The sequence below is a fragment of the Papaver somniferum genome, chromosome 3 (genome assembly GCF_003573695.1).
Source record: "Papaver somniferum cultivar HN1 chromosome 3, ASM357369v1, whole genome shotgun sequence".
In the NCBI taxonomy this organism is placed as follows: domain Eukaryota; kingdom Viridiplantae; phylum Streptophyta; class Magnoliopsida; order Ranunculales; family Papaveraceae; genus Papaver; species Papaver somniferum.
Window position 1 is genome coordinate 55,361,465 of NC_039360.1, and position 72,089 is coordinate 55,433,553.

The window sequence follows — 72,089 nt, forward strand, 5'->3', positions numbered from 1 at the left end:
TTGTAATTGACGTTTTGCGTGATGTCGTAATTGGGTTTACTTGTGTGCAACATACTGTTGAAAAATATAGTTATTTTCCTTGTCGTTATAAAGATGTTTTGTTGGGTTTTCCCAAATACGAGATGACATCTAGCTTTTCCCACATGCCAACAGACTATACTACACAACTATCGCCATGATAGTTTTGATCAATTTTTATGGTTAGTTGAAAAATAGGAATTGAGCCAGTTATGAAAATCATGGGTTTCATTACAAACAAGATGAAAAACAGGAACTGCAGGTTAAGAACAGATGTATGAGTGTTTCATCATCATTGGTGCATAAAGTACATGTGGTGTTTATATCTGTTGTTATTGTTGTTACTCTTATCATATTTGGTACTATGGAGTATACAGCCTTCCAGACAAAAGTTTTGACATAAAGGGTTACATGTATATCCCATATTTTGTTCTAATCCTTTAAAATGTCACAACTGAAATTGGTATAAGTATATAAATATTTAACTGAGAACCAAGAATTGATCCAGTCATGAAAATCATGAATTCCGTTGTAGACATGATGAAAATCAGGATTTGCAGGTTAAGAACAGATGTACGGATATTTCATCACCATTGCTGCATAAAGTATACATGTGATGTTTATATTTGTTATTATTATTGTTACTCTCATCGTATTGGGTAATATGAAGTATGCATCCTTCCAAACAAAAGTTTTGACATAGATTGTATCCCAAATTTTGTTCCAATCCTTTAAAATTTCTCAAGTGCAATTGATATAAGTATATAAATATTTAAATGAGAACTCACATATGTTGTTCAATGTCCAATGTGGGGTGTCATCCTCATGGGTGTCCTCCTCATTTTAAGCTGGTCTTCTTGGTTTCACAATTTTATCTACTACTCTTTGTTCAAAGTAAGCCATTATTTTTGTACTATCCCAGGTCATGTTCTTAACAAACAGGTGGTTCATATTTTGAATCTCAGTGTTAGTTCTCCTATTCTGGCTAGAGGTGGTTTAGCATCCGATTGTCCTAAAATAATCTTAGTTTGTACTTTTCTTTCTTCTCTTTTAATTCAAAATCAATATTTGCAAACGAAAAAAAAAACTCTCCAAATACTATCCCATTTTTACAAAAAAAAAAATAAGCCAAACAATATCACTCTTTAAAACAAAATGAAAAGAGAATTATGAAATATGAAGAAGAAAAAATTAAATTGATTAATCAGTAAAATGAATGTGATTATGATGGTGCGGAAATTTGATCTTATAGATAAATTTCTTTTAGGTTTTCCCTATTTCCATTCCCCATTTCTCCTATTTCCAATCCCCCTAAAATCCTATCCCCAATTATCCTAAGTACTACCCATATAAATTTTCATAAATCCTAAATACTAGCTTTGACTTTTTATTTACACCCAACGGTAAAATCACCCTACAGCTAAGAAAAACAAACCCTAGGTAACGTTTCCATCTCCATCTCCACCATCGAAAATTAACTCTTCTACTCTATCTCCATAATGCATCACCGGTTCTTCGTAAATTAATTAGAAAAAAAGAAGTACCAATTGAAATACGCATAATTGTTGGGGGATAACAGTAAGCATGTCAGGTAGATGAACCAAAATCATGAGCCAAAGGAAAATTCTTCCTTTCATGATTTCCAATAATTGAAACTAAAAAATCTTTGTAACAGAACTTTATTACCAGTTGTCACTGGAAATACAAACGACTGAAGAAGGAAAAAATTATCCACGGATCATCGTCATCATAGTGCACTGACATACAAACAACAATGATCACTCGAAACATATAAGTGCATGCATCCAAATTAAATGTAACTAGAATCAAATTCTTCCTTCTGAATGCATTTTTGAGGATCAAAAACTAATCATTTTTATGGATCAATAATGGAGTCTTCCATAATAATGGTTTACCCATTAACTGTCCATTAATTCACATACATCTCGTAAATTTAATGATAAAAATTAAAGGAATGGGTGTACGTACTATAATAATAATTACACTAATTTAGGATTTATAACCTGATAGTTTTTTATTTTGTTTAATGGAAAAAAAGATCAAAGAAGAAGAAAACAAATAAAAATGGTAATAATCATAGAAAGTCAACTTGACTTTTATGGATGGTACATAGGAGAAACCAAAATTAAAAAGTGAAATTGATTTTAGAAATGATGAAGGGATGGGAAATAGGAAAAATTGTGATGGGAAATAGGGAAAACCTTCTTTTATATATTCAACTTATTACGCAAAGGAATTTAAAAAAATGCGTGAGTTTATTTTCTCAATGGGTTTGAGCTACAACGATGATGGGCAATTCAAAAATTTGAACATAACCGTTTATCACCGGATCTGAATATTTTTATTAAAAATAGTAGTTCTTTATATGTTTTTCATGTTCTTGGCGATAAAAGCATGATGTTTTCTTTATTGTGATATATATACTTCTTGATGTTTTATTCGTTGAGCAACATTAACATAGCCTCTTTAGACATGATCACTCTAATTCAATGCATCGTCCAGATAAAATACTTAACATTGTTAGGTTCTGAATTGTTATCCATATGGAGTCTACTAATTAAGATTTAGACCATAGACAAAAGATGTTGATTCGGATTTGTCTTCAATAAAATATTCAATACCTAGATTTTTTCCTCCTTAAAATATTTGTTTTTGATCATGTTTTTTGTTTTCTTGGAGGAAAAAAATGATTTTTTTTATCGAGATGTTCTTCGTGTTCTTGGTTTTATCGTGATTCATTAAGAAATATTATGTCATCAACGATGTAGCCATGAATCTGTCTAATTCATTTCATCATATTGATAAGGAAAATCACCTTGATAAGAATTTTTTTTTGACATCATTAGCTTTTCAATTGCTATCCATATGAACTTTATTAGTTAATTAAATCTCGTTAAATCACAGGCCAAAACTATGTTATGATGTTATCACACTTATTTAACCATTATGTTACTTTTCTTATTTGGCCACTCCTACAGAGTAACTTATACATTGTTCGCGTACACGAATGGAGAAAAGGAAATGTTACGTGAACTAGGGCTGTGAGGGGTCGACTTCGGGTCAAATATTCCGGAACAACATCCGATTAAATGAGTCGGTTTCGGTTCCGTTTTGAAGTTAATGGAACCGGAAATTGATAAAGTATCTGAATCTATCTCACTCAGGTTTGGTTCTTGAGAAAAAAATCTATTTTCTTTAAAAGGAAAAATCATAATTAATATTACTAATTTTGCCTTAAACGTAATCTTTTATTAATGTTTTAACGGATGATTAAGTATAAAAAAATGAAAAACTGATAGATACCAAATACAAAATGAAGCATATATCTGGATACCTACTGGATGGAACCGATTACTCTATCAAGAACCCGAAAGTTTAAGGTTCTCATCGTGATTGCAGCCAGCCCAATGCTAGGAATGAGAACCGAGTGAATGATTCTTACTAGCTTCCGTACCCACCGACACCCTAAACCGTTATATATGTGCATTGCCAATACCCTTTATCTTTACGAAAGTAGAAACTTCCTACTTGTCACCTTCCACCTTGGATGAATGCAAGATGCAAAACCATGTGTTCATCTCCGCCTGAGATGCACTCTAATAGAATTCTCTACACTCCTTTTTCTATTTTCTGCTTAATATTCATAAAAAAGAATTAGTATTGAGCCTTCTATTAAATAGCCATTCTTCTGATTTGAGATAATTTTGGATCAAATCATATATGTGAATCATGATAAAATCTAGCAAAGCAAATGTTGGTTCAATCTTCACATACCTTAGTCTCATAGGTTGTGAGAACTTGAGTAATAGGTTGGTTCAGTTTTCATATACCTTTTGTCGGTGAAGTTCTCCAAATGTCTTCAGTTGATTTTCGCCTTCAAACGGTCGAACGCAGTGATGTCTGATACTCAACTACACACTTATTATCCTAATCCGAGACTTGACTACGTGTGGACTAGGAATCAAGATATAGTTTTGATCAACTAAATTTGACAACAAGCTTGAGATAGCAACACTTGTGAGTTCGATCAAGCAATGCTCTGACAATACTAATAAAATTTTGGTATTGACTCTTATGTTAATGTTAAATCTCCATTCTTTTGATTTTGATTTGAGATAAATTTGGACCAAATCATATATGTGAACTAAAATAAAATCTAACGACGCAAATGTTCTTTATTAACAGATTCCGAGGAAACTCTATTCTCATTATCAATTGACATATAACAAGCAAAGTTGAATAAAAAAAATGAACTATACTTGATGAAACTCCATTAATAGTATGCACATAAGAAACGAAATACATAATATGAACCCTGACATTCAAATTTTGAATTAATCTTCTACAGCTGATCACATTTTGTAGGTACAAACGACATCACCTCTTTCTCAAGATCGTGTAGTATTAACATATTTTGTTGTTGAACGTTTCCAAAGATGGACAACCCATTGGATGCCCCCATCGCCAAACAAACTAACCCCAAGTCTGAATCAGCTATCATATAATTGTTACCAGGCAAATCCAAATCTGCACCTTTAAAATGAAATATCAACTTGGGCACATCTATTTCGGAAACACTGTTCGGCAGATTGAAACACAAATCTAGTCCAGTAGAACTATCGGCTACTGTAAGCTTCATTTGCCAAATAAAAGCTTTCTTGACTGCATTAAAGCCTGTCTTTTGCAAGTAAGTAATAGTAGTACCTGAATCAATAATAAATCCACCACTTCCACTTGGTTTAAGCTGAAATGTAGACTTGGGTATAGAAAGTAAGGTTTCTCCGACCGTTATACCTTCAAGATCAAGATAATAAAACGAAGGTTGGCTTGGGTTTTTAATAAGCGGTGTAGTTTGAATCTCATTATCGCTCGTTGTTGTGTTCACCAAGTTGGCTAATGAACCAAATAAAAGACTACTGGTTTGTGTGCTATCAATTGAATTTAAACAATACGAAAACCTTCCTGTCCCAAGTTGTGAAACAAGTGATAATGGACCTCGGCCCAGTCCAACGAGACCGGCTCCTTGGGTAAACCCACCACCTTCATTGTCATTTCCACAACCGAATCCTACATTTGGTATAGAAATACTTGCTGATTTATCCTTGGAACTTGGGTCTCCAAACGTAAATGTTTCACTCGCCATAATTCCTTGTGTAGTAGAATCATCGCCATATGCATACAAATACTCGCATGCATTATCACTACACATTGAAGCAGTAAGAGCTCGACAGAGAGTGTTTGTACAAGAAAGCTTAGAAAATGAAGAAGATGTACTTGGATCGAAAATTGGTGTAGGTTGCTTATAACATTCAGTGCATGGTTTACATTGTGTCCATATTAAATCACTACCTGTATCCATTATAGCCAAGTAGGATGTTGGTGGAGTACCTATAGATAAGCTCATTAGAAATTCTCCAGAACCCGTATGAACTTGTGATTTGATAGCATCATCGACGCTAGTAACTGCAAGTGCACTTAGCCGTTGTAATCGATGTTTACCACGGTTCATTCCACGTTGAACTAGTTCAAGTTTCGTGAAGTTTCCCGCCCCGTCTACATGGTTCAGATTGATGCGAAACCCGTTTCTTAACGTTGAATCATGACGATATTGATCCAGAGTTCCTCTTGACGTGGAAGAAGTTGGTAGTACAAATACAGATGTTATTGTAAGCAGTATAAACATCATGTGTGAATATGAAAGATGGAAACGATCATGAGGAACAACTGATGTAGCCATGAACATTTTGCAACAAACTATACTAGAGAGAGAGGTATATAGATAGAGAAGGAGAAGGATAATATAACCCTACTCCCTCCGGTTGTATTTATTTTTTCTATTTTGTGTTGTCAAAGGCAGTGTTTGTGTTGTCAAAGGGGCAGTTGAAGATAAATTGTGAACGAAGGGACCTATAAACTATGATGATTGTGATGCATGTAGGTGAGTTGTTGGTAATGGGTGGTGGGATTAACTCGATTACTTGTAGTGTTGAAAAGATGATGATGATGTTTCCTTCTATCTTGATTTCATGTTTGTTGATTGAGTTTTAAGCATTTGGTGAACCAATGAATAAGTTGATGGGTCTGTAGGTCTAATTCGTGTTAGGTATTATTATGATGCCTTTGACAGAGTGTGGCGCATTCTTCCCAGTATTTGTTTGTATTTTAATCGAATGATGGATGCTTAAATTACAGTTTCCATTGGGGAGACCCAATGACTGGCTTTTAGGGATTAAAACTTAACCTTATCAAACCTATATTCTGTAGGTTCTTTAGGGTAAACATCTGGATATTTGCTAACTTATAGATAATGGAACCTTCTGTCAACAATTAAGGCACTCAATGTCGTCAATTGTAGTTGAACTAACATTTCCATTTATCTATTATCTATCCCTACTTGGGGGAAAAAACCCCATCAAGTATTCTATTGCATGTTGGACAAACCAGCAAGTATTCCACTGCACATTGCACCACGTGATGCCTTTCTTAAGTTCAGTTAGTAACAAAATTGAGAATCCACAAAGTTAAAAGAATTGTGGATTGAATCATGTATGCCGCATTTGGAGCCAAGAAAATATATTTGTGGACAATTTTCAACTACAGGATGATGTAAATTGCCACTGCAACATATCTCATCATAGAAATAACTAGAATCTATACTAATTGTAGGCGGTGTTAAGATCTATAGCCTTTCTCTTTCTATCTGTAGGCAACTTAACTTCTGGGTTGGCTTGCCCAAATACCGATCTGCATGCATAGAAGTCAAGAAACATAAGTAACAACAGTTCCAAAAAAAAAAAAAAAAACCTCCACACTAGGACTTAAAATCTATAGAATGCAGGAGAGGTCTCACTCACAAGTTCTAATTAGCCAACTCTCTAAAGGTTTTATATATATATATATATGAAATCTATCTTTTGCACTGTAAAATACTCGTCGTCTTAAAGCTGTGCTACCCTGACACTACCACTAGGAAAACATAAAGATTCTGTATTTCAATAGATTTTATTTTGGCATCAATACAAGTTTTCTGAAAGTCTGGCGACTTTACTAATTAGTAATTATATGTTTGTTTGCGTTTCCAGTAAGCGATTAAAAATAGGGTGCAACTATAACAAACAACTGCTTTCAGGAAAACCACCTTGACACTAGTAACTTAAACAAGCTGTTGCTCTCACATAAGCTGCGCGTCAGAACTGTAGATGCATAGGATGGCGAAACAAACAACTCGAAAAATGATTAACCTAAACCAGATGCTTAAATCAGTAAGATTGCACTGCTACTTGGTCAATTAGATGAAATAGCATATATTCCAGCGAAGCATATATTGAAGATGCATTGCAATTTAAATTAGGGAAAAACACTCACCCGCAGGTTGAACATTTCTTGTGCTGCTTGCAGAATATAGATAAACAAACCGAGCAGATATAGCCCATGTCAATGGTACTTTTGTGGCAAAAGCATCTGCAAAGGCCCAAGTTTCATCAGCCACTATGCCGTAGAATAGTTGTTGAAATAAGCAGGTTACGCATAAAAATTTACACAAGAGCTTCCTTTTACACGTGCTTCGTATAAAGAATAACAATCATACTAGAAAATATACAATTCATATGAAAAAAAGTCGATAACACAAGCAGACAGCTAAGCACTATCATGTTATATTCATGTTACTACGATGAGAAACACAATCAATTACGGAAAGGAAACAAATAATCAACTATACAATGCCAAAGAAAAACCCAACAATCTCCAATCTTATTTCTTCATATGTGTTCAGCTCATTTATTTCTCATTGGCTTCAAAATAAATATGTTTTTGAGTATTTTGTGTTGGATATTTTTTGGCAGATAACGTCAAGTCAAGCTGGCAGCCATGCTACTTGGCGCCCAAAAGATCAGTATCTCGTTTTTCTTGGAAATGTTCGCTATAAATTCATTTTCAAAGAATACTGCAATATTTTCCAAGCTAAAATCTCCATGCTAGTTTGTTTTCAACTTTAACGCCCACCTATTGGCATGCAGAAGGCAACAAATAAAAAACGGCCAAACAAATGCTTAGGAAAAGATGCACTTACGAAGCACGAAAGTCTACCCCTACAGGTTTAGGAAGCTGCAGAAAGCTGCGGGAATGCAAATCTGTTGCAAATACTGTCTGCATACAACCAAAGATCATGTTAGCATCAATCCATAGACATTCTGAAGGAAATCTGAGTTGGACAATCACCTCAGATAGGAACTAAAAAGGTTGAAGACCGCAGTGTCTGATCCTAGATAGATAGCTTATATAAAAAAATTAATAAGTAGTCAGCAAACTTTCCTAGTGCTTTGAAATACTAACTAGCTCTATTTTCCCCAATTAAAAAATGAACAGTGGCTAAATGTTGGTAAGAACTGATTTTGGTGGTACCTTGGCACTGTTCTTTCTGAGTTTCTTAGATTGAAGTGATCATCAGTGGTGTATTATAGCACTTTCTAAAGTGATATCATCTCAACAAAGCTTCTAGATATAGTTTTATCAAGGACGAAGGTTGTTATAGTCTATTACATGTTATTGAGCCAATAAATGTTTTTAACGAGGTGGGATTCACAAACACAGTTCAAAAGTAACATCCAAACAGCATGTTATTCTAATTACTCTTACAGTTCGAGAACAAACAGGTACAGTATGATCAGACTCGATCTTGCATAACAACCTGCAAAAAACTCATGAAACTTACTGAAAGATATTGAAAAAGGCCATCCAGTTGTGGGGGCTTCAAGTAGACACCACCAGTTATATAAGAAGCCTGTGTTGCTCAAAAACACATAACAAGGTAACGATAAGGCCGCTAAAGCAATAAAAAGTTCATTATAATAGTATAATAGAATTACCCAACAGGAACAAGGATGAACTAAATAATGATAGAACATATTTCACCTGTTGTAGGAAGGCAGAATGCTGAACCCCTACGATGCATGAATCTATAGGTACCTGTGGTCCAGATAAAAGCAAGTTACGACGAAAATCAGTAACCAACCATATTGACTAATAACCTTGTGACCACTACATTTTAATATTAAAATCAAAAGACCAGAACTGAAATAAGATGTGATTATTATCTCCGTACAGCACAATAATACGACTAACAACGCTACCACAGATCGATAAAGTTGCTGGATCTTTCCGGAGTAAATGGAGATGTTTACCTCGAGAATGTCACTTAATATATTCACATCCTCCGTGTGTTACTATGCATATTCTACGCATTACTAATCAGGAGATACGAGAGTAAACATGGGCTCTTATTATCTCGTCTAGTAGTAAACCATCAAACTACTGAACATGGTAAACAAGCCGCTGACACATGCATACTACCATATCTAAGCAATACAATTTGCAGTTTAAATCCACTTGGTTATCCTACGAATAAGCAAAAAGTCTCATCTCGTCCAAAGACAGAAAAGATATAATGACTACAGTACCATAGAACGTTGTGCCGAGAAGATTGCATTCATTACTCCAACATATCTGCAAAGACACCACTTCAGGATAAACTCAAGGGGAATAAGTTGAAAATGGCCCAGAAATATCCAAAAGAACATACTGTTCAGGTCCATCTGGAGACCCCTGCAGGCACAAAATCTGTAAATTGATGTCAGTCAAATGACTCAAATCCATTTCTATAAAATTAAAAGATATGCAACCAATACCCAAACAAGCAACCACAACACTGAAGAACGCATCACGTAGCTGTAAAACTTAGAAGTTTTATGCAGAAGAATATGCACAGCCCCATTCAACTAAAATGAGTAAAAACAGACGCACTTATTTGTTTTGAAAGAGAATAAAATTGGAGACTTACTCTAGGATTTGGATGAAGCCTTCCAGACCGCAACACCTTTTGAATATCTATTTGCAGGTTAAACAAAAACCAAGTTCTTCGACTACTTCATTGTTTTACAAAAAAAATTTATTGCTAGCGCCTAGCGCTAGGTAAATGCCAAAAATAAATACCAAAAATAACTCCAAACATGATCAAGAAACGGAAAGCTAAAGGCTAAAGCACATAGTTAAGGATACAACAGAGAGCCAGAGACAAAGATCCTGATAATAGAGACGACACGATTCCAGATGGAGAGTTTTCTTTGCTCAATTGTTCATCCCTGATTACAAATTCCTCCAATTTTTGCAACATCTTGGAGCAAAGTGCAGGCATTTTTCCATTACCCGAACTAACATTTAATGACTCAGATGTTGAAGAATCAAAAATGTAATCACATGAGTTGTACCCAGTAGCAATTATGACAACTTGGTTAAGTTGATTAAGAAGGAGAACAGAATTAAGAAAAGATATTACCTACATATCAAAAAACAGAACTAGATAAATACAGAGTTTAAATTGAATCTGTGGTTTTATTGTAATATGAATTGAGTACTGAAAGCTTACATGATTAAGAAAATTTGAGAAAGAGACTTTTGTTGTGGTGTTTTCTCCACCCCAAAAGAAAGGATTAGTATCCAGTAAAACCATGACAAGGCTAACATCATCTGTGGAAAAAAAAGAAACCGATAATTAAATCAAAATTCAAGCACAATATGTGTGTGAGACAGAAAGGGAATAAACCTGAATACTGCTTGGATGGAGCTGAATCCATGACTGTGACAGGCCCTATGTGTGAGACCTACATGAGAAGCAAAAAAGAAAGACTATTATATCAACATCAAACACAAACTTACCCAAAATCCTTCATCTTATACAAAACCTTGGATTAGTAACTAGTTTTGCCAAATATCATGCTTTAAACCTTATAATGAAACAGATGGGACTACCAGCCTGGATGTAAACGTTTTGGAGAGTGGAGACTTCGTTGACACTACTATGGTACATTCTACTTTCACAAACCATAATTGATTCTATTTTGCCATGTTTAATCAACACTAGCTGCAAATAGTATATCCAGAAACATCAGTACAGTTTCAATTTTTCAAATCCACTAATTCCTTTACATTGTCTATGACATTCAACGTGGATATACAAGTGTGAATGTGGAACTTAAATACATACGATCGAACTATTTATGTGATCACTAATCAAGTGCTTACTGTAAAAAACAAGAAAAAAAATTGAGCTGTTGTTTTGATGTTTCATTGCCTGCCGAACAGTTTTGCTTGGTTGAATTTTTTCAGTTTTACAGTCAGTCTGACAGAACGAGTGACAAGATTGCGAAGACAAGTAAACACAAAACAAAGAATACAGAGAGAAAGAAACAAATGTGGTACTAGAAATTATATCAAACGTTTCTTAACGAATTATATGATATATCATATATCCCTAAAGGCCTAATTAATGTTTTTAATTTTTTGTCTTGGCATAGGTTGTTCCAACCAAGTTGTAACAACCCTACTTCCCACATAATCTCGGCCAATGATTAAGTAGAAAATATGTCATTAATTTCCTATGTAACGTAAGCAACCACAAGCAATTATGGAATCATATCCCATAATACAGTAAGCAAACGGAAAATTATTTATCATAATTTTATAAAAAAATTTAAAAATGGTTTTCAAGTTTAAAGGAAGTATATTTTTCTTTTGCCAACGGTTTCAAGTCCAGCAATAAATTACTAAAACAGACATCCCTTACTGCCTCACAACTATAATTTGAAAATTGTCAAACGAAGAAGGTTAAATATCCATCCTCAGCTAAATATCTTCCAAATATCCCCAAAAACTGAAATCAGTCAACTCTCGATCTCTAGTAACACCTGAAAAATTGTCAACGGGAGTTAAACTCCAAGCAAGTCCACCTCGTCTCCAAACAATGGGAAACTTTAAAGAATGAAATACATAGGACCAGAATATAGAGTTAGGAAAAATATTAACTGAAATGATTGCGAAGTTTCTAGAGATTTTCTAGCTACACTATATTCTGTCTACCTACAGCACGAGTTAAGGAAAGATAAACTCTTACGTAAACATACCATTAATCCTGCATACCAAATATCTAAACGTCAACACGCACAATCCAAGACGTACTAGAATATAATATATCCATCTAGATGCGATGACCACAAATCCATTAATTTCCATATTAAAATGTAACTATTAAGGAAACGTATCCATTCTGGTTTCAATCCTTGAAGAAGAAAACTACACAAGTGGCGTACACAACACCGTGAGTCCATCAAAAACACCAAAAGGCCAATGGACACAGCTTCTCTTCGACAAACGAACGAGTAGGAAACACAATATTTGATATATAAATTCCTCTCTAGGTACAATCCTTTTGTAAGGGACTGCGCAAGTGGCGTACAAAACACCATGAGGCCAATGGAAGCACCAAAAGGCCAAAAGACACACCATCTCGACGACAAACGACCGAGAAGAAAATGCATTACATAAATTCCTCTGGCATATTAAGCTCATGACAAAATTCGGAAATGACCCACTTACACTAATGTAGCGCCTTGTAACAGCAGGTACCCAATGATTGGTATACCTCAAACTTATACATTTCCTCTGATACTTTAAGTTACAAAAGAATTCAGAACTCATAAAACATATTATCAAACTATTAGACTACAAATTCAAGGGAACCAGTCCAAACAAATTAAAAGAAACAAATCTAATTCACCATCCAGTACTTTTACAACAACAAGATCCAGTAGACTAGTACTTCCACTACTCCAATACAAACTGCCTATTTGGCTAGGTTTCTACTAATGCAACATTTCTTAATTGCGTACTTAACGGCAAACTAGAGCTCACAGCTGAAATTAACTAGGTTTCTTATGTCCAGTCCTTTCTCAATGTGTCACTAACCTATACGAAATGCTCATTATATTGTCATTTAATGAAACTAAACTATTTAGGCAACCATATCAACAATACAAGGATGTAAACCGGAAAGGAAACCAGGACAAATTTCGCAACAACATAGAATCAATTAAAATTAGCCTAGATTATTTCCCCAAGCATCATAATATCAATTCGAACTCTTACCTACTACAAGGATAATGTTTGTGACTCTCGAATGTCTACCAGAATTATCCCATATGCATTTAACCCTTTATATCTACCCAGATCTAGAAGAGCAAAGATGAACTTGCCTTATATTCGAGGATGCGTCCAAATTCTATCGTTCTAGGTGGAGCTTCCTTCACATACAGAGCCCTAAGATCCAATCAAATAAAGATGCAGTAATTATCAAACAATCAACACAAATAAATTGACTTAACCTTTCATTCAAGAAACGAAAAGATACTTATGACAAACATACTCACCAAGCTTATCAAGCAACTTGATTTTCACCTCACCCCGAGTTTTCGACGATGGGACTCTCGTTTTCCCTCTTTTGTTTCTTTTTCTTAATCCTGATTGCTAACTTCATTCGATATGAGGCTAGGTACGACCAAGTCCAAAACCCTATTTATTTACTTTTAGATAAAAACTAAGTTATTATTGGGCTCCTACCGTAATCAGTATGGGCCTCCTACCCATCACATACTAGCTATGAGTATCCATTGCATAAAACCAGCTAGTTCCGAATCAAATAAAACGATAAGGTATTACACAAGTTCCGGTGTCTGATGCTCACTAACTACCAAAGATAGAAGAGAAAGCACATATTGAAGAAGCCGCGCATAAAAATCAACTACTGGAGAAGTTATAGGTATATTTACATATAACGAGGAACAAGAACTCAATTAGATGAGACAGTACATGCCTCAAAAATACAAAACTATTAGGATTTCGAGGAAGTTGAACAAGAACTCAATTATATAAGACAGTATACTCTAAATGGTTCATTTGAATGTTTGAAAGGAGATGAATTAAAGGAATTCTGGACTTTTATGGTGGGCGCAGGCCTGGGATTTAGAGTGTTGAATTCTGTTTCCTATCACACACTCATAGGTTAGACATTTGATATTATATAGCATACAGCATCATGTTCTGTGAACCAACTGCATACGATACCAACTATGTACGCATGTCCTTGTTTCAGCTCGTTGATCTAATAAGGTATAGTAATCCAAATAACATACCTATTAACACTTGACTATATAACAGCACAACTAGGAGTGGCATTTGGATATCGAAGTACGGCATTTGTTATGATAACTAGGTGTTATTTACATAAGGCTAGATGGAGAATTTAGATCAACTTATAATACACTGGTACTGTCTTATATCAATCAACCAAAGTTTGCTTAGAGGACAGCATATAAACACACTACAAGAGACGTTATAGGTATACCATCATCCCTATCAAAGCACAAAAGAGTGATCTGGAAAACCTTACCTGAGATGACGCTGAGATGTTCTCTTAGGTATTTGATCAAACAGTATGAAAGCAGCTTCCAAACTATATATTACAAAGCAAATGGGGATTAGAGGCTGTGGTTTTGAGGTCTAACACTACAAGATGAGACAACATGCTTAAATTTAAAGGTTTGGTTAAATAACAAGAAAAAATTGGAAAAACAATGCATTATCAATATGATTCTCTTAACCCAGCCTATCCATGAAGTTGTATTAGCAAAAAAAAACTTTAACACGTAGATTCTGAAAACTCTTATGAACCCTAGTTTCACCTGTCAATTGTATTAGCAAATTAACGATTATGAAATTGTATGTAGGTGAAAACAACAATCCTTTACTAACTCCGCTGAACTCAAAGATTTATGCATACCTATTATTGAGAGAATCGCTGGTTGTTTTCCTTTGATTTCCTTCAACTAGCCTTTTTTTGTCTTCTGTACTGTGTGGGGGATTTCCTGGAGAACTTGAAGTGAAGGAAAATCAAAGGAAAGGAGGGTGGAAATAACATTTAAGGATGGGTGGAGCACGGACATATTTCCTTCGGGGCCGTGTATAAATACAGAGCCCATTTATATTAGAGAGCCGAAGCACAAGAAAAAACTGAAACCTTCCGAATATCTTGGTCACGCAGTAAGTTTTCAGGTTTGTAAAAGACCAGTGAAATTATTTTTGTTAACAACTGCCGGCACATGAACTTCTCATTGGGGGTATAGCCAAGCTTCCTCACTTTGGATACGCCATCTTATTAGGTGCCATTGCTGGAGTGAAGTCAAGGTGCCAAGGTTCAATGCGCCTATGACTGAACATTGGCACTGGGGATCATTTCCTAGGGGATTTGTGGGCATTTATTCATTATGATAACCTTAAAATTACGCTGTCTATTTATAGTTTAGCAACGTAGAATCTTTCCCTTCCAACAGTTTATACCAAGAGTCTAAAGTCGTTGGTTTAAGGTTCCACTTAATAGGCTTAGATAAAACTTGTAGCTGTTGATTCACACCACAGTGTAGGATAAAGATGGGATTTCATGTATTTGGGAATAGGATGTTAGACATAGAACTAATAATGTAACTGAGAAGAAGATACTTAGCTCAAACCGATGTTGCTGGAGATGCACAGAAAATGTAGAGGCACGTATACGATACGCTGTCGTAAAGGCAATATCGCCTGCTACTCCGTTGAGATGCTATAGCAGTTGGCGAGTCACCTCCAGGATACAACTACTGATAGTACCCCTCAATGTAGCATACAAAGAGAGTACCCTTAGAACTTGGCAGTGTTAGCAAAAGAAAAAAAAAAGAAAATAGAAATAAAAACTTATTTTCTGAAAGCAGAGGGAGAGCAGAAGAAGAGATGTTTCTCTGTTGTGTATCAAAAGAGCTCAAGACTCCTCCCTTAAATAGTGTTTAAGACGTTACAAACGAGAGAAAAAATGCATGCAACAAAACCATGCGTATGACAGAAATACTGGTAATGTTTGGTTAAAAACAGTGTTGTTTTTGTCAGGTTTAGAGCAGTGTGTTGGTTAAAAACAAAACAGTGTTGCCAAAACAAATACGTACAGACAAGAAAGCCAGGACAAACATGTGCAGACAAAGAAGAATATTCTTCTACATGTGTGTAAAACACGTACCAAAAGTTCTAGCAAAAAGATAGGATCTAATGAACCCACACCCGAACCCGAACCCGAGCCCAACCCGACCGGAGGGCGGCGTGCGTGCTTCTGTGCGAAACACCGCGCGTACGGGAAAGGCAACCTTGCCCTAGTCTAGGCCTTCCCCCCTCACACAAAAGTCTAATGACCCAAGGGCCATGCCCTTTTAGCCAATTGTATGGTATTTAAGTCTAAAACTCTTTAGATTTTAGTCTATGTGAGACTATTGTTTTATCTATTCAAATGAAAAAACAAGTAATGGACAATAGGTCTAGAGATCAAAACATAGTCCATGCAAATTTGGTATAACAAAGCCGTTTTTTCTAACATAGGATTCGTTAGGACTCTGAAACAAATTTCAATGCCTTGACGATCTTTCCAATATATAAATGTTGCTTTCGTAAATTTTAAGTTCTGCGAGTTGCTTATAATTACAGTTTGCAACTGTGGTTGTTTGATGAATTGGAACTTTCATTTCCACTGTGAATGTGTATAGCCATTTGAACTAATTATCCGTGGTCCAACAGGGTGCAGTTTGGCGTTGGGCCCTATACAAACAATTTCCAGTCTTTTCTTTTCGCTCTAGATTTCGTGATTACACAGGTTGAGTTCACATGTTTGGATCTATGCTTGTTGCATGCGTAATAGTAATGTTTAGAAAAACAGTTCAGTTTGTTTAATGTCGTCCTTCCTATTGGTTGCAAAAGAAAATTTAGTTTACAAGTAAAGGAGCACCCACGAGTTTTTTGCAAACTGTTCCCATTTAAAGTTGCACCGCCGCTAAGTAACCCTCTCTCTCCAATCTGTTCCCTACAAAACAAAAAGGAATTTGTTTCTTTATCCTTGTTTGTCAGGCAGCAGATTTAATAAACTAACCGTTAGGCGTATCGTTTTCTGTTTTTTTATTTGGTCCCAACAGTTTCACAGGCCGCAACACATATCTTTCGTGTGGTCACCTCGTAACATCCCAGATTTCAGCATTTCATCCCGTGACTTTTCCTCTCCTTTAATGACCAACTGCCTAATTTCCTTATCTCTCAACGTCTATAAATGGCAGCAAACCCATGAATCTCACCCATTGTACTTCCGCAAACTTCAATTCCAGCAACCTCCTCACCTTTGCAGTACTCCCAGTATTAACAGACCAGAACACAGAATGAAAGCTAACAAAATGTCAGGAATGCGGAATCTTCTACCGTTAACGTTGGCGATACTAATGAGTTTTTGTTTTTGCTCTTGTTCTGTTTTCAACTCGCACAACTACTCCGACGCCTTGACAAAATCGATTTTATTCTTCCAAGGACAGCGTTCGGGAAAATTACCGTCTAATCAACGTCTTACTTGGAGAGGCGACTCTGCATTAGCTGATGGGTCTTCTTATCATGTTCGTCGTGTTGATTTATTTACTTAGATACGAAAAGGTGAAATGTTAAAATTCCAGACTAATGTTTTTTTTCCCCTGGTGATTGTAGGTGGATTTGGTGGGAGGATATTATGATGCAGGAGATAATGTGAAATTTGGACTGCCTATGGCGTTCACAACGACATTGTTATCATGGAGTGTTATCGAATTTGGTAGCTATATGAACCGTAATCAAATGGATCATGCAAGAGCTGCAATTCGTTGGAGTACTGATTATTTACTGAAGGCAGCAACAGCTACACCAGATACCTTATATGTTCAAGTGCGTATAATCCAATTATATACTCGAGCCAATTGTCGTAGTTGATTATATGTTAACTAGTGTTATTCAAGATGCAGGTTGGGGATCCTAGTATGGACCATAGGTGTTGGGAAAGGCCCGAAGATATGGATACGCCTCGGAATGTGTATAAGGTTTCTGCACAAAACCCCGGCTCTGATGTTGCAGCTGAGACAGCTGCTGCATTAGCTGCTGCTTCAATAGTGTTTAAAGAATCCGACCCTTCATATTCCGCCAGACTGCTTCAAACCTCCATGAAAGTAAATTATATCTCCTCGAGTCTTATTCTTTGAACTACAGAAAGCAAAATCTTCAACATGAGCTCATTATCTATTTTGCTTCCTTGAGCTCATAAACTAGTCTGATTTTACAATGGCGCTGATTGTTGCAGGTCTTTGATTTTGCTGATCAGCATAGAGGTTCTTACAGTGACTCTCTCAACTCAGTTGTCTGCCCTTTTTACTGTTCTTATTCTGGATTCCAAGTAAGAATACTGAAAATTTGAATATCAGTGTTTCAAAACAACAACATTAATTTTTGTCACTAGTTCCTGACTATGTTGGTCTCTCTTAGGATGAGTTATTATGGGGAGCATCATGGATTCATACTGCTTCGGAAAATAGTTCGTACTTGTCTTACATCCAGAATAACGGCCACACACTAGGCGCAGACGACGATGACTACTCATTCAGTTGGGACGATAAACGAGTTGGGACCAAAGTGCTTCTTTCCAAGGTTTTTCCTCTTCACAAAATTACTTGAGACAACCCCACACAGGAGCGGAGCCAAGGGTCGACTAACCGTGACTTTAGCCCCCTAAAATCTAATTAACTGCACAAAAACCCTTTATTTCCCCCTATATTTTATGTTTAGTCCACCAAAGTTTCTAAATTTTTATAAAATTTATTTTAGCCCCCTATATATTTTTCCTGGCTCAGCCCACACCAACTACATTAGAAAGAAACTAACACATAAAATACAAAGAAACTGACAGATAAAATTTTGCAGGGTTTTTTGGATAAGCAGGTCGAAGAATTTCAGTTGTACAAAGCTCATTCTGACAACTACATTTGCTCATTGATCCCGGGGTCACCTACTTTCCAAGCTCAATACACTCCTGGTAAACAACATATTACTTTATCGTTCTTACATTTTTTATCTTGTATTTGATTTTTCATTCAGCTCTTATGTAGGAAGTCATTATCTTTACAGGAGGGCTTCTCTACAGAGGAGGTGAAAGCAATTTGCAATATGTTACAACAGCATCATTATTGCTTTTAACATATGCGAAGTATCTCAAATCGTACGGCGGAGTTGCTTCGTGTGGATCGTCAACCATCACACCTAAAGACTTAATCGCATTGTCAAAGAAACAAGTCGATTACATTCTAGGCCAAAATCCAGCAAAAATGTCTTACATGGTAGGATTTGGAGAAAAGTTCCCACAACATGTTCATCATAGGGGCTCTTCGCTTCCATCCATACATTCACACCCTGACAAAATCAACTGTAACGATGGTTTTCAGTATCTTTACTCTGGTTCGTCGAATCCGAATGTACTTACTGGTGCTATATTGGGCGGTCCTGACGAGCATGACAATTTTTATGATGACAGAAATAAGTATCAACAATCTGAACCCGCGACTTATATTAATGCACCGTTTGTGGGTGCATTAGCTTTCTTTTCGGCAAGACGCTAAAACGACTACTAAGTACTATTCTAAAGATTACTTTTATTGTATTTCATAAAAATTATTTACTCATCATACTTGATATATTGTACTAATGTACGTAATTTATAGCAATTGAAAAATAGATATGAAATCAAACCTAAATTCCTAATGTTCATGACATGTGCAAACTAAGAATTTTCTCTCTCTATCTATCTTTGTGTGGTCAGAATCCTTGACTATACAGGCGGTTTTAACTACAGGTTTTTCATGACAGTTTATGAACATGTTGTCAGAAGGTTTGATAAACTACTCGGTTGTACACACAAAAGAGGTGTATTGCAAAATAAGGAAATCTCCTTCCTCGTGCTGTTTTTTATTCTGGGAAGTATGTACAATGAGTCTTTCCTTGGTAAATTGAAAACCATACTTTGACTCATTGGTTACAGAATTAATCGTTTACAAACACAAACTTATTAGGTTTTCCGTGTTTTCCTACTCTGATACCAATTGAAAACGTGGGGGTACCAAAATACACCACCAACTTTTTCTTAGGCAACCTATATGGACTAAACTCGAATACAATTCCGAGAGTTCAACTTAATGAATCTCAATCAAGGAATTATATGAAGAGTTTATATCTCTTTCTCTCACAATCAGAATGTTTACAGAAGCAAGTCCGTGAACCTGATTATGTGTGAGAGTACTTGGACGATTCCAAAGATTTATATCCAAGAATCCATCAAGTCGTATCCAACAAACAAGGTTGGATATATTTACTTTGATTGATTAACGTACAACCGGTGATATTTCAACTATAAAGATAAACAATATAATATGGAAAATAAATAACACATACACCATTTGTAAGGAGGAAACCGCAAATGTAGAAAAACCCCGAGATCTCATCCAGATTGAATACCAAATTGTATTAAGCCGCTATAGACACTAGCCTACTATCATAACTTCGGACTGGAATGTAGTTGAGACCGAATTAAACCGTCACAACAATTTAGTTACATTCGCGCTCCTGACGCCTCTTGAATCGCATCAGGACTTCGTGCAATTGATTTTCTTAGCTGACGTCTTTTACACCTAAGAGTTGCTTCAACTCAATTGAAGACCTTAAACCAATCTGCCTCCCACAGATAAGCCTATATGTGATTTTCATTCTGATCAAAGATCAAGAGGAGGTAGGAAATCGATTGCAATAGACAAAGTCTAACAAACCTCAAAATCCGGTCTTACGACTCCCGAAGAGCAGTCTAGATTATTATTCACCTCACAAGTCGAAACTTGTGAAATCACGGAGTCTGAGACGAAGATACTTTGTGATTTTTATCTATCTTGTTTGATGGAGCAAGCTCAGCAATCAAAAAAAGATCAGGATACACGAACCATCAAGATAAAGATAATTGGACCTAACTTCATGAACCCCTAGGTGAAGTCTTTTTAGTCGCTAAACCTAGAAGGGTTTTAAGGGTAGGACGACTCTATTTTACAACCAGGGCACACAAGAATAGTGTCGGGGATTCAAAGATCCCAGTTGTTTGAGGTTCTCCTTTTATAGACTTTCAAGGTCAAGGTTGCTTTAGGTTTAAGCTAAGATATCTTTGGAACCAAGCAATTAATAATCACTGTTACATGAAAAGCTTTACTTGAGATTAACAAAGTAGAATATAAACTCTAGTTAGGATGGACCATAAGCGAACCGTGTACAATGACTTGTTCATGAAGGTTAGCCGAAACTATCCAATTGAACGATAAGCTTAACCATTTTCATATAACACTTTAAGCCTTTTCTTGAATCACGCGTAATATCAAAAATGTCTAGGTAGTGATTTTAGAGAGTTGTTCAAATGCCGATCATCTCATAGAAATAATCCTGATGCATCTGAAAATATTCGGCAGGATAAGTACGTGTACTGTACTTGTTCGTGAATATCTTTGTCATAGTACGTGTACCGGGTATGGATACCCTTAAGACAAAAACAAGTTCAGGAACTCAAAGATATTTTATGGTTTGCATACCGGGTATGCGTATAGTTTTTCAGTTTTGAAACCAACAGATCTTTTACGGTTTGCATACTAGGTACGCGTACATTTCCTGGTTCATGATCAACAAACTTTTTATGGTATGGATACCGGGTATGCGTAACAAAAAAATCACTGCCGAACTATAGCTACGCTGGTACGTGTATTGGGTACATGTACTGCGACTTTCGACTTATAACAGTTCTCCCAGTATGTGAACTGGTATGCATACTGTCATGTATCAAGATTAACAGTAGTTTTATATCTCTTTAATAATCAATTCAAAATATTCCCGAATAACATCAATGACACATATCACTATTCCAGACTATTTTCAAATGATTAAATCTTGAATCATAATTAGGTTACAAACAATATAAATTGTTCTCAACCAAATTCATCAAGTATGAAAAAATGTTCTTAAGCTTAATTAGTCATATTTCGAGAACAATATTCAAGATAAACTTGACTCGAAATTTATATTATGCATGTACTGTATAATTAGTCATGTGGCAATGTTTCATAGATAGAAAGGTGAAAACTTGAGATATATGTGGTTCAGTCTTCACTAATTACCTTTCGATATTGAAGTTCTCTAAAGCTCCATGTTGATCTTCTCCTTCAAACTGTAGAACGCAGTGATATCCGATTCTCAACTACACACTTCTATCCTAATCCGAGACCTGACTAAATGTAGACTAGAATTCAAGATATAGTTTTGACAACAAGATTGAGATAGCAACACTTGAGAGTTCGACCGAGCAATGATCTAACACCATTCAACTCTGCAAAGGCGAAGTTTCTCCTCTATGGTACCTCAAGGGACTAGTCCAACACATTACAAATTTTAGTGAGAAATTTGAAGATTTGGTTCAATACAGGGAATCCAACTATGTTCTTATACTTTGTCAAAAAAGCTTCCGAGTGTGGTTCAGTAATCCACCAGATGTAATAGTTAATAATATTCTAGCTGAAATTCAGGGTGTGTCTTACCCGAGAATGATCAAAGTCGTTTAGTGTTTTTTTTCCAGCCAAGTTATTTAAAAAAAAAAAAAAGGATAATAACTACACTATAAAAAGAGAACAATATAAATAATAGATGTTCTCTGAATAAAATTGTGGATAAAAGTTGGCGAAGAATTAGATTCAATACATTGTTATTATTTGAGCTATAAATTTCTAGAATTATTAGTTGAACCACATGAATTTGAAAATTGGTGAAATCCGGAGACCTAGTTTATCTACATATTGTTACCATATTTCGTGTATATTTTCTTTATTTTTAATATTTTTTTTATCATCAAATCTCAACAAGTCTGAGTGATTGACATATTTATTTACCACTTCCACAACACATCACACCATACTATACCTCGACACGTGGCAAGTAGTGAGAGCCGAAGCAAGATACTACAAAGCGACGCCGCGTACAATATCAGCTCTATAAGTGCTTCAGTGTTAAGATAAGGGCAAAAGAGTAATTTTCTAAGTCTCTACTTTTCCTTATAAGCGAAAGCAATTAGGTTGGAGAGAGGATCGACTTATTTCCTCTTCCTACTATCTCTCAAAAACTCCCAGAAACTTTGTAATGAGGTTCAATGAATGTAACCTCAATGATCAATAAATGCCTTTGCATTTACATGTGGATGCAGACACTCCATTATCGGACTATGTATATACTTGCGTTATTTTCGATTTCATTTTCCTGCGCTTAATCTTGCTTGTGATTATGATTTTAGTTTATATCTTGTTTTCACTTATGGCTTGCCCGTCGATTTTATTGGTTGTACTATTAGACAAATTTATTGTTTGATTCTATTGGTTGTATTGTTAGACAAATAATAGATGGTCAAAAAACAAATTCTACGGGGCTTCCCGGAAGCCGGATTCCGAGTAATAGTTGGGGCTTTCTCTAAGAGAATTTCCTATGGAATGAACAAACTTGAAGTTTGTTTATTTTGCTCTCACCATGAACTCAACAAACATGAACAACGGATGGGTAAACCAACAAATTTGTTGGTTTGTTTATTGAGGACCATCATTAAGCGCGCACTTAATCTAGAGCCGCGTGGACGGAGGAAACTTGCTGGCGGGTTCAACAAAACCGCGCGGATTTCAATAATATGGCGGGTCATCGTAAACCTCGAGCGGTTAATCTAGAACCACCAACGGCTACATCCCAATTCATCATCCAACGACTCTTACTCTTTTCACTATAAATTCAGCTCATTTCAAACTAAAAACTCACACCATTTACATCTCTACCTCAAAATTTCACAATCTCATACCATCTTTATACTCATTTTCCTTCATTTAAAGCACAACTACTCATATCATCTCAATCTATCAGGAAAAAAACTCTAAAAGTCCCTTTTCTAACAAATATGGTATTCCCCTCGCAACGATCACAACAACAAATGCAACAATCACAACAACAAACACAACAATCACAACAAGAAACACAACAATCACAACCAAGAAACGGTAGAATTCGTGGTTTCAAGTATACGATGGATGAAAATGAATCAATTTATAGGAATTATATATTATTCACATTAGATCAAATCAATGGTTGTTACCAAGAAAAGAATACTTTTTATGGAAATATTTTTCAAAATAATTGTGGAATCCGCTGGTACGCTGTAACATAATATAGGAGGGCGGCATTGGCCTTTTGTTCGGGGCTAAATCCACGTACTTGTCATGCATCGTACTGATAATTGAATAAAGGTTATACCTGACAAAGCTCGACAATAATCCTTTGCGTCAAGTTGCGGCCCATGCGGAATATCGGCGCTGAAAATCCTTATCGGAATAGACACATCCATGATTAAAATAATCATGCATCATCTTATCGTGGTAAAAATGTCGATCTCGCCACGTCCATCTTCTGGTCATAACTTCATATGGCTCTAAAGGCTTTGGTATTATCCCTGATTGTAATTGCAACATAAAATTTCGCCTTCTTCTATCTTGAACTGCATCTTCATCCATTTGACGCAAAATCTCCATACACATTTCTTCTTCTTCTTCTTCATACAACATTTCATCCATATCCATATCTTCCTCCGAAGAACCGAAATCAGGATTCATGGTTGAAAACCGAAAGCGATTGAAATTAAAAAGAGATTGATCGAATTGTTGTGAATTTGTGAAATCAAACTCGAGTAGCATTTGTAGGGGTAGAAACTAGTCGTTCAGGTGACCGTTTAAAAGTAGTCGTTCGCGATCTCATCAAATCCGCCAACGATTTCTCTTTTCATTCGTCCGCCAGCGGTTTGTAGACGTCCCCGCGTTTGATCATCCCCGCCCACAACTTTTCCATAGCGCAAAATCACGTTTGCCCATCCACCTGGCTCAACAAATAAGTTGTTTTGGTGATTGCCATACGAACTGTCCTAAGGTCATGGACTCATGGACCATGGTATCATGATTCATGACCCATGTGGATACTAATTGGTAGCTATGATGTAACTAGGAATTACTGGTTAGTCCTATAATGAGAGACCCGTCTAATGACTAGTCCAGTCATAAAATGTTTTTAATCGCTGGTCCAAAAACATGTTTTTGGACCAGAAATTTTATCTCCTAGTCCATCCCACGTGTGAGTAAAATGATGCCTAGTTTTTATATTCCGAAAATAACCTTTTCTGCAATGAACATACAAGAATAGAGGATAAGAAAGTATTTTCGTTCTTCTTTTCCTTTTTTTTCAACAGCTCGGATCCAGTTTTCTCTCTGCTTCAGTTGGTTTTCTTCAATTTTAGATTTTCGATCTTAAATCCCCAGGTAATTTCTATAAACCTCTTCTTCATTCCTTAATATTTGTTATGCTTTTTGAATTTATGTTTGTTTTTTCAAATGAAATCATGATGAGCAGCTCGATTTCATGATTTGGTTGTTTTTTTCATTGTTTTCTTTCTAGATCTAGTAATTGTTATCATTTTTCTATCATGTACACTGCTCAATTGCATGATTTAATCCCATTTTTGTTCGTATTTAATATTTTTATGTTGATTTTTGAATATGATTTTGAACTCGTGCTACTATGTTGATTAGATCATCTTATTCTTTTGTTAACATATCATTTTGATTATATGTATGATTTTCGTTCTTTCTAGATTTACAGAAAATCACAATTTCAAATATTTTTCTAGATTTTATGATCCGTACATATAAATATGTGCTGTCTTTAGTATGTTTTTTTGTGAAATTTGAAAAAATATGGGGATTTGTGTTTGGTGGATGGGAAATTTAGGAATTTGTTTGTTTTTTGAAATTATTAAGACTAATGGTATGTGATTGAAAATTATTTAGAGAGAAATTTGTAAGAAAATTGAGACTAATGGTATGTGATTGAGATTTGTGCAGTTTGGATAAATGTGTGTTTTTTTGTTAATTGGAAATTTGGGGTTTGGAGAACTAGTTAGTTATCACTGCTTCTGAGAAAGTATCCAAAAGAAGCATGATAGTTCAGTAGCGTTCTGAGTATACATATGAAAGAATATCATTTAGATCTTGTACTTATCTGTAGCAATTTTGCGGTACATATTTGTATGCAATGATTTCACAGTACACATATGCATGTAGTGATTTCACAGTACATGTTTGTCTATAGTGTTTCACAATACATATTTGCTTGTACTGGGGGGAGCTCTTTTATTACATTGACAAATACTTCAAAGTTAGTTATTATAGCCCATCTAATAGCTATTAGACATGTTCGTACTACATATTGATATGTATTTTAGGTAGGATCATATAATACAAGGGTTTTTAAACAGTAGATATTAACCATGAACTAGGATTTTTAGCACTACATATTAATATGTACCGTAGGATATTTCCGCAATACATATTTCCATGTACTAATTTTCGCAATACATATTTCCATGTGCTGATTTCGCAGTACATTTTTTCCTCCCAGTAAGGTTAGTTGGTGTTCTTTTTCTTATGATTAGAGCTCACATATTCATGCCACCTATGCCTAATGAAATTTTGTTTATCAGGTGTTATGAGAGCATCACTTTGAAGTTAATGTCTACGAAATTATACAAATTATGTCCAAAATTGTTGGTTGAGTTCTTAAGGATGTTGTTTTCTTTTTTCTATAACTGATTAATGTATTATTACTTGCATACTATTACTAAACCAGTTACAGATGAATGTGCTTTCATTGAAGAAAATGCGGGATTCATTTTCGGCAAGTAAGCCTCACACCATTCTCTGGACATAGATATAACTATGTCATATTGTTGTGCATATACAAGCATAAACTAGGCTTTTACCCAGTAAATAATTAAGACCTGTTAACGGGGGTCGAGGGGGAAGCGCCCCCTCGTAAGCAAGAAATTTAGTTAACTGAATATTATCTTTCAAGATCCTACTGGTTACTCATTTACTGGTATTGGTTGTATAACAAAAATAAAAGTAAACTAGTTTTCTTCAGTACATGTGTATATGTACTGTGATATTTGCTAGCTTTTTTCTCACTACGTATCGATATGGATTATTGTCTCTTGAGTTTAAACCAAAGCTCCTTATTTTCATTGTCTCACTTGATAGTGAAAAACTCAATGTCTACTCATGTACATGTGAGAGGCCATCTTTCTGAGTCTTTTTAATATTACATAGGAAAGATAAAAAAAGATAAGCATATGATCATATTTGGGAGGACAGTCAAAAATTTTCTGGAAAGGTATTATTAGATGTGTCACATGGTTTTAGTTTGATTGAGGTTACATTTGGGTGGACCGTTTATTTTATAACCATTTGTGGCTTCTTTTGCAGTCTTACTTCCCTGAATTTGTTGACGTGGATGAGAATCAAATAGAGCAATGGAACCATAGAACCCCTCCCCTCAAGATTTTGGAGTCACCTCGAATGGACGGAGAAGCACAAGAACTTTGTCTATGAAAATCGTCATTTATCCCCATAAATGCCTAATTAGTTGCAGTTGGAAGAAGAACAAATTAACCATACATCCATCATAGCTAGCTGACTACCTCCCATCCTCCCAAACCATACCTTTGTCTATGGTGGCAGACTAGCAGTTGAGGTTAGCATACTTGCAAGCATTAAGGTTGAGAGACAGACTGGAGGAATTATCTCATCAAATTAAAAGGATCTGATACTCGGTATATATCGATATGTATAATATGGTTTAACTCGGTACATGTGGATATGTACTGGGTTTTAACTCACTACATGTCGATATTTACTAAATTTGGCTAAATTATATAGTTTTTGGCAGAAATTTCTTTTGGCTCTAGGTTACTACAGGAAGATATGTACTGCCATTATTTAAGGCTTCATACTTTTTTCTTAGTCTCTTATATTAAGTTCATACGACTAGTATGTTGTACTATAAGAAGTATTGAAACACATTAAATTTTTGTTTTGCGAACTCTTCATGTACTAATATAATTCTGAGTTTCAGTCCTGGTTTTCTTATCCTGTTAAGTTTTACAGTACATGCATATATGTATTGCATGTACTTAAGGCTTCATACTTTCATTTTTTCCAAGTATTCATACTGATTAGTTTGTTGCAAAAATATAAATATAAACTAACAATATTAGACAACGATACAACACTGCAAATAAAAAAATGGAATGAAGACATACTGCACTTTATTTGTGATGGGCATTCAAGCACCGAGCTGTTCTTATTACACAACAAAATAATGGGAATTCAAGCACCAAGTTGTTCTTATTACACAACAAAATACGGGTGGTACATATCAATATATATAAGGTATTCACAACAAAATTTATACATACTAATGGCCATTGTTAACTAATTTTCCAGTATAGGGAGATATCTACTCTTGTCTTGTAGTGTTGATACCAAAAAATTATGAATAAGTTCCCATAAGACGCCTTACTTATCATTTGCAATTGCGCGTCAGTCAATTTTGGTCTTCATTCTTAATCGTATTCACAAGAATATACAACCCCTTAAAACTAGATATGTATATTCTCCTAGGGTCTTTTGCAGGTGCTTTCTTATTCTTTTTCGTATTCTTCACATTACCTGCACAAACAAGTCATTTATTTCAGTATAAATGGATGTATATTGTAATCTAAGAGTAGATATCAACTATTAAAAACATATTGTTGGTATTCAAGCATCACAAAAAAGGAACTTTCCATCAGTACATATAGATATGTACTATTGGATATATAATGTCAAAAACATTTTGCTTGCATTCAATCATCAGAAATCAGTTTTTTACATAATGTAATATATTGTTGGTATTCAAGCGTTAGAAACTTAAGTAAAGAAGCACAAGAACACTTTTATTTTTTTTCTTTTGCAAGGTAGTACATATTGATATGTTGCATTATTTCCTTTCAGAGTAGATATCAAGGAACTGTATCCGAACAAAAAAATATGTACTGAAAAGTATGTAAGATATAAACTAGGTTTTCACACAAAACATATTGACATGCACTGTTGTTTTGAAACAATATCTATTGTTGCTTCTATAAATATGTACTATTTGTTTCAACCTAGTACATATCAATATGCACTCTTGTTCTGATACATTTTCAAGTATCACAAAATTAATATTCAATCCATATCAATATCTATTGTTGATAATCCATTACATATCGATATTTACTCAGCGAAACTTCAGTACATATTCAATATGTATTGGGTATCAGACGCTTCAAATTGATAAGATGATCCTCCTGTCTTTCATGCTTGATGCCCTCAAATTTTCTAACTACATATTGTAGGTTTGAGAAACTACAGTTCTCTTCCTTTTGCTTTTGGTGAAGTAGCTGTTGTTGTTTTTCCTTTGGTTTTTGTTGTTATACATATTTACAAAATTAATATGTAAGTATCCACTACATATTGATAGTAAGTAACACTACATATTGACAGGGTAAACAAGGTTTTCACATACTACATATCCATATTGATAGGTTTTCACATGTCAATATGTAGTTTCAATGTGTTAATAGACTACTTATGGATCACTACATACTGATAAGTTTTACACACAAAATACCACAAAATAGTAAGTAACACTACATATTGAGATGGAGGTTTTCACATACTACATACCTATATTGACAGTTTTTTCACATGTCAATATGTAGTTTCAATATGTTAATATGCTACTTATTGACCGCTACATATTTTTATGTAATTACTCCTGTAATTGTTATTTTTCTGTAATTACTTCTGTAATCAGCAGTTTTTCTTCTAGGGATTTGTATGCAGTACATATTGATATGTCCTCAAAACAGAAAAATAGAAATGAAAAATGAATGACTTAAAACTGAAGAAGCAGAGAAGGATTTGTTTTGAACCATTTACTTGTAATTCTTCCAAAGAGAAGCAACATCCAATTGAATCTGGTAGAGACTTCAACTGCATCATCAAATAATCCTCATTAACTACAACAAGTATTAGACATATATGAGCCAAAACACAATAATCCAGTATTAAACAGTTATGAGTAACAGGAAAACGAATCATAAAATCAGATCCAAAATGAATCTCCATCAGAACAACTATGTCAATCTTATACGATTTTTCGTTTTGATCTGATTTTTTTCAGTTGATTTTGTGATGGTTTCAACGGATTTTTGTAATGATTTCATCAAATCTAGGGTTTTGTCGTTGATTTTTCTTTTGTTGTTGATGACCGATTAAGAAGATCACTTGAATACGATGAGGTAGAAAAAAAAATGAGAGGAAGTAACAGGGAAAAGTTGTTTAATGGAAGAATTGCAGAGAAAGGTTGATTCTTTAGTATTCACACGTATAATAAAAAGGGTACTCGGGTCTTTTTACAAAGACCAAATTTTTTTGGACCTCCTATTAAATGTTTTTTCTGGATGGACTACAGACTAATCCGGATCGGATTTTATGGACTAAACAGGAAATTTCTCATGATGTAAATGTAAATTATAGATATATATATATATATGGGCACCCAAACTTAATGATTGAAGTTTTAAATCTGTTAGGCGAGTTGGCGACTTTTTCCATTACACGCGACCTCCGGTGCAAATAATTTAGGGTTTCTTCATTCCCCAAAATCAACAACCTAAATATTCAGAGAAGTGAGAATTTCTGGCGACAGATATGGTTCATGGGATTAATCATTCGTTAGAAATGGTAGAAACAGTTATGGGAGTTGCAAAAGTAGCTTTTGAAGCTGTTGAATTCAAGCATAATCATCTTGACCATCATCACGATGATCACAACAAATCAGAAAAAGAACAACAATATCATCAAGCTCTTTCAATCGAAGAAGAAAAAGAAATTGAAGCTCTTCGGTATGAGAATCATCGACTTAGAAACATACTCGAAGAAAATCTCAAGCTTTTTCAAAACATCTCTCAGTCTCCGTCTCCGTCTCTAACAAAGGATTGCCCTGCTGATGTAAGTTCAAAATTAAAAATTAATGTTAAATTCCCTCAATTTCAGTTGGATTGCATGTTACAGGTAGTTAGGATCGCCGACTCTATTTTTCCCCAATTACTGAGAATTGATATCTTAAATTTTCTGAATTATCCAATTTTCAGCTCTATAAACGTCTTGAAGCGGTTGTGGAATCTACTAAGTTCTTGAATCAGCTTGAATCACTTCATGAAGCATCTAATAACTTTCCTTTTGAAGAAACTACAGGTCTAACTTTTTTTTTTTGTACTTTTTTGTTTATCACTATTTTGATTGTGAACTGATTATGGGTGTTGCAGAAGCTGATCTGGTAACAGTGGAAATTTTGGTGAATGGGGAGCGGAGTCGGTGGGTATGGGTAACAGATGAGAAGCTCGTTGAAGAGCGGAGTGGAATTGATAATGAAACTTATGTAATTGTTAGTGAAGATGATGTGGTGGAAGGTGTTGCCAATTTCATGGCAAAATGCATCATTTCTAATCCCAAAACTCAGGTTACTGAAACAAAGCTTTTGAGTTTTGCTTATTAAGGTAATTATTTATCTGACATGGTTATGGTGTGTTAAAATTGCAGAAATTAACACCACAGGAGCTGCAGAAAAGTAAGTTTATACTTGAATTCAAATTAATTTTTTCTAATCTTTATACTAGTAGTCCTTGTAGCTGTTTTTATGCTAGTTGTATGCATTTGATTTATATGAAAACAAGTATCAACCTAATACCCTGTAGTTCTTTACTTACTGAATTAAGTTAAATTACCAACAGGGAAATTCCCAAACCAACCATGATATTCACATTACTGAACTTGGAGAATGAATTATGCTGTGACTGTTGTTTCGGGAGGATGAAACTTGCAAACGGGACCTTAGGTGAGAAAGCACAGCAGGAGTCATATTTGTCACTGTAGTCAGCACTAGTTATTATCTACTTCTTTCTCATTAACAACGGTGATGGATAGATGGCCCAAAGGGTTTTGTCAACAAAATTTTTCATCAGTATAGCAATTAATTTCAACGGTAGCTGACCTGTATGCACTTACTAGTGTCAAAATCCAGTGTTTAGAAAAACAAATACAGTAGCTGACCCGTACCCACTTACATGTGTGAAAATCCAGTGTTCGTTAAAAAATACAACCTTTGTTTCTTGATACTTATTAGTCATCATTCATTAGTCTGGATCATGTAGTGTAGATAGGAGTCACTCTGTTACATTTGAATTGAGAATACGTTTAATGCTGGGATTTGTACTTCCTTTCACATTTTGTAGCCTAGATGATTGGTCAGTATACAATGTGGTCGCTCACTGAACCACTTCCCTTCAGTTGTAAAAAGTTAACATCTGCAGATGAAAACAATTCTTGAAATTAGCCTTTAATTGCTTAGAAGTGCTCAAAGCATTATCTTACTGGGTTCTGCAGCTGGTCATAATGAACATATTGCATTTTGAGGGGTCAACCACTATATTTGCTTGCTATAATTTCACAGCTTTTCTCTGGTTTAATCTTGTGTTGTGCGAGAATATTATCTTTCTACAGTTTGGTACTATTTGTTTTCGCAAATGCCTGATTACTGACTGGGGCTGTTGATTAAGCTTTCTGATGGGTGCTTGAGATGTTAATAGTCCCATTCTGTTAGTGGGTTTATTAGCTTGATGTGGATTTGAACTTCTTTATGTTTGCCCTTTCTCTAACTAAATTTGGAATTTGCAGCTGTGGCCAAGGCTTTGGAAGGTGTGAACAAAATGGAGCAGTTGATGAACATCTGGCATGCTGGAACAATGTTTTATGGGTTAGCTATGTGGGGACTTGCACTGTCAGGGTTAGTCTTCTTACTTAAACGCCTGTCTAGTGTTATTTTCTTTTTGGTGTGCTCTTTTTCATAATGGGATTTGTATTGCAGGTTGTATAGGCATCGTGGAGTCCTGAAAGTGGCTGCAAAAGGGATTGGAGCATCTGGTAAATTAATTATGAAAGCTCTTTGAATGGTTACATAATCCTTTACGCTAAACATGTGAAGATCAACCAAAACACTGTAATAGAAGCTTGCTATTTTCTGTGTGTTTGTCTTATTTATGTCTTCGTCACTGGGCCCTGTCATTTGTATCAAGTCATACCTGTAGCAGAACCTACAGCTCCTGTGTATATAGTTTCAGGTCTGTTTACTGTTCCTGATTGTCTCTTGAACTTTGTAAAGTACCAGAACTATTTGGTTTCGGTTTTGAATCTTGTTTCATTTGGTTCTTTGAATGCAAATTGGCATTCCTGGCATTCATGTACTTCTTAGGTTTTCTGTTCATGTATATAAAGTCAACCTAACCGGTAACACGCCTCGCACTTTGTGGATAATTTGTCATTTTTAATCAAATAAATTAATTCTTCCTAATAGATTAAGTTTGTGAGGACTCTTTTAATCCTTCCCGATTAAGAGATGATAGTTATGTGATCTAAAGGCTAAAGCTAAGTGGTTGGTTGATGGATATCACTGAGGTTCTTATCATTCTCAGGCTTTGTAGGGTTGCTCAAAGGAAAGTTTGTTGTACGCTAAAAAAACCTGTCACTACATGAATACATTCTGGGCTTTCTATTACAGCAGATCATTTTCTGTTGACATTGACACCTAAGATGTGACCTCATTCCTGGTCTTTCTGCTAATGGGTTAAAAGACCTCGACAATGTTTCCGAGTTTCGGCTAATAGAAAGGCCAACCACAGAGATGACACAATTACTGTGTCTGTTCCTCTTACAGAAGTCTAAAAAAAAGTCTAAAAGGAGGAAAATCAAACCAAATTCAGCACGACTCATGACGAAAAAGAATGTAAAAGCTGGATGCAATAAAGGGAAATAGTCAATGCAAACATGCCCATAAGGAATAACATTGTCTGCATATGCAAGATGCAACAATGCAGCTTTGCCATTTGGTTAAAGAGTTCTGAGGAAATTTTTGCAGAACCAAAATATACATAAAACAAGGTAAAATTATATAGGCCCCAATGGCTCCTCAAAAGAAAGATGTGTGCATCTTGGGGCCCCTCTAAAGAAAGATGTGTGTAATCCTGTTGTCTGGTCTTCGCAATCTAATTGACCATGGAGAAAAAACGGAATTAAAACTGAACACAGTCCCTTCCACCTGGTAATATCCCTTCCACCTAGTAACGGTTCAAGTAGGTTCTACGTCTGAACCAGTTGCAGTCTGGGAGCTTCTGAATGGGTCCCATTGCAGCGTTTGCGACGTCCTTGTCGAAGATAAAACGGTTAGCAACACGTTTTACAGTACCTGCATCAACAGCATCAATCCTCGCCATAAGTTCAGCAAACGGGATTCTCCTACCATATGTAAGTAGCTGACGCCCAATATCTTCAGCAACTGGACTTGTTCCATCAATGTGAAGTAGAAGAGAAGATTTCAACTGATTGCGCGCACGAGTGACATCCTCTTCTGAGACTCTGTGAGATAACTTGCTCACTTCGTACATAATGGCAAAGGCTAAATCATCCAAGCAATCGGGCTTGCAAGTAGCATAAACACCAAATAGACCAGTGTCCTTATAATTGGTATTAAAGGCCATCATGTTCTCGGCTATATCATCGATGCAAACCCTCTGTGCAAGCTCTGAACCCAAGTGCTTTCCCCCTCCTGCACTCTTATTCCAGACACCCAGCATGGACTGCATGACCATCAAGGCAACAGAATCCGGGTATGTCCAAGATGCTCCACTGAATGCTACTGCGAAATGTGCAAGAGGAACATCGTCATCAATTATCCTAACCTCAGAACCAGTAAAAATTGCTGGCTCAAATTCAACCAGTTGAGCAGTAGTTGTAGGATCGGTTGGCAACTTTGTGAAATGCTTCTTTACTTGATTAACAATATCCTCATGCTTCACATTCCCAGCAGCTGCAATCACCATTCTGGGAGCCGTGTAGTGCTCCTTAATGTAAGTTTCAAGATGTTTTTTGGTAATAGCCTTAACATTGGCAGCAGGTCCAATAATGGTTCTACCCAGTGGAGAGTACTGGAACGCTGCTGCATGTAAATGGTCAAATATTACTTCTTCAACCTGGTGATGAACCTCTTCCAACTCCTGCAGAATGCAACTACGTGCCTTGGTAATACGATCCTCAGGGAAGCAAGAATTTTGCAAAATATCAGCCAGAATAGCTACTGCATCATCCACATTTTTACCCAACACCTTAGCATAATAAGCTTGTTGCTCCCTAGATGTATATGCATTGAGATGCCCTCCATATTTTCAATCCCTTCTTCCAAAGCCCTAATAGATCTATTCTCAGTTCCTTTAAACAACATATGTTCAAGAAAATGTGCAGTACCATGAGTCTCATCACATTCATATCTACTACCAGAATCCACCCAGACACCAACAGTAGCTGTACTTGCAGCTAGATTGGACTCAGTAGCAATCCTCAACCCATTCTCTAATGTCGTAACCCTAGTCTCAGGTGCAGATAAGACTTTTGAATGATCATATATAACTGGATGAGGAGAGTTATACTGAAGAAATCTAGAATCTGGGTTTTCGAGTTTTTTGATTTTTGATTTAACTTCTTCAGCTAAAGGATCATAGATCATAACATTTGGGGTTGAAGGTTTACCTGATACGATTGAAGCTGATGTTGACAAACATCTAGTAGGCTGGATACTACGAGCTGCTGCTGCTGATGATGATGAGAATAGTTTTCTAGATGATTTTTTGATGAGGTTTAGGGTTTGGTTAGTCGCCATGGCTAGTGTGTTTCCTCTGAGAGAGGAAACCCTTTCTTTTTCGTGTGTGTTTCTTTTTTTACCGGGTGATCTTGCTAAATTGTGGAGTTTTATTTGGAGGAAAGTAGAAGATCCAACGGTTGTTAAGCCCTGACATGGTGCAGATGATGGTATACATCCAACGGTCGTGATGGACCAAAGGTTTAAGACGACTTTTATTGTTATAAGCCGAGACGAAACGAAGGTGACTAGGAGATTTTTGTGTGCATTAGACTCTTGTTAAACGCCCCTGCTAAACCCTAGTTTCTCATCAATCTAAAGGAGAAACTAGGGTTCCGGAAAGCTTCCGCAAATCAGGTATTTCTCTTTTCCGAATTCTGATTCTCCATCAAAAGATTTAATCTATTTTGCTCAATATTTGATGTCGGGATTGGTCTTTTATGTTTTGTTATTGAGCCCCTAACGGCGTGCGTCAAAGGAATTGTTGTCTTATAAAATTGTCTTCGTGGAACCGCTTGGGTACAGATGGAATGTAGTTTAGTTGTAAGGAATTCATTTTAGGCAAAAAAATGGTGTTATGTGTAGAACGTCACTAAGGTGTTCTTTAATTCTTGGTAATGTTGAAATTCTGGCAATTCATTATCTTGGGGGATGCAGGAGACTAGGGAAGCTTAGGTGTGAAAGTTTGAAACCCTTGTCTTTCATTGCGGAATTGTTGTCTTAGGAGTATCCTTTTTGGTGTAATCACATCGTGCTAGTCTTATTTACCATAATAAAACCTAAGTTGAATTATAATAATCAAATTCGACTTAGGTTTTGATTATTCAGCTGTCAGATATTCTACCCATAGTTGATAATTGTAAGGTTTGTAAGGTTAAAAGAGAACAGGGTCCATCTGGGTTCGTTGTTTGGGAAGAAAATAAAGTCATATAGAGAGTTTGAAATTTAAATTTCAGGCGTTTAGACACATGCAGTCCTCAATATAGACAGTTACGACCTGTGAAACTAGAGAACTGTAATCAGTGAATAACCTTCCTTTCCTGTTTGTGTTTGTGTAGAATCATACTCAGCTGTTTGTTGTTAGAGAGTGGAAGCAGTAAAAGAATGGAGTTTTGTCCAACTTGTGGGAATATGTTAAAGTTTGATCCTGCAAGTGTTGGATTTAAAGCTAGCCTTCGTTGCCCTACTTGTCCCTATGTTGCACAAATAGAAATCAACGTAAAATCCTACACTCTAGAACATCATCAATTTCTCCCTCTGTAACAGTTTATGTTGGGGAATTTTTTATATTCTTTTTAAGCTTAAAATTTAACAGGTGAAGCTCAAGAAAAGACAACCTCTTGTGAAGAAACAGATTGAACCTATTTTCAGTGGTGCACATGCGATGGCGGTGGCCCCCAAAACACAAGGTATCATCCTCTTCCTTTCCTTTATCTGTAAACTGGGTTTTATTTTTCGTAGTAGTCTGGGTTTCAATTTTGCTGGCTATAAGTTATCAATTGATTCGCATTCAGATTCGCAGTTAACATGGTAATTGGTTCACGCATTTGGTTTCACAGTTCACATAGATACTTGGTTTCACAGTTTACGAAGAGTGTTAGTGCCCAACTATGTACAATATAATTGTATACTTCGGACGAACATATAACAATGTAGTCTAATTTATACATTTTTTGCGACGGTAGTATTAGTACTAGTTATGTTGATAAAATATGGGGAAAGCAAAGAAAATTAGTTTTGGGGATTCTAGTGATTTGTTCTGTCAAAAAGAATTATTCAGTGATATCAAACCTAAAATGGTGAAAATTGTTTGGGATATAATCCCCTTAGGCCTTGACCAATTAATGTGTTTCTCCATAAGGGTAACTAATTTTACTGGCCATCCAATAGATCTGGTATAGGATATGAGAAAAATACACCCATTAGGCTTGGAAAATCAGTAAACAGGAGTATGAAGTTAGTTATACAATCACCTAGTATGTAAGCTAACATTCTATGTTATTGAGGAATCCAGTCACTTACGAGTCAAGGTAAACAGTAAATATCCTAACTTTGGAGTGTGGGGTACACTGGTCCTAAATACCTGTGTTGGATCTCAGCCTTTCTTTACCTTATTTTTCATCTTGTGCTGCTATTTGAGTTCAAATAGTTGGTTGTTAAAAGGGAGAAGGAAATAGTTATGTCTTGATTCTGCATGTTTGTGAGGGGATTATGATAGGTCAACTTCCGGCTGTGAAGTGCTTTAACCTCAGTCTTAGATATCAGCTGGTGTCAGAGGTTTCACCTGATAATCATTTTGATGGGTTAAAGGCTTAGGCCAAATGAATTTTTTAGTGTCCCCCTCGTTATTCTCTTCGATTTGTTCAAGTAACCTGTTATTATTTTTGCTTGAATTGTTATCCTTGTTGTTTGATTGTGTTGGGTATAAGTTGGTGTGTAGTGAAGAGTCTCCATGTTACCTCATGTGACACTTAAATGAAGTTAGACTTAGTTATAGATAATTATTGTATAAATATATCTTTTTAAGATGTTCATCTGAAATTTGAAACAGTTAAAAAAGAAATCAATGGATACTGGAACCTGTGAAAATTTGAAGAAGTAATTTGTTGATGAGATGAAGCTTCTTTTTCATTTGTAATAATTTCATTGATTGGAAAAATATGTAGGAAAAACTGTCCTTTTCCTGTAATTGCATCGTCTTATACACTGAAAACAAGACCCAAGCTACTTTAACTCTTCTCATACCCCCTCTGAGATGCCTATTAACATGTTGAAAAATATTTTTAACTACACCACATGCTCATTTGGGTTGCTCCCAATTTAAACCGGTCAACATTATTTTTGCTTGTCGATTTTTCTCCTGATTACATCTAATTTATTTCGTTTATACTTTTCTTGTTTGTTCTGTAAACTAGCACAATGTCCCGGTTGCATGCATGGAGAGGCCTATTTTCAGGAGTTTCAGACTCGGTCTGCTGATGAGCCCATGACAAGGTTTTATGAGTGCTGCAAGTGCTCGAGGCATTGGCGCGAAGACTGAATATTACCGGGGTCGATGGGAATTGTTGATTTGGTGTGGTGGGACTTCGCCCCGCTCCCGTGGCCCAGATGTATTGGAACATTCTTAAATTTTTATCATGATAAGAAAGTTTCACTCATTGATAATCAATAGGTTTTATCTATTTTCTACCCCTGTTTTTCCGATACCCCGTCCTTATTAATTCTCATCCCCAATTATCCCATGTGCCACCTATATGAATTCCTATATATCTTAAATACTCTTGTAAACAGAGAGACTAGAGAAGGAGACACGAAGTAGAGAGGAAGTAGAAGAGAGAAATTATGTTCAAGAGTGTATGTTTACAAAGGTTTGGGACTCTATTTATAGAGTTACATACTTGGTGCCCAAGTAATGGGGTCCCAGAAAATGGGCATCTACCTAATAAACTTTTGTTTATAACACTCCCCCTATATGATCATTATATCTAAGCAATCGTCTCATTAAACCTTGTCAGGAAAATCCAAAGGGACAAATCCTGATCGACGGGAAAATAGTACAATTATGAGAAAACTTAAAACAGAGTTGGACATGCATATGTTGCCTCATTAAAACCTTGACACGGAAAACCCAGTGGGACAAAATCTTGACGAAGGAAAAAGATTACAACTAGATAGTCCAGTAAAATACCTTTTACTAGGATGCTCCCCCTGATAAGTACTTCAGTTGAATCTTGGCTCGCAAATCTTCGAGTCGACACTTCCCAATTTCGATAAACGAATTTCTTAAGTGCAGATGATTGTTGTGTTTTCATGAAGATATCGGATAGTTGATGAAGTCTTCCTTTGTGTTGCACAAGCAGTATTGTCTTCGATTAATACTTTTGCAGAGTCTACATTCTTCTTCAACATATTGAGAACTTGTGTCATGGATTGCTAGCTTCCCGAGATGATTTGCAGAAGATGTTGATGTAGTTTCTTCAACAAAGTGCCAAAATGTAGATAAAATACCATAAGTGAACAAAGTTATATTTGTGGTTATATCATATATAGACATCCAAATTCTCGAGGGCTTGCTATGTTGATTTGGTCAAACAAAATGACCTAGTTAATGGTGAGAATCCACCAAATAACCTAAATTGATAGAACTCCCCCTTGGATGACCACCATGTTGAATTAAATTTCCTCGCCAAAACCTTGCCAATAAAACCCAATGGGGAAAAAATTGGACGAAGGAAAAAGAGCACGAATATCAAGATTTTGAAAGAAAATTAAACGTCAACAACATATTGCCTCGTCAAAACCTTGTCAGGAAAACCACATGGGACAAAACCTGAAACAAGGGAAAAAGAGTACAATTTTTTGACGATTTGTGAATGCTAACTCAACTATATGAGTATTATAGAAAACAAGTGTCATAACTCTAGTCTATATAAGATAGACAAGTTTTAAGCAAACATGATATTAAACTGCAGATTTAAGAAAAGAAAAAAAACATATTACGCTGCTAAAGCGTGGATTTTTGTGTTTTCAAAGACTTCTCAAGAGCCCTGTAAAGTTGATAACATCAGCTAATTAATCCGGAGTCGTACCGATTTTCTAAAAAATACATAGGGGATTGTTCAACCTGACATAATCAAGTCAAGTGGCTGCCTGAATATGTTCCGAACCACATTACCTGTGTAAATGCAATACGAGTCCTTCAAGGACTACCATGATAAGAGCATCATACATGGAGAACGAATCAATCCCTGGGTCTGAGAAAAAATAGAACCTTCATATCTTTTTTACAACGAACATATTTCTCATACAACACATTACGACTACACCGACCTGTAAGTAATAGGCTTGGCAATATTAAGGTGGTAAGTCTTGGATCCCAAATCGCGTTAATTGAGAAATTAATCCAACTTAATTGGATTGAATGCCAACCAATCACGTATGTCGATATTCCTTTGCAGAGGGGTCTACAACCACCATCATTTATTTCAGTATCTACTATAAAAGAATATTCGAAAACATATTAACTAATTATGATCCCACACGATTCTCAAGCGTATGCATATCTTGAAGAAATAAATTCACAGAATTGCTGGTACCAGCGCCCACGGGCATTATAATCTCCTCCTCTTCAAATGAGGAGATAATAACTTTAAGAATGTGAATCGTGATTTTGGTACACTCAATTGAAGTACTACCAGTAGCCTCTTATGGAACGCTACTTATTTTACTAGATGTGACTGGATTTTCCTTTTAAAGAGACAAACGCTTATATAAAAGTGAATGAGACATTTCCCGCCTAGTCAATAGCATCCCTTTTCAATTCAATCATGATGGGAGAGAAACTGATATAACATTCAAGTTAATTAATACCAACTTTTGCTGGTAGTGTATAGTCTCCCCCTGATTATGGCGGAAATATTTCCATCTCATAAAAACGAAAACAAATTTCGTAAAGTATTATCCGATTAATTCGAGGACATATACTTATAATAATTTCTGGATGTTAACAATATCACGTTGGACAGTAGATACGGACTCCAAGATCCATAAAAAATCTATCCCAAAATTATAATATACTTAAGATATAAATTGAATACCAAACATGGATTTTATTGGTTATAGCCATACAAACATGGGTGAGGTTGTGATATTTCAATTATATAACAAAATATAATGTGGAATAGAAATAACACAGATACCAGAAATTTTGTTAACGAGGAAACCGCAAATGCATAAAAACCCCGAGACCTAGTCCAGATTGAACACCACACTGTATTAAGCCGCTACAGATACTAGCCTACGACAAACTAACTTCAGTCTGGATTGTAGTTGAACCCTAATCAATATCACATTGATTCAAGGTACAGTTGCGCTCCTTATGTCTATGAGAGTTTTGTTTCGTCTTTTGATAAAATCAAGGTGAACAAAAACCAATTGATAACCCGGACTTATATTCTCGATTAACATCCTAGAATTATCAATCACCTCACAATAATTTAAATTTTATGGTAGCGAAACTAGATATTGCGGAATCACAAACGATGAGACGAAGATGTTTGTGATTTCTTTTTATCTTGCCCTATCGGAGATATAATCTCAAGTCAATTGCTCAATTGAACTCGTACGATAGAAAATGGCAAGATCAGATCGCTCAACTACAAGAGAAGTAGTTTCGTCTGGCTTCACAATCCCAATGAAGTCTTTCAGTCGTTAACCTACAAGGTCTCGAGAAGAAACCTAAGGTTAAAGGAGAACCGACTCTAGCAAAACCAACTAGTATCACACAGGAGGTGTGGGGATTAGTTTTTCCAGTTGCTTGATGTCTCCTTTATATAGTTTTGAAATCAGGGTTTGCAATCCAAGTTACCTTGGTAACAAAGCATTCAATATTCACCATTAGATGAAAAACCCGATTTAACCAAGCTAATATCTTTCAACTGTTAGATCGAAACTTAGCTTGTCACACACAAATGAAATGTATTTCATTTAGGTTTGAGTAACCGTACCTAAACATGTACACTTAGTTGGTTCACAAATAGTTAACTAATGGTTAGCCATATGAGTACCTCCATATTAACCATATTCATCTTCTTCACATAACTAGTTCAAATGACTCATAAGAACTAGTTGAAGAGTTTTTCAATTGCTTAGATCTTTATAAATAGACACAATTGAAACAAAATCGGTTTGATTCACTTGTATCAATTCATGAACAATATAGCCATGGTTTGCAAAGATTTTGCATTCCTTATTGATTTATTGTTTAAGTTCATGAATCTTCCGATTTGAGAAATATAACCAGCTTGGGTACGCGTACGGGTACGTGTACCATAGCTACCGGAATTGAGTTTAGAAACTCAACAGAAATTTTCGGTCGAAAACTTCCGTGGGTACGCGTATGGGTATGCGTACCCAAAGTGACTGGTTTAACAAGTTTGCAAACTTACAAACTCAGCAGAAATTTTCGGTTCGAAAACTTCCGCTGATACGCGTACCCAACCTGTCTCCTTCACCAATACCGTATGCAAACATATGCAAACACTTGGTTTCCGTCACATGGATTTATACAGTAATGTGCGAACACACTATATATGCTTATATCCATAGTTGGTTACGTAATCTCAACTCTACATTTCAATCATTGAAACATTCTTCTATAATGTTATAACAATCGTTATTCACAACTATCATCATCAAAGATATTTTTAAGATTGAAACGTCATCATGGCTTTCGTCACGGGTTAAGAAGAAAAATTGTTAAAGCGAAAGCTTACCAACACATATTTCGAGAAAAAGATAGGTGAGTAAACTCGGCTCGAAATAGCAAATGTGTATGTATGAAAACTATCATACTTATACGACTTTGTCTCAAGAGTAGGAGATAGAGTAGATAGACTTTTGAGCGATATATAAGTTCAAGTCTCCACATACCTTTTAGTCGGATGAAGTTCCACTGGTTCCTTGAGTAGTTCTTCGTCTTCGTAAGATGATCGCCATAGAGTCTGGAGCTCAACTACACTAAACTGTCCTAAACCGAGACTTAGCTATAAGTAGTCTAGAAATCAAGACATATAGTTTTGACAACTAAACTTGACAAACATGATTGAGATAGCAACGCATGCGAGTTCGGGCAAGCAATGCTCTAACAACTATAATATAAATAGAAAATAGAAAGCAAGCGTTAATATATGATGGGCTGTGACATCTGTGTACGGGTGCCGTCATCATCCGTCATAATTAGACTTGCTTCGATCTAACCAAAGGTGATTACATTGTCTGCATAATTAAGAAATAAAAATAAAAAGATCAGTAATATCCAAAACACAAATATTAAAATCAATCAATGGAAAACACAAGAGTAATATATGGCTTATATGTCTGCATAGTTAAGAATAAAAAAGAAAAATATCAGAGAAAGTGGATTGCTGAGGGTGACCCTACTCAGTTTATTGATACTTCAAGGGGGGGAGGATCTGAGAAAGTGGATTGCTGAGGGTGGTGAGTTCACAGTAAGTAATTGATATAAATCTTTGGATGTGGATGGCTTCCTCTTATTTCCACATAAGCAGCTGTGGAATCCTAAAGTTCTAATGAAAGTATCTTTTTTTGTTTGGATACTTTGTTATGGTGCTGCACCAACCCTGGATTTTCTTCACAGAATAGGTAGATCAAATACCAGCATTTGCCTATTCTGCAATGTGTCTCAGGAAACCAACAATCACTTTTCCTCATTGCACTGAATCTTCAAAATTAAGGAATTACTTCCTTAAAAGTTTTGGCTTTGATTGGATTTTTTCGGATTCTGTCAAATCTACTTTGTGGGAGTGGCCTGTTAAGAGAAGAAATGTTATGCACAAAAAATTATGGGGGTTATTACCTTTTGCCATATGGTGGAATATTTGGAATGAGCGCAACAACAGGCTTTATGGGCATAGAAGAAGAGGTGTTAACCAGTTAATCATTGCAGTAAAATACACAATTTACAACTTGTGTAGATGTACTAAGATTTGTGAGCATTTTTCATTAAGTACTATCATTTGTAATTGAGACGCTGCATTGACATGAGCCCTTAAGCCATGTTTTTTTCCCTGTTTTTAGTCATGTCTTTATGACTGAATGCTTCTTTAATGAAATTTGCCTTCTTTCAAAAAAAAAAAAAAAGATCAGTAATGTCCAAAATACAAATATTAAAATCAATCAATGGAAAACACAAGAGTAATATATGGCTTACATGATTGATTCTATTATGTCTCTGGAAACATCTTCCACGACTTTTCAACCGGAGCTATTGTTGTGTGTGTGTGTGTGTGTTTTTCTTAATTCCCAAAGATGATGGTTTGTAATCAAATACACAGCTAAATAGGTAGAGCTACGTGCGTGATAACGTCTTCTAAACAGAGAAACTAGAGAAGAAGACACAAAGAGAGAAATTCTATTCATTAATGTACGTTTACAAAGGTTTGGGACTCTATTTATAGAGTTACATACTTGGTGCCCAAGTAATGGGATCCCACTAAAGTGAGCATCTCTACCTAATAAACTTCCGTTTATAACAAATACTTCCTTTTTGACTTTATATTTGCACCCATCTACTAAATAGGATCACGCAACTAAAAAGTAAACACTTTTTCTTCTCCATCGACCACCTTTTTCTACTCCACCACAATCCGCCACCATCATTAAATCTTCTAACGAATTAGTAATTATTCAATAAAACCTCCAACAAAAGTAAACGGTAAACCTAGTTTTTAAATTTTTGATTTGTGATCGTACATACCTTTTGAGACCCATATTGTCCCTCAAGGAATATGTCAACAATGATCAAGCTCATGATTGAGTGTGCAAATTCTTATAATGATTTTTTTAAACCTATACATTAATTGTTAAAAAGTCGTTATATTTAAAGAAGGTCTAATTAGTAACCTTTGTACCTTTTTCATTCGAAGAATATTTACTTTCTAACGTTTCTGTTTTTCACTAAATGGGTTTTCCACAAAATCAATTTATTATCTTGTTAGATGTTTGATTCGGCGTATTATGACCCTTTCCCTAATTTTCAATAAGGACATCATCCATAATAATGGTATAGGAAGATGTCTAGACAAATTAAAGGATTAGAGATATATGAGTAATACGATTATCATGTGTAATTAAACAAAAATCAAGGATTTACAACTTAATCGCCTTTTAATGGTTTTTCTAATGAAGGTAAGGTGATGAATAATGAAGAAGGAGACAATTAAACATGAGTGGTAAATAGTCATGGTCATATCCAATTTGACTTTCGGAGATGGTTCACAGGAAGAAATTTTTTTTTAAAAGTATATTGATTTTTACAAATTATGATGGGATGGAAAATAGGAAAAACCTGATCAATATTTTATGCAACTGCATATAGTCAATATTTTATCGTAGAACACAAAAAATATGCTAATTTTATCATAGAACAAGAGTTTTAAATCATAATCACTCGAAAATCACTGCACATAGTCTATCTTTTTATGCAACTGAATACGCACCCGTCCCAAAAGGGGGATCTGGTTGGTAATTGCATTGTATAACTGATGCACCAATTACCATCTAATCTATGACCCAGTTTAAATATTGCTACAACCCAGTTTATCATCTAATATTTGATGCTAAATTCTTGGAGAAAAAAATGACCTCGAAAATAATTCCTTAGAAAATAAACACTTCCCTTCGTCTATAATCCATATGTTACGTCACTTTCATTTTCAACCTACGATGTTCTTAATTGTTACTTTGACAAGTTAACTATTTTGCATCCTTCCTCCAACATGATACATATTAATTTTTAGAGCTGACATAAACACCCATACGGATAATCCGGGGAAAGATTGTAAAGCTGAATAATACAAAACCGATATGCAGTTTTACATATACACTACATTAGTTAGCAACGAACAAAAAACTTTTAAAAGAAAGAGAGAGCAGTTTTTTGAAGATGCCAACTCATAATAGATGCAAAGCTTAATACCCAGATCCTTTGCATTCAGCTGAATAGTAAAGACAACAGTGGCAGTTTCAGTTGATTTCTTGTTTCAATCTTTTAGTGTCGGTAGAATAGGTCATCTTGTAATGTTAAAATGTTGAATCTGAATATATAGATTGCGGTGGAAAATAAGGACAAACACACGACATTATTTCATTTCTTCTCGTAGGTGAGTCCTCTCATCAAGCTACGCCATAGTGATTTTCATGCAGTACTGTTGCATAACTTTATTGAGTCCATGTCAGTGATATGTTGTTAGATTTGTTAGAAAGAATAATGAACCTGAACAATATCTGCTATTACACCCATAGATATCTCTAGGTAATAAAGTTGAGAACTATCAAAATAGGATATCCCACCCACAATGATTAGGGGAAATAGAGTCAATGCAAGCTATTGGAAAATAGCATTTTAACAGTAATTGAGACTTTTCAGTTTCTTAATGTTGTTATTCAGACTTCGAGACTTCTTCAGTTTGCCAATAATCGAGGACAACTGTCGCATATTGAAACTCTGATATATTTGGGATAATTAGATTTTAGTACTCAGGTTTTGTCCAACACTAGGCTTTGGTCTAACATTTGTCCAATCTTAGGGCCTGGTACCTAGAATGGATGTTGATCCGCGTTGACTAGGTTAAGTCATAATTTATTATAAAAAAACTTATATAAAATTAAATTATTAATGTGTTTACTATCATACCCTTCAGATTTCTAAATATTTACAAAATTCTCACTTCTTCTTCTCGCCGAAATTCATGTCTCCTCTTGATTCACCCATTTCCATTTTCGGCTACAATTCCTTGAACATCACAACCAAAAGCAGCAACCTTCAAAGCAACAATATCTTTATCTCCTTCTTATCTAATTCTTCTCACAGGGCACAACAACAACACCACCAGAATCAAACCCCTAATCATCATCAAAACCCTAAATCAACCACGCGATTCAACCACAATCCTCGAAACCCCATCTAAATCTTACCCGAAATCACCACAGAGTCATCTTCAAATTTTAATCCTTGATTTCCTCATCAAAAACCCATCTCAAATCTCTGCAAGCAGTTAAAAAAAAAATTCACCCATGCTAATCAGTATTTGGAAGTAGCAAAATTCGAGCATTTGATACCAAAGGGTCATGAACTCAAATTGAAAACTCAACTGGAACCGTTATTGAATCTCAATTTGATAGAACCTCCAGAACATTCAGAAAATGATGCAGTGGAAAAGGGCTGAAATTCTATGTAAGTCTGTTAGTTTCTTAGTTTAGATCTCCGTTAGTTTAGAAAACGGATGTTCCTTTCATTGAAAGTTTTCTAGTTTCTTACGATAGGAATAGTTTCCTTCTTTAATTGAGTTTATGTTTAGAAGTTAAGTCCTTTATATATTTCATGAGAAAAACTGAATGAAGCAGAAAAGAATTTTGCTAGTTTATTTCATAAATTTGTTTTTACGATAAAGTTCATGGTTGCTCTTTTGATAAGAATCTGACAAGGTTCTTATCAATTGATACCCGAGCTGGTTCGTCCGGCATATGTTATACTTTACTCGCAAAAAAAGAAGAAGATGGAGCAACAAATCAAAGACTTACAAGACAGATTGAGGGAAATTGAAGCTCAATTTGTTGTATCAAAAAAAAAAAGGAAAACAGACCGTTCGTGAAGCTTATCCTACAACAATTTAATGGAGAAGATCCAGAATCTTGGTTAAGTAAGGCATAGACATATTTTGACTATTATAAGATCCCTAAAGGAGAAAATTTAAATACGGCAATCTTCCATCTTGATGGAAAAACATCACAATGGTATAAATGGGTACAAGATTACATGGAAGATAAGTCATGGAATGCTTTTAAAACAACTTTATTGAAGAGATTCGAGAATACTAGTCTTGAAGATTATGCAGCAAAATTATCCAAACTAAAACAAAGAAGTTGTGGAAGTTTTGAAAATTACCGTGAGGAATTTGAACGGTTTTCTAATCAGGTACATGTCTTACATCGGAGTTTTCTTATAAAAATGAAATTGAAAATCTTGTGAAAGAGTTATTGGATACAGGATTAGTGCGCCCAAGTACTAGTCCGTTTTCTTCACCTGTTTTATTGGTGAAAAAAAAAGATGGACCATGGCGAATGTGTGTTGATTATATAGAGCATTAAATCTAGTTACTGTTAAGGATAAATTTCCTATACCGGTAATTGATGAATTACTGGATGAATTACATGGGGCATGTTTTTTCTCGAAACTGGATTTACGTGCAGGTTATCATCAAATTAGAATGCACGAAAATGACATTCCATATACTGCTTTCTGAACACATGATGGACACTATGAGTTCCTAGTAATGCCTTCGGTCTCACTAATGCACCTTCCACGTTCCAGCATTTAATGAATGACATATTTCGTAATCAACTCCGTAAGAATGTCTTGGTGTTATTTGATGATATATTAATTTACACCAAAACATGGGAGGAACACTTGTTACATTTATGTGTTGTTTTCGAGATTTTGCAAGAACATAAGTTGGTGGTGAAATTTAGCAAATGCTCATTCGGGAAAAAAAAAGTGGAGTATCTTGGGCATGTAATAACCCGTGAAGGAGTGGCTGCTGATCCGTCAAAAATACAATGCATGAAATACTGGAATACACCTAAAATCGTCAAAGCATTAAGAGGGTTTTTAGGTTTGACAGGTTACTATAGAAATTTCGTAAAGGATTATGGGAAAATTGCTTCACCGTTAACACAAATTGCTAAAAAAGGATGGTTTTAAGTGGACCGAGGAAGCCAATGAAACATTTATATCTCTCAAGGAAGCCATGACTTCAGCTCCTGTATTAGCATTACCCAATTTCTCTACAACTTTTATAATTGAAAGTGATGCCAGTGGAAAAGGTATTGGAGCTGTTTTAATGCAAGACGGTAATCCTATTGCTTATATTAGCAAGGCACTTTGTCCTAAACATCTGGGTCTTTCAACATATGAAAAAGAACTCCTCGCCATCATTCATGCAGTAACCAAATAGAGGCCATATTCGGTTGGACAGAGGTTTTTGGTTCGTACCGATCAACAAAGTTTGAAATATTTCTTAGATGATAAGGCTACTACACCCTCTCAACAGAAGTGGCTTATTAAATTGCTTGGATACGATTATGAGATTGTGTATAAACAAGGAATTAAGAATCAAGCAGCTGATGCATTATCACGAATGTACGACGAGAGTGGAACGTTGCAGGCTATATCCTATGTACATTTCTCATGGATGGATGATCTCAAAAAAGATCTCAAAGTTGATTCTTGGATAATGGAAAAGATACATAAACTTGGTCATACTAATTTCAGCACAAAGCATTTCTCTGAAGATAGTGGGTTATTAATGTGTCGCCAAAATCAGTTGGTTATAAGTCCGACGACCTCCAAATGGAACAATGTTCTTATGAATGAGTTTCATTCGCCACCAGTTGCGGGTCATTCGGGTTACTTGAAAACTATTCAGAGATTAAGTAGGTTGTCTTATTGGCCAGGAATGAGGCAAGACGTAAAAAATTATATATCTGGAAGTGATATATGCCAAAGAAATAAGTACAATACATTATCACCATCTGGATTGTTGCAACCCCTTCAAATACCTACTACTGTTTGGTCTAATATATCCATGGATTTCATCGTTGGGTTACCGAATTCTAACGGTAAAACTGTCATACTAGTAGTGGTTGATAGGTTTACCAAATATGCTCATTTTATCGCTTTGAAGCATCCGTATACAACTGTTACCGCTCAACAATTCATGGATTTCGTTGTTAAGCTACACGGTTTCCCTAAAACTATCATATCTGACAGGGATGCAGTATTCACAAGTCGTTTTTGGCAAGAGCTATTTAAATTGCAAGGGACTCAGCTCAAGATCAGCTCTTCGTATCATCCTCAAACAAACGGAAAAAATGACGTTGTTAATAGATGTTTAGAAGCGTATCTGAGATGTTTTATTAACGACAAACCAAAGACATGGACGTTATGGTTGTCATGGGCAGAATACTGGTATAACACAACCTATCATACTTCAACCAAAGTTACTCTTTTTGAAGCACTTTATGGAGTACCTCCACCTACTCTAAACAATTATATTCCTGAAGAAGCAAAGAGCACTAATCTGGATGAGGCTTGTGTACAACGAAATCAAGTGTTAGCTATCTTGAAGGAGAATTTGCAGGTGGCTCAGAATCGGATGAAGCAATTTGCGGATAAAAAGCGTCTCGAAATAGAGTTTCAAGAAGGAGACTATGTGTACTTGAAACTGCAGCCGTATCGGCAGACCTCCACTGTTCGCAGACCCTCTCAGAAATTGTCAGCTCGTTTCTTCTGTTAGAGCATTGCTCGGTCGAATGATAGGATTCTGGAAGAACCCTATATGTATAACCGCAATCGCACGGTGTCCAACTAGTAGACAAAGGCAAGTACGGGTCGTTCCCACAAGGAGCGGTGGAAATACTGTAACAAATATTCTTAATTGATTAACCAACAAAAGATGTTTTTGATATTTTTAGAATTGTAAAAACAAAGAAAATAAATTAAACAAACTAAACGAATCCAATGGAAAAGTCGGTAACCAGGGTTTATAGTATCCACCACAACTTCTACTCAATTACTAAAATGAAATATAATCCATGAATTACTTATCGTTCGTTCTATCGACATCACCTATTATACGTATTAGAATCGCAAATATCACTGGGACACCCTAAGCATGGAACATCAAAAGATTGAACCAAAGCATGCACCATCAAATTGCGTTAGCGAGAAAGTTATACGAAACTAATTATAGGTTCACAAATAATACCCGGCTATTCTAAGCATATCCCATCAAAAGATTTAACCCAGCATGATATATCAAATAAGTAGACGAATATATTTGCAATCATAAAAATTAAGCACATGGGTTACTGTATTATGCAGAACCGGTGAAGCAACAACTAATCTCATCGTTGAATCATTATATGAAATCATGGAATTAACAAATCATCATAGTCTTTTGTTATATAAATCAATTCAATTAACCTATACCTCCATGTGGTTTCAATAATAAATCCTAATTACAAAAGCTTAGCAACACATGGCTTTCTCAAAAACCATAGATATATTATAGAGAATCGAATTAATCCCTATCTAATCAAACACAAACGGAAATGAAATCAAATACTCCAAACCCTTATTTTCCAGCTGCGGCACTGTCGCTTCTTTTCCCTTCTAGTCTCGGCTCTGCAGCCGGCCTCCACTTTTAGTTTCTTCTCGCATCCAATATATACGTATGCACTGTTGGGGAAAGTTCAGCTAAGCCCTAGTAACATTTGCCAAGGCCCAGTCCATTCGGGTCTTTTAGCTCCAGTTTCCAAATTCCAACCCAACTTCCGATTCCCTGAACTGGCCACAGTTTACAAGATCCATCTAACCATCACTTTCATTCTCTTCCGCCAATGCCTCAGTTCAACCAACTTAACTTCGCAGCATAGTGTAATATAGCCAACTCCAGGACTTGTTGAAACTCGTCACCCACTTTGCTTGAATTTCCAATTGAACCATTAGTTCAGACCACCTCCTTCTCTATACTGTCGACATACATTCATCTTCTTCCTTCTTGGAAATTCAGAATTCATCACCACCTGTACGAACTTCTCAGTCTCGGCCAATTATGTCTGGGCTTCCTTGTTCTCTCCCTGGTATTCCAGCCACGACTTGCACCCAAAATCTGACCACCAATTGCATAGACTCACAAACAAGAACCCGAGATGGCTGAATCACCATTCATGTCGCAGCAGCACTTTCCTCCATCGGTTTTAGATCATTGAGACAACTTCTCTGGATGAACATCTCTCTTGCTCCATTTCCTCACGATTTTTCAATGTAAACACCAGCGACAAACTCAGTTCACATCGTTGCTTCCCTGACTTGCAAGGAGATGCTGCCATGATGACGACTTCCAAATCCAGGCCACAACAAACTTCTCTTCTCCCTTCTTCGCCTGCATCACAGAGTCCATCACCGACCGATCCCAGCAATGGCAGCTGTCTTTTTTTCTTATCTGATTCGTTCACTGCCAAGCTCAAATACGAGCTTCTTCCATCGATACTTCCATACTCTTTTCAGCGTCGAGCACGAGTTCTTCTCCTTCGAACATCATGACCAGCCAACGCCTTATCTCCCATTAGTTACGGCCTATGAATCTGCTCGAGCTCCATCACCATCAAGTCATCAGTACAACAACAGCACCGTACTCTTCCCATTCTCCGGTATCTCTTCTAAAGCTTCTGTTTAAACTCGTTCCGAAACTTCATCGTTCATGCCAGCTACAGCAACCTCTATTTATTGTTAAACTTCGAGCTGTCTCCTTTATCTCTGTCTCATTTAACAGGGAAATGAGAATTTCTTCTCGTTTCGAAAGAGAACAATATGTTGTTCAATACGTAAGAAACACCACCCAGAATTGTGGTTATAACGAAGCCACCACTCAGATACTTCCTGGACTTCAACATCTCACGTGCATATTTCTTTACTTCTTGGTAAATAAATATCCACTGCACCATCTTCTAGTCTAGCCATAAAGTGGGTTGGGTTGTACCGCAAAAATAATCAACTTGGCTGGTATTGGGTGCTGCTGCAGGTGTCGTGATATGCAGCTTTGCATTGCAAACACCATTTTGCTTGGCGTTTAGCCGTTTTTTTTCCGGATGATTGTATTCGTTTGTACTTTCTACAAAAGCATTAAAATAATATCATTAATCAAAATATCGAGTCCTACTTAATATAAATACAGGTATAAAATGTAGCACATTCGTGCTTATTAATACCCCACACTTATATTTTGCTAGTCCTCGAGCAAAACAAATATATCCGTTATATAACTGGATATGAAGAGTGTTGTCTGCTAAACAACAAGACAGATCCGCTAAACAACAAGACCTAGAGATGTCTGCTAAACAGCGAGACGGATCCACTAAACAGTGGATAAAGATGTCTGCTAAACAGCTAGACAGAAAGACCCGCTAAACAGTTGGTCATAATATGAATTTTATTTTTAATCTTTTTAAGACCCGCTAAACAACTGGTCATAAAATGAAAATTTGAAATAGCGTACACAAGACCCGCTACACAGCTCATACAAAATATCCTAGAAAAGACCCGCTACACAGCTGGTCATGACAAATACCATACACAAGACCCGCTACACAGCTGGGCATAACCCGAAAAGTCATATAATAAAATTTTTTTTAAGACCCGCTAGACAGCTGATCATTTTTTTTTTATATTTTTTTTATGTAGACCCTCTAAACAACTTGTCATTCATTCAAAAAAATTTTTTTATCAAAATTCCTAATGAAAGAGCCACTCCCCCACACTTAAACATTACATTGTCCTCAACGTAATTGAGTCATCCAACGTAGAAATTAAATGGGAAATTTAAGCAAACAAATAAAAGATAGAGGAAAGAAAACAAATCTGATGGGTTGACTCCCATGAAGCAAAATCGTATGGGTTCCCATAAAGCATAATCTTTGTATCCCTGCAAAGCATATATATAAAGTCTGAAAAGTTGGGGATCAATCCAACAAATCAGTTCAGCTACGAATATGAACCTACAAACACTATAAATCTCCAAAAAGATGTGTAAGTCCATTCCTAATAGAAAACAATCCTTAGTCGAGATAAATAAATCACTCACATGGACAACCGACATAGAATCCATATTAGTTTCTATTCGAGAAACACACTCTAAATCAGGTTCTAAATCAGCTGAAAACATCCGGTCGACACATTATCTTCACTAGAGATCATAGGAAGCAATGTATTGACAATGCAAAAAGGTACCGATTTATCAAACTCAACACAATGGTTTAAACTTGTATCCAATGGTTCAAGTTTATCAAAATCAACAACTCCTAAATCTGGTTCTAAGTCCGCGAAAATAACTTCCGTTGTTGAGTTACCTTGATTATCCATTGGAGACCGCAATGCATTGACGATGTCAATAAGCATAGGATCATCGGAATCTGCAAAGTGGGCTAAACAAACTGAGATTGTTTCAAAATCAGTAGTTACCTGATCAGTACCAATTGCCTCCACATCCACATCAGCAATCAGAAAATCACAAGATGGGTCAGAAAAACAAGAGGGCAATGGAGCAACATTATCATGAATAATCGCCTCATCACTATCTGCAACTAAGTGACTTATAGGAAACTCATTATTTGAATGATTAGAAAATATCTCATTATGCACGTCTACTGTCTCTAAGTCATCAGACTCAACAATAGTATCTTCTGTATAAATATGTTCTTCTAAATCATCATTATCTGAATAAATGGCATCTCTAACACAACTCTCGTCCTTTTGAATAGACAAATAATCAGTTAGATCATGAGTTGTGTAAGATACAATAGATTCAGATATTATATCGGTATGATAATTCCTAAAATCACTTCTAGTATCAATTTCCTTTTCACGCTCATGGTATTGGGGTTGATACTCATCTGAATAACCACCCATAGAGAAATTACGTGGATCCCAAGTTCCATACCTGAGACGATTATAAGCAAGAACTTCCTTATACCGTGACCCATACATGTATTCCCCAAGCGTCATAGACGAAGTCTCGCGCAAAGCACTCATCGTTCTCAAAAACGCTCCTGAAATAAAATTCTGAAGCACAAAACAAGTCAAAAGGAAAAAGAAATCCTAAAAAATAAAAATACTGTACAATTTTTTTTTTAATAAACACCTAAGTATTTAAAAAATAAAAAAAAAATACTAATTACAATATTCCACAACTGCTCCCCGGCAGCGGCGCCAAAAATTGATAGGATTCTGGAAGAACCCTATATGTATAACCGCAATCGCACGGTGTCCAACTAGTAGACAAAGGAAAGTACGGGTCGTTCCCACAAGGAGCGATGAAAATACTGTAACCAATATTCTTAATCGATTAACCAACAAAAGATGTTTTTGATATTTTTAGAATTGTAAAAACAAAGAAAATAAATTAAACAAACTAAACGAATCCAATGGAAAAGTCGGTAACCAGGGTTTATAGTATGCACCACAACTTCTACTCAATTACTGAAATGAAATATAATCCATGAATTATTTATCGTTCGTTCTATCGACATCACCTATTATACGTATTAGAATCGCAAATATCACTGGGACACCCTAAGCATGGAACATCAAAAGATTGAACCAAAGCATGCACCATCAAATTGCGTTAGCGAGAAAGTTATACGAAACTAATTATAGGTTCACAAATAATACCCGACTATTCTAAGCATATCCCATCAAAAGATTTAACCCAGCATGATATATCAAATAAGTAGACGAATATATTTGCAATCATAAAAATTAAGCACATGGGTTACTGTATTATGCAGAACCGGTAAAGCAACAACTAATCTCATCGTTGAATCATTATATGAAATCATGGAATTAACAAATCATCATAGTCTTTTGTTATATAAATCAATTCAATTAACCTATACCTCCATGTGGTCTCAATAATAAATCCTAATTACAAAAGCTTAGCAACACATGGCTTTCTCAACGGCCATAGATATATTATAGAGAATCGAATTAATCCCTATCTAATCAAACACAAACGGAAATGAAATCAAATACTCCAAACCCTTATTTTCCAGCTGCGGCACTGTCGCTTCTTTTCCCTTCTAGTCTCGGCTCTGCAGCCGGCCTCCACTTTTAGTTTCTTCTCGCATCCAATATATACGTATGCACTGTTGGGGAAAGTTCAGCTAAGCCCTAGTAACATTTGCCAAGGCCCAGTCCATTCGGGTCTTTTAGCTCCAGTTTCCAAATTCCAACCCAACTTCCGATTCCCTGAACTGGCCACAGTTTACAAGATCCATCTAACCATCACTTTCATTCTCTTCCGCCAATGCCTCAGTTCAACCAACTTAACTTCGCAGCATAGTGTAATATAGCCAACTCCAGGACTTGTTGAAACTCGTCACCCACTTTGCTTGAATTTCCAATTGAACCATTAGTTCAGACCACCTCCTTCTCTATACTGTCGACATACATTCATCTTCTTCCTTCTTGGAAATTCAGAATTCATCACCACCTGTACGAACTTCTCAGTCTCGGCCAATTATGTCTGGGCTTCCTTGTTCTCTCCCTGGTATTCCAGCCACGACTTGCACCCAAAATCTGACCACCAATTGCATAGACTCACAAACAAGAACCCGAGATGGCTGAATCACCATTCATGTCGCAGCAGCACTTTCCTCCATCGGTTTTAGATCATTGAGACAACTTCTCTGGATGAACATCTATCTTGCTCCATTTCCTCACGATTTTTCAATGTAAACACCAGCGACAAACTCAGTTCACATCGTTGCTTCCCTGACTTGCAAGGAGATGCTGCCATGATGACGACTTCCAAATCCAGGCCACAACAAACTTCTCTTCTCCCTTCTTCGCCTGCATCACAGAGTCCATCACCGACCGATCCCAGCAATGGCAGCTGTCTTTTTTTCTTATCTGATTCGTTCACTGCCAAGCTCAAATACGAGCTTCTTCCATCGATACTTCCATACTCTTTTCAGCGTCGAGCACGAGTTCTTCTCCTTCGAACATCATGACCAGCCAACGCCTTATCTCCCATTAGTTACGGCCTATGAATCTGCTCGAGCTCCATCACCATCAAGTCATCAGTACAACAACAGCACCGTACTCTTCCCATTCTCCGGTATCTCTTCTAAAGCTTCTGTTTAAACTCGTTCCGAAACTTCATCGTTCATGCCAGCTACAGCAACCTCTATTTATTGTTAAACTTCGAGCTGTCTCCTTTATCTCTGTCTCATTTAACAGGGAAATGAGAATTTCTTCTCGTTTCGAAAGAGAACAATATGTTGTTCAATACGTAAGAAACACCACCCAGAATTGTGGTTATAACGAAGCCACCACTCAGATACTTCCTGGACTTCAACATCTCACGTGCATATTTCTTTACTTCTTGGTAAATAAATATCCACTGCACCATCTTCTAGTCTAGCCATAAAGTGGGTTGGGTTGTACCGCAAAAATAATCAACTTGGCTGGTATAGGGTGCTGCTGCAGGTGTCGTGATATGCAGCTTTGCATTGCAAACACCATTTTGCTTGGCGTTTAGCCGTTTTCTTTCCGGATGATTGTATTCGTTTGTACTTTCTACAAAAGCATTAAAATAATGTCATTAATCAAAATATCGAGTCCTACTTAATATAAATATAGGTATAAAATGTAGCACATTCGTGCTTATTAATACCCCACACTTATATTTTGCTAGTCCTCGAGCAAAACAAATATATCCGTTATATAACTGGATATGAAGAGTGTTGTCTGCTAAACAACAAGACAGATCCGCTAAACAACAAGACCTAGAGATGTCTGCTAAACAGCGAGACGGATCCACTAAACAGTGGATAAAGATGTCTGCTAAACAGCTAGACAGAAAGACCCGCTAAACAGTTGGTCATAATATGAATTTTATTTTTAATCTTTTTAAGACCCGCTAAACAACTGGTCATAAAATGAAAATTTGAAATAGCGTACACAAGACCCGCTACACAGCTCATACAAAATATCCTAGAAAAGACCCGCTACACAGCTGGTCATGACAAATACCATACACAAGACCCGCTACACAGCTGGGCATAACCCGAAAAGTCATATAATAAAATTTTTTTTAAGACCCGCTAGACAGCTGATCATTTTTTTTTTATATTTTTTTTATGTAGACCCTCTAAACAACTTGTCATTCATTCAAAAAAATTTTTTTATCAAAATTCCTAATGAAAGAGCCACTCCCCCACACTTAAACATTACATTGTCCTCAACGTAATTGAGTCATCCAACGTAGAAATTAAATGGGAAATTTAAGCAAACAAATAAAAGATAGAGGAAAGAAAACAAATCTGATGGGTTGACTCCCATGAAGCAAAATCGTATGGGTTCCCATAAAGCATAATCTTTGTATCCCTGCAAAGCATATATATAAAGTCTGAAAAGTTGGGGATCAATCCAACAAATCAGTTCAGCTACGAATATGAACCTACAAACACTATAAATCTCCAAAAAGATGTGTAAGTCCATTCCTAATAGAAAACAATCCTTAGTCGAGATAAATAAATCACTCACATGGACAACCGACATAGAATCCATATTAGTTTCTATTCGAGAAACACACTCTAAATCAGGTTCTAAATCAGCTGAAATACATCCGGTCGACACATTATCTTCACTAGAGATCATAGGAAGCAATGTATTGACAATGCAAAAAGGTACCGATTTATCAAACTCAACACAATGGTTTAAACTTGTATCCAATGGTTCAAGTTTATCAAAATCAACAACTCCTAAATCTGGTTCTAAGTCCGCGAAAATAACTTCCGTTGTTGAGTTACCTTGATTATCCATTGGAGACCGCAATGCATTGACGATGTCAATAAGCATAGGATCATCGGAATCTGCAAAGTGGGCTAAACAAACTGAGATTGTTTCAAAATCAGTAGTTACCTGATCAGTACCAATTGCCTCCACATCCACATCAGCAATCAGAAAATCACAAGATGGGTCAGAAAAACAAGAGGGCAATGGAGCAACATTATCATGAATAATCGCCTCATCACTATCTGCAACTAAGTGACTTATAGGAAACTCATTATTTGAATGATTAGAAAATATCTCATTATGCACGTCTACTGTCTCTAAGTCATCAGACTCAACAATAGTATCTTCTGTATAAATATGTTCTTCTAAATCATCATTATCTGAATAAATGGCATCTCTAACACAACTCTCGTCCTTTTGAATAGACAAATAATCAGTTAGATCATGAGTTGTGTAAGATACAATAGATTCAGATATTATATCGGTATGATAATTCCTAAAATCACTTCTAGTATCAATTTCCTTTTCACGCTCATGGTATTGGGGTTGATACTCATCTGAATAACCACCCATAGAGAAATTACGTGGATCCCAAGTTCCATACCTGAGACGATTATAAGCAAGAACTTCCTTATACCGTGACCCATACATGTATTCCCCAAGCGTCATAGACGAAGTCTCGCGCAAAGCACTCATCGTTCTCAAAAACGCTCCTGAAATAAAATTCTGAAGCACAAAACAAGTCAAAAGGAAAAAGAAATCCTAAAAAATAAAAATACTGTACAATTTTTTTTTTAATAAACACCTAAGTATTTAAAAAATAAAAAAAAAATACTAATTACAATATTCCACAACTGCTCCCCGGCAGCGGCGCCAAAAATTGATAGGATTCTGGAAGAACCCTATATGTATAACCGCAATCGCACGGTGTCCAACTAGTAGACAAAGGAAAGTACGGGTCGTTCCCACAAGGAGCGATGAAAATACTGTAACCAATATTCTTAATCGATTAACCAACAAAAGATGTTTTTGATATTTTTAGAATTGTAAAAACAAAGAAAATAAATTAAACAAACTAAACGAATCCAATGGAAAAGTCGGTAACCAGGGTTTATAGTATGCACCACAACTTCTACTCAATTACTGAAATGAAATATAATCCATGAATTATTTATCGTTCGTTCTATCGACATCACCTATTATACGTATTAGAATCGCAAATATCACTGGGACACCCTAAGCATGGAACATCAAAAGATTGAACCAAAGCATGCACCATCAAATTGCGTTAGCGAGAAAGTTATACGAAACTAATTATAGGTTCACAAATAATACCCGGCTATTCTAAGCATATCCCATCAAAAGATTTGACCCAACATGAAATATCAAATAAGTAGACGAATATATTTGCAATCATAAAATTAAGCACATGAGTTATTGTATTATGCAGAACCGGTGAAACAACAACTAATCTCATCGTTGAATTATTATATAAAATCATGGAATTAATTTATTCAAATCATCATGGTCTTTTGTTATATAAATCAATTCAATTAACCTATACCTCCTAGTGGTTTCAATAATAAACCCTAGTTACAAAAGCCTAGCAACACATGGTTTTTTCAAAAGCCATAGACATATCATAGAGAATCGAATTAATCCTTATCTAATCAAATAGAAACGGAAATGAAATCAAATACTCCAAACCCTTATTTTCCAGCTGCCGCACTGTCGCTTCTTTTCCCTTCTAGTCTCGGCTCTGCAGCCGGCCTCCACTTTTAGTTTCTTCTCGCATCCAATATATACGTATGCACTGTTGGGGAAAGTTCAGCTAAGCCCTAGTAACATTTGCCAAGGCCCAGTCCATTCGGGTCTTTTAGCTCCAGTTTCCAAATTCCAACCCAACTTCCGATTCCCTGAACTGGCCACAGTTTACAAGATCCATCTAACCATCACTTTCATTCTCTTCCGCCAATGCCTCAGTTCAACCAACTTAACTTCGCAGCATAGTGTAATATAGCCAACTCCAGGACTTGTTGAAACTCGTCACCCACTTTGCTTGAATTTCCAATTGAACCATTAGTTCAGACCACCTCCTTCTCTATACTGTCGACATACATTCATCTTCTTCCTTCTTGGAAATTCAGAATTCATCACCACCTGTACGAACTTCTCAGTCTCGGCCAATTATGTCTGGGCTTCCTTGTTCTCTCCCTGGTATTCCAGCCACGACTTGCACCCAAAATCTGACCACCAATTGCATAGACTCACAAACAAGAACCCGAGATGGCTGAATCACCATTCATGTCGCAGCAGCACTTTCCTCCATCGGTTTTAGATCATTGAGACAACTTCTCTGGATGAACATCTATCTTGCTCCATTTCCTCACGATTTTTCAATGTAAACACCAGCGACAAACTCAGTTCACATCGTTGCTTCCCTGACTTGCAAGGAGATGCTGCCATGATGACGACTTCCAAATCCAGGCCACAACAAACTTCTCTTCTCCCTTCTTCGCCTGCATCACAGAGTCCATCACCGACCGATCCCAGCAATGGCAGCTGTCTTTTTTTCTTATCTGATTCGTTCACTGCCAAGCTCAAATACGAGCTTCTTCCATCGATACTTCCATACTCTTTTCAGCGTCGAGCACGAGTTCTTCTCCTTCGAACATCATGACCAGCCAACGCCTTATCTCCCATTAGTTACGGCCTATGAATCTGCTCGAGCTCCATCACCATCAAGTCATCAGTACAACAACAGCACCGTACTCTTCCCATTCTCCGGTATCTCTTCTAAAGCTTCTGTTTAAACTCGTTCCGAAACTTCATCGTTCATGCCAGCTACAGCAACCTCTATTTATTGTTAAACTTCGAGCTGTCTCCTTTATCTCTGTCTCATTTAACAGGGAAATGAGAATTTCTTCTCGTTTCGAAAGAGAACAATATGTTGTTCAATACGTAAGAAACACCACCCAGAATTGTGGTTATAACGAAGCCACCACTCAGATACTTCCTGGACTTCAACATCTCACGTGCATATTTCTTTACTTCTTGGTAAATAAATATCCACTGCACCATCTTCTAGTCTAGCCATAAAGTGGGTTGGGTTGTACCGCAAAAATAATCAACTTGGCTGGTATAGGGTGCTGCTGCAGGTGTCGTGATATGCAGCTTTGCATTGCAAACACCATTTTGCTTGGCGTTTAGCCGTTTTCTTTCCGGATGATTGTATTCGTTTGTACTTTCTACAAAAGCATTAAAATAATGTCATTAATCAAAATATCGAGTCCTACTTAATATAAATATAGGTATAAAATGTAGCACATTCGTGCTTATTAATACCCCACACTTATATTTTGCTAGTCCTCGAGCAAAACAAATATATCCGTTATATAACTGGATATGAAGAGTGTTGTCTGCTAAACAACAAGACAGATCCGCTAAACAACAAGACCTAGAGATGTCTGCTAAACAGCGAGACGGATCCACTAAACAGTGGATAAAGATGTCTGCTAAACAGCTAGACAGAAAGACCCGCTAAACAGTTGGTCATAATATGAATTTTATTTTTAATCTTTTTAAGACCCGCTAAACAACTGGTCATAAAATGAAAATTTGAAATAGCGTACACAAGACCCGCTACACAGCTCATACAAAATATCCTAGAAAAGACCCGCTACACAGCTGGTCATGACAAATACCATACACAAGACCCGCTACACAGCTGGGCATAACCCGAAAAGTCATATAATAAAATTTTTTTTAAGACCCGCTAGACAGCTGATCATTTTTTTTTTATATTTTTTTTATGTAGACCCTCTAAACAACTTGTCATTCATTCAAAAAAATTTTTTTATCAAAATTCCTAATGAAAGAGCCACTCCCCCACACTTAAACATTACATTGTCCTCAACGTAATTGAGTCATCCAACGTAGAAATTAAATGGGAAATTTAAGCAAACAAATAAAAGATAGAGGAAAGAAAACAAATCTGATGGGTTGACTCCCATGAAGCAAAATCGTATGGGTTCCCATAAAGCATAATCTTTGTATCCCTGCAAAGCATATATATAAAGTCTGAAAAGTTGGGGATCAATCCAACAAATCAGTTCAGCTACGAATATGAACCTACAAACACTATAAATCTCCAAAAAGATGTGTAAGTCCATTCCTAATAGAAAACAATCCTTAGTCGAGATAAATAAATCACTCACATGGACAACCGACATAGAATCCATATTAGTTTCTATTCGAGAAACACACTCTAAATCAGGTTCTAAATCAGCTGAAATACATCCGGTCGACACATTATCTTCACTAGAGATCATAGGAAGCAATGTATTGACAATGCAAAAAGGTACCGATTTATCAAACTCAACACAATGGTTTAAACTTGTATCCAATGGTTCAAGTTTATCAAAATCAACAACTCCTAAATCTGGTTCTAAGTCCGCGAAAAAAACTTCCGTTGTTGAGTTACCTTGATTATCCATTGGAGACCGCAATGCATTGACGATGTCAATAAGCATAGGATCATCGGAATCTGCAAAGTGGGCTAAACAAACTGAGATTGTTTCAAAATCAGTAGTTACCTGATCAGTACCAATTGCCTCCACATCCACATCAGCAATCAGAAAATCACAAGATGGGTCAGAAAAACAAGAGGGCAATGGAGCAACATTATCATGAATAATCGCCTCATCACTATCTGCAACTAAGTGACTTATAGGAAACTCATTATTTGAATGATTAGAAAATATCTCATTATGCACGTCTACTGTCTCTAAGTCATCAGACTCAACAATAGTATCTTTTGTATAAATATGTTCTTCTAAATCATCATTATCTGAATAAATGGCATCTCTAACACAACTCTCGTCCTTTTGAATAGACAAATAATCAGTTAGATCATGAGTTGTGTAAGATACAATAGATTCAGATATTATATCGGTATGATAATTCCTAAAATCACTTCTAGTATCAATTTCCTTTTCACGCTCATGGTATTGGGGTTGATACTCATCTGAATAACCACCCATAGAGAAATTACGTGGATTCCAAGTTCCATACCTGAGACGATTATAAGCAAGAACTTCCTTATACCGTGACCCATACATGTATTCCCCAAGCGTCATAGACGAAGTCTCGCAAAGCACTCATCGTTCTCAAAAACGCTCCTGAAATAAAATTCTGAAGCACAAAACAAGTCAAAAGGAAAAAGAAATCCTAAAAAATAAAAATACTGTACAATTTTTTTTTTTTAATAAACACCTAAGTATTTAAAAAATAAAAAAAAAATACTAATTACAATATTCCACAACTGCTCCCCGGCAGCGGCGCCAAAAATTGATAGGATTCTGGAAGAACCCTATATGTATAACCGCAATCGCACGGTGTCCAACTAGTAGACAAAGGAAAGTACGGGTCGTTCCCACAAGGAGCGATGAAAATACTGTAACCAATATTCTTAATCGATTAACCAACAAAAGATGTTTTTGATATTTTTAGAATTGTAAAAACAAAGAAAATAAATTAAACAAACTAAACGAATCCAATGGAAAAGTCGGTAACCAGGGTTTATAGTATGCACCACAACTTCTACTCAATTACTGAAATGAAATATAATCCATGAATTATTTATCGTTCGTTCTATCGACATCACCTATTATACGTATTAGAATCGCAAATATCACTGGGACACCCTAAGCATGGAACATCAAAAGATTGAACCAAAGCATGCACCATCAAATTGCGTTAGCGAGAAAGTTATACGAAACTAATTATAGGTTCACAAATAATACCCGACTATTCTAAGCATATCCCATCAAAAGATTTAACCCAGCATGATATATCAAATAAGTAGACGAAACTTCATCGTTCATGCCAGCTACAGCAACCTCTATTTATTGTTAAACTTCGAGCTGTCTCCTTTATCTCTGTCTCATTTAACAGGGAAATGAGAATTTCTTCTCGTTTCGAAAGAGAACAATATGTTGTTCAATACGTAAGAAACACCACCCAGAATTGTGGTTATAACGAAGCCACCACTCAGATACTTCCTGGACTTCAACATCTCACGTGCATATTTCTTTACTTCTTGGTAAATAAATATCCACTGCACCATCTTCTAGTCTAGCCATAAAGTGGGTTGGGTTGTACCGCAAAAATAATCAACTTGGCTGGTATAGGGTGCTGCTGCAGGTGTCGTGATATGCAGCTTTGCATTGCAAACACCATTTTGCTTGGCGTTTAGCCGTTTTCTTTCCGGATGATTGTATTCGTTTGTACTTTCTACAAAAGCATTAAAATAATATCATTAATCAAAATATCGAGTCCTACTTAATATAAATACAGGTATAAAATGTAGCACATTCGTGCTTATTAATACCCCACACTTATATTTTGCTAGTCCTCGAGCAAAACAAATATATCCGTTATATAACTGGATATGAAGAGTGTTGTCTGCTAAACAACAAGACAGATCCGCTAAACAACAAGACCTAGAGATGTCTGCTAAACAGCGAGACGGATCCACTAAACAGTGGATAAAGATGTCTGCTAAACAGCTAGACAGAAAGACCCGCTAAACAGTTGGTCATAATATGAATTTTATTTTTAATCTTTTTAAGACCCGCTAAACAACTGGTCATAAAATGAAAATTTGAAATAGCGTACACAAGACCCGCTACACAGCTCATACAAAATATCCTAGAAAAGACCCGCTACACAGCTGGTCATGACAAATACCATACACAAGACCCGCTACACAGCTGGGCATAACCCGAAAAGTCATATAATAAAATTTTTTTTAAGACCCGCTAGACAGCTGATCATTTTTTTTTTATATTTTTTTTATGTAGACCCTCTAAACAACTTGTCATTCATTCAAAAAAATTTTTTTATCAAAATTCCTAATGAAAGAGCCACTCCCCCACACTTAAACATTACATTGTCCTCAACGTAATTGAGTCATCCAACGTAGAAATTAAATGGGAAATTTAAGCAAACAAATAAAAGATAGAGGAAAGAAAACAAATCTGATGGGTTGACTCCCATGAAGCAAAATCGTATGGGTTCCCATAAAGCATAATCTTTGTATCCCTGCAAAGCATATATATAAAGTCTGAAAAGTTGGGGATCAATCCAACAAATCAGTTCAGCTACGAATATGAACCTACAAACACTATAAATCTCCAAAAAGATGTGTAAGTCCATTCCTAATAGAAAACAATCCTTAGTCGAGATAAATAAATCACTCACATGGACAACCGACATAGAATCCATATTAGTTTCTATTCGAGAAACACACTCTAAATCAGGTTCTAAATCAGCTGAAAACATCCGGTCGACACATTATCTTCACTAGAGATCATAGGAAGCAATGTATTGACAATGCAAAAAGGTACCGATTTATCAAACTCAACACAATGGTTTAAACTTGTATCCAATGGTTCAAGTTTATCAAAATCAACAACTCCTAAATCTGGTTCTAAGTCCGCGAAAATAACTTCCGTTGTTGAGTTACCTTGATTATCCATTGGAGACCGCAATGCATTGACGATGTCAATAAGCATAGGATCATCGGAATCTGCAAAGTGGGCTAAACAAACTGAGATTGTTTCAAAATCAGTAGTTACCTGATCAGTACCAATTGCCTCCACATCCACATCAGCAATCAGAAAATCACAAGATGGGTCAGAAAAACAAGAGGGCAATGGAGCAACATTATCATGAATAATCGCCTCATCACTATCTGCAACTAAGTGACTTATAGGAAACTCATTATTTGAATGATTAGAAAATATCTCATTATGCACGTCTACTGTCTCTAAGTCATCAGACTCAACAATAGTATCTTCTGTATAAATATGTTCTTCTAAATCATCATTATCTGAATAAATGGCATCTCTAACACAACTCTCGTCCTTTTGAATAGACAAATAATCAGTTAGATCATGAGTTGTGTAAGATACAATAGATTCAGATATTATATCGGTATGATAATTCCTAAAATCACTTCTAGTATCAATTTCCTTTTCACGCTCATGGTATTGGGGTTGATACTCATCTGAATAACCACCCATAGAGAAATTACGTGGATCCCAAGTTCCATACCTGAGACGATTATAAGCAAGAACTTCCTTATACCGTGACCCATACATGTATTCCCCAAGCGTCATAGACGAAGTCTCGCGCAAAGCACTCATCGTTCTCAAAAACGCTCCTGAAATAAAATTCTGAAGCACAAAACAAGTCAAAAGGAAAAAGAAATCCTAAAAAATAAAAATACTGTACAATTTTTTTTTTAATAAACACCTAAGTATTTAAAAAATAAAAAAAAAATACTAATTACAATATTCCACAACTGCTCCCCGGCAGCGGCGCCAAAAATTGATAGGATTCTGGAAGAACCCTATATGTATAACCGCAATCGCACGGTGTCCAACTAGTAGACAAAGGAAAGTACGGGTCGTTCCCACAAGGAGCGATGAAAATACTGTAACCAATATTCTTAATCGATTAACCAACAAAAGATGTTTTTGATATTTTTAGAATTGTAAAAACAAAGAAAATAAATTAAACAAACTAAACGAATCCAATGGAAAAGTCGGTAACCAGGGTTTATAGTATGCACCACAACTTCTACTCAATTACTGAAATGAAATATAATCCATGAATTATTTATCGTTCGTTCTATCGACATCACCTATTATACGTATTAGAATCGCAAATATCACTGGGACACCCTAAGCATGGAACATCAAAAGATTGAACCAAAGCATGCACCATCAAATTGCGTTAGCGAGAAAGTTATACGAAACTAATTATAGGTTCACAAATAATACCCGACTATTCTAAGCATATCCCATCAAAAGATTTAACCCAGCATGATATATCAAATAAGTAGACGAATATATTTGCAATCATAAAAATTAAGCACATGGGTTACTGTATTATGCAGAACCGGTAAAGCAACAACTAATCTCATCGTTGAATCATTATATGAAATCATGGAATTAACAAATCATCATAGTCTTTTGTTATATAAATCAATTCAATTAACCTATACCTCCATGTGGTCTCAATAATAAATCCTAATTACAAAAGCTTAGCAACACATGGCTTTCTCAACGGCCATAGATATATTATAGAGAATCGAATTAATCCCTATCTAATCAAACACAAACGGAAATGAAATCAAATACTCCAAACCCTTATTTTCCAGCTGCGGCACTGTCGCTTCTTTTCCCTTCTGGTCTCGGCTCTGCAGCCGGCCTCCACTTTTAGTTTCTTCTCGCATCCAATATATACGTATGCACTGTTGGGGAAAGTTCAGCTAAGCCCTAGTAACATTTGCCAAGGCCCAGTCCATTCGGGTCTTTTAGCTCCAGTTTCCAAATTCCAACCCAACTTCCGATTCCCTGAACTGGCCACAGTTTACAAGATCCATCTAACCATCACTTTCATTCTCTTCCGCCAATGCCTCAGTTCAACCAACTTAACTTCGCAGCATAGTGTAATATAGCCAACTCCAGGACTTGTTGAAACTCGTCACCCACTTTGCTTGAATTTCCAATTGAACCATTAGTTCAGACCACCTCCTTCTCTATACTGTCGACATACATTCATCTTCTTCCTTCTTGGAAATTCAGAATTCATCACCACCTGTACGAACTTCTCAGTCTCGGCCAATTATGTCTGGGCTTCCTTGTTCTCTCCCTGGTATTCCAGCCACGACTTGCACCCAAAATCTGACCACCAATTGCATAGACTCACAAACAAGAACCCGAGATGGCTGAATCACCATTCATGTCGCAGCAGCACTTTCCTCCATCGGTTTTAGATCATTGAGACAACTTCTCTGGATGAACATCTATCTTGCTCCATTTCCTCACGATTTTTCAATGTAAACACCAGCGACAAACTCAGTTCACATCGTTGCTTCCCTGACTTGCAAGGAGATGCTGCCATGATGACGACTTCCAAATCCAGGCCACAACAAACTTCTCTTCTCCCTTCTTCGCCTGCATCACAGAGTCCATCACCGACCGATCCCAGCAATGGCAGCTGTCTTTTTTTCTTATCTGATTCGTTCACTGCCAAGCTCAAATACGAGCTTCTTCCATCGATACTTCCATACTCTTTTCAGCGTCGAGCACGAGTTCTTCTCCTTCGAACATCATGACCAGCCAACGCCTTATCTCCCATTAGTTACGGCCTATGAATCTGCTCGAGCTCCATCACCATCAAGTCATCAGTACAACAACAGCACCGTACTCTTCCCATTCTCCGGTATCTCTTCTAAAGCTTCTGTTTAAACTCGTTCCGAAACTTCATCGTTCATGCCAGCTACAGCAACCTCTATTTATTGTTAAACTTCGAGCTGTCTCCTTTATCTCTGTCTCATTTAACAGGGAAATGAGAATTTCTTCTCGTTTCGAAAGAGAACAATATGTTGTTCAATACGTAAGAAACACCACCCAGAATTGTGGTTATAACGAAGCCACCACTCAGATACTTCCTGGACTTCAACATCTCACGTGCATATTTCTTTACTTCTTGGTAAATAAATATCCACCGCACCATCTTCTAGTCTAGCCATAAAGTGGGTTGGGTTGTACCGCAAAAATAATCAACTTGGCTGGTATAGGGTGCTGCTGCAGGTGTCGTGATATGCAGCTTTGCATTGCAAACACCATTTTGCTTGGCGTTTAGCCGTTTTCTTTCCGGATGATTGTATTCGTTTGTACTTTCTACAAAAGCATTAAAATAATGTCATTAATCAAAATATCGAGTCCTACTTAATATAAATACAGGTATAAAATGTAGCACATTCGTGCTTATTAATACCCCACACTTATATTTTGCTAGTCCTCGAGCAAAACAAATATATCCGTTATATAACTGGATATGAAGAGTGTTGTCTGCTAAACAACAAGACAGATCCGCTAAACAACAAGACCTAGAGATGTCTGCTAAACAGCGAGACGGATCCACTAAACAGTGGATAAAGATGTCTGCTAAACAGCTAGACAGAAAGACCCGCTAAACAGTTGGTCATAATATGAATTTTATTTTTAATCTTTTTAAGACCCGCTAAACAGCTGGTCATAAAATGAAAATTTGAAATAGCGTACACAAGACCCGCTACACAGCTCATACAAAATATCCTAGAAAAGACCCGCTACACAGCTGGTCATGACAAATACCATACACAAGACCCGCTACACAGCTGGGCATAACCCGAAAAGTCATATAATAAATTTTTTTTAAGACCCGCTACACAGCTGATCATTTTTTTTTTATATTTTTTTTATGTAGACCCGCTAAACAACTTGTCATTCATTCAAAAAAATTTTTTTATCAAAATTCCTAATGAAAGAGCCACTCCCCCACACTTAAACATTACATTGTCCTCAACGTAATTGAGTCATCCAACGTAGAAATTAAATGGGAAATTTAAGCAAACAAATAAAAGATAGAGGAAAGAAAACAAATCTGATGGGTTGACTCCCATGAAGCAAAATCGTATGGGTTCCCATAAAGCATAATCTTTGTATCCCTGCAAAGCATATATATAAAGTCTGAAAAGTTGGGGATCAATCCAACAAATCAGTTCAGCTACGAATATGAACCTACAAACACTATAAATCTCCAAAAAGATGTGTAAGTCCATTCCTAATAGAAAACAATCCTTAGTCGAGATAAATAAATCACTCACATGGACAACCGACATAGAATCCATATTAGTTTCTATTCGAGAAACACACTCTAAATCAGGTTCTAAATCAGCTGAAATACATCCGGTCGACACATTATCTTCACTAGAGATCATAGGAAGCAATGTATTGACAATGCAAAAAGGTACCGATTTATCAAACTCAACACAATGGTTTAAACTTGTATCCAATGGTTCAAGTTTATCAAAATCAACAACTCCTAAATCTGGTTCTAAGTCCGCGAAAATAACTTCCGTTGTTGAGTTACCTTGATTATCCATTGGAGACCGCAATGCATTGACGATGTCAATAAGCATAGGATCATCGGAATCTGCAAAGTGGGCTAAACAAACTGAGATTGTTTCAAAATCAGTAGTTACCTGATCAGTACCAATTGCCTCCACATCCACATCAGCAATCAGAAAATCACAAGATGGGTCAGAAAAACAAGAGGGCAATGGAGCAACATTATCATGAATAATCGCCTCATCACTATCTGCAACTAAGTGACTTATAGGAAACTCATTATTTGAATGATTAGAAAATATCTCATTATGCACGTCTACTGTCTCTAAGTCATCAGACTCAACAATAGTATCTTCTGTATAAATATGTTCTTCTAAATCATCATTATCTGAATAAATGGCATCTCTAACACAACTCTCGTCCTTTTGAATAGACAAATAATCAGTTAGATCATGAGTTGTGTAAGATACAATAGATTCAGATATTATATCGGTATGATAATTCCTAAAATCACTTCTAGTATCAATTTCCTTTTCACGCTCATGGTATTGGGGTTGATACTCATCTGAATAACCACCCATAGAGAAATTACGTGGATTCCAAGTTCCATACCTGAGACGATTATAAGCAAGAACTTCCTTATACCGTGACCCATACATGTATTCCCCAAGCGTCATAGACGAAGTCTCGCGCAAAGCACTCATCGTTCTCAAAAACGCTCCTGAAATAAAATTCTGAAGCACAAAACAAGTCAAAAGGAAAAAGAAATCCTAAAAAATAAAAATACTGTACAATTTTTTTTTTTAATAAACACCTAAGTATTTAAAAAATAAAAAAAAAATACTAATTACAATATTCCACAACTGCTCCCCGGCAGCGGCGCCAAAAATTGATAGGATTCTGGAAGAACCCTATATGTATAACCGCAATCGCACGGTGTCCAACTAGTAGACAAAGGAAAGTACGGGTCGTTCCCACAAGGAGCGATGAAAATACTGTAACCAATATTCTTAATCGATTAACCAACAAAAGATGTTTTTGATATTTTTAGAATTGTAAAAACAAAGAAAATAAATTAAACAAACTAAACGAATCCAATGGAAAAGTCGGTAACCAGGGTTTATAGTATGCACCACAACTTCTACTCAATTACTGAAATGAAATATAATCCATGAATTATTTATCGTTCGTTCTATCGACATCACCTATTATACGTATTAGAATCGCAAATATCACTGGGACACCCTAAGCATGGAACATCAAAAGATTGAACCAAAGCATGCACCATCAAATTGCGTTAGCGAGAAAGTTATACGAAACTAATTATAGGTTCACAAATAATACCCGACTATTCTAAGCATATCCCATCAAAAGATTTAACCCAGCATGATATATCAAATAAGTAGACGAATATATTTGCAATCATAAAAATTAAGCACATGGGTTACTGTATTATGCAGAACCGGTAAAGCAACAACTAATCTCATCGTTGAATCATTATATGAAATCATGGAATTAACAAATCATCATAGTCTTTTGTTATATAAATCAATTCAATTAACCTATACCTCCATGTGGTCTCAATAATAAATCCTAATTACAAAAGCTTAGCAACACATGGCTTTCTCAACGGCCATAGATAT

General features: G+C 36.1%; 5 protein-coding genes and 1 pseudogene across 12 annotated transcripts; 3 read left to right on the plus strand and 3 right to left on the minus strand.

Annotated features, from left to right (window-relative positions):
* Positions 1-4,189: 4,189 nt before the first annotated feature.
* LOC113356193 (aspartic proteinase nepenthesin-1-like) lies at positions 4,190-5,893 on the minus strand. The gene has a single exon (XM_026599248.1). It carries the CDS (start codon positions 5,780-5,782, stop codon positions 4,382-4,384), a length of 1,401 nt encoding a protein of 466 aa, XP_026455033.1. The 5' UTR covers positions 5,783-5,893; the 3' UTR covers positions 4,190-4,381.
* A 575-nt stretch (positions 5,894-6,468) lies between these two features.
* Positions 6,469-14,850, minus strand: LOC113356194 (general transcription and DNA repair factor IIH subunit TFB4-like). Of its 7 annotated transcripts, none has more exons than XM_026599253.1 (15): positions 14,708-14,850; positions 14,318-14,380; positions 13,299-13,416; positions 13,125-13,188; positions 10,640-10,697; positions 10,463-10,563; positions 10,096-10,372; positions 9,878-9,924; positions 9,620-9,657; positions 9,498-9,543; positions 8,953-9,006; positions 8,753-8,821; positions 8,111-8,187; positions 7,405-7,500; positions 6,469-6,783 (listed from the first exon to the last, which is right to left on the minus strand). In XM_026599253.1, the coding sequence occupies exons 5-15, from the start codon at positions 10,668-10,670 to the stop codon at positions 6,696-6,698; spliced, it is 924 nt and encodes a 307-aa protein (XP_026455038.1). In that variant the 5' UTR covers positions 10,671-10,697; positions 13,125-13,188; positions 13,299-13,416; positions 14,318-14,380; positions 14,708-14,850; the 3' UTR covers positions 6,469-6,695. The 7 variants fall into 7 exon arrangements, with proteins under 7 accessions (XP_026455038.1, XP_026455037.1, XP_026455035.1 ...); XM_026599252.1 differs by having other exon boundaries at positions 13,299-13,440; XM_026599250.1 differs by having other exon boundaries at positions 13,299-13,451.
* A 2,239-nt stretch (positions 14,851-17,089) lies between these two features.
* LOC113361269 (endoglucanase 1-like) lies at positions 17,090-19,442 on the plus strand. The gene is made up of 7 exons (XM_026604563.1): positions 17,090-17,375; positions 17,464-17,676; positions 17,754-17,954; positions 18,086-18,178; positions 18,268-18,429; positions 18,703-18,814; positions 18,907-19,442. Exons 1-7 carry the CDS (start codon positions 17,148-17,150, stop codon positions 19,392-19,394), a joined length of 1,497 nt encoding a protein of 498 aa, XP_026460348.1. The 5' UTR covers positions 17,090-17,147; the 3' UTR covers positions 19,395-19,442.
* Positions 19,443-30,377: 10,935 nt separating this feature from the next.
* On the plus strand, positions 30,378-33,094 carry LOC113356195. 2 transcript variants are annotated; one of them, XM_026599256.1, is made up of 6 exons: positions 30,378-30,803; positions 30,947-31,049; positions 31,121-31,314; positions 31,395-31,422; positions 32,529-32,637; positions 32,719-33,094. In XM_026599256.1, exons 1-6 carry the CDS (start codon positions 30,504-30,506, stop codon positions 32,798-32,800), a joined length of 816 nt encoding a protein of 271 aa, XP_026455041.1. In that variant the 5' UTR covers positions 30,378-30,503; the 3' UTR covers positions 32,801-33,094. The 2 variants fall into 2 exon arrangements, with proteins under 2 accessions (XP_026455041.1, XP_026455042.1); XM_026599257.1 differs by having other exon boundaries at positions 31,139-31,314.
* A 538-nt stretch (positions 33,095-33,632) lies between these two features.
* LOC113361270 lies at positions 33,633-35,613 on the minus strand (annotated as a pseudogene).
* Positions 35,614-35,789: 176 nt separating this feature from the next.
* On the plus strand, positions 35,790-38,734 carry LOC113356196 (DNA-directed RNA polymerase III subunit RPC10-like). Its single transcript, XM_026599258.1, has 4 exons — positions 35,790-35,895; positions 36,597-36,756; positions 36,854-36,947; positions 38,454-38,734. The coding sequence occupies exons 2-4, from the start codon at positions 36,643-36,645 to the stop codon at positions 38,576-38,578; spliced, it is 333 nt and encodes a 110-aa protein (XP_026455043.1). The 5' UTR covers positions 35,790-35,895; positions 36,597-36,642; the 3' UTR covers positions 38,579-38,734.
* Positions 38,735-72,089: the final 33,355 nt, after the last annotated feature.

Coding starts and splice junctions, on each gene's coding strand:
- LOC113361269 (XM_026604563.1), top strand. CDS start 17,148: ATGAAAGCTAACAAAATGTCAGGAATGCGGAATCTTCTACCGTTAACG. Junction 17,376..17,463: donor CTGATGGGTCTTCTTATCAT/GTTCGTCGTGTT, acceptor TGGTGATTGTAG/GTGGATTTGGTGGGAGGATA. Junction 18,179..18,267: donor GTTCTTATTCTGGATTCCAA/GTAAGAATACTG, acceptor GGTCTCTCTTAG/GATGAGTTATTATGGGGAGC.
- LOC113356195 (XM_026599256.1), top strand. CDS start 30,504: ATGGTTCATGGGATTAATCATTCGTTAGAAATGGTAGAAACAGTTATG. Junction 31,050..31,120: donor TCCTTTTGAAGAAACTACAG/GTCTAACTTTTT, acceptor TGGGTGTTGCAG/AAGCTGATCTGGTAACAGTG. Junction 32,638..32,718: donor TGGGGACTTGCACTGTCAGG/GTTAGTCTTCTT, acceptor TTTGTATTGCAG/GTTGTATAGGCATCGTGGAG.
- LOC113356194 (XM_026599251.1), bottom strand. CDS start 10,670: ATGGATTCAGCTCCATCCAAGCAGTATTCAG. Junction 9,658..9,877: donor GGCTTCATCCAAATCCTAGA/GTAAGTCTCCAA, acceptor ATCAATTTACAG/ATTTTGTGCCTGCAGGGGTC. Junction 9,544..9,619: donor TCTCCAGATGGACCTGAACA/GTATGTTCTTTT, acceptor GTGTCTTTGCAG/ATATGTTGGAGTAATGAATG.
- LOC113356193 (XM_026599248.1), bottom strand. CDS start 5,782: ATGTTCATGGCTACATCAGTTGTTCCTCATGATCGTTTCCATCTTTCA.
- LOC113356196 (XM_026599258.1), top strand. CDS start 36,643: ATGGAGTTTTGTCCAACTTGTGGGAATATGTTAAAGTTTGATCCTGCA. Junction 36,757..36,853: donor TTGCACAAATAGAAATCAAC/GTAAAATCCTAC, acceptor AAAATTTAACAG/GTGAAGCTCAAGAAAAGACA. Junction 36,948..38,453: donor GGTGGCCCCCAAAACACAAG/GTATCATCCTCT, acceptor TCTGTAAACTAG/CACAATGTCCCGGTTGCATG.